The sequence below is a fragment of the Gossypium raimondii genome, chromosome 3 (genome assembly GCF_025698545.1).
Source record: "Gossypium raimondii isolate GPD5lz chromosome 3, ASM2569854v1, whole genome shotgun sequence".
NCBI lineage: Eukaryota > Viridiplantae > Streptophyta > Magnoliopsida > Malvales > Malvaceae > Gossypium > Gossypium raimondii.
This window is the reverse complement of record NC_068567.1, coordinates 43,092,170-43,164,258: the sequence shown is the minus strand read 5'-3', so window position 1 is coordinate 43,164,258 and position 72,089 is coordinate 43,092,170. Positions and strand designations below refer to the sequence as shown.

The 72,089-nt window shown below is 33.5% G+C and overlaps 2 protein-coding genes and 1 long non-coding RNA gene across 3 annotated transcripts; all 3 read right to left on the bottom strand.

Annotated features, from left to right (window-relative positions):
- Positions 1–47,590: 47,590 nt before the first annotated feature.
- On the bottom strand, positions 47,591–49,059 carry LOC105794339 (D-galacturonate reductase). Its single transcript, XM_012623480.2, has 4 exons — positions 48,686–49,059; positions 48,337–48,580; positions 48,063–48,242; positions 47,591–47,943 (listed from the first exon to the last, which is right to left on the bottom strand). Exons 1-4 carry the CDS (start codon positions 49,006–49,008, stop codon positions 47,740–47,742), a joined length of 951 nt encoding a protein of 316 aa, XP_012478934.1. The 5' UTR covers positions 49,009–49,059; the 3' UTR covers positions 47,591–47,739.
- A 1,149-nt stretch (positions 49,060–50,208) lies between these two features.
- LOC105794341 (uncharacterized) lies at positions 50,209–60,856 on the bottom strand. The gene is made up of 3 exons (XM_052628901.1): positions 60,765–60,856; positions 53,135–53,216; positions 50,209–50,911 (listed from the first exon to the last, which is right to left on the bottom strand). The coding sequence occupies exons 1-3, from the start codon at positions 60,854–60,856 to the stop codon at positions 50,303–50,305; spliced, it is 783 nt and encodes a 260-aa protein (XP_052484861.1). The 3' UTR covers positions 50,209–50,302.
- Positions 60,857–61,130: 274 nt separating this feature from the next.
- LOC105794340 (uncharacterized) lies at positions 61,131–62,547 on the bottom strand. Its single transcript, XR_001133881.2, has 2 exons — positions 61,986–62,547; positions 61,131–61,882 (listed from the first exon to the last, which is right to left on the bottom strand). It is a non-coding gene; the product is annotated as an uncharacterized LOC105794340 (long non-coding RNA).
- Positions 62,548–72,089: the final 9,542 nt, after the last annotated feature.

Below are 72,089 nucleotides of genomic sequence, written 5' to 3'. Positions count from 1 at the left end.
AATCGTCAACATGATTTAAGCGCTTAAAAAAAAAAACAGAACAAGCATATTAATTAAGTTAAAACCGGACCGATGGAAGTTGTATTTTGTTAGTATCGATTTGTTTCAGAGTACTGTTTTCAATTTGTCAATATTTTAAAAAATATTTAATATATAAAAATTATTTATAAATATAAAATTAAATTAAATAAATTTTAAATATAAAATATTCATTAATAAATCTAAAATTAAAAATAACGATACATCATTCAATATAAAATTTTAAAGATTTAGCTCCTTTCCTTTTTATATGAAAGAAGCTAAAGGGTGAACGAATATTTTTATTTGATAGTCGAGTAATTGGATTTTCTTAATTATATTTTAGTTTTTATATTTTAAATGTGAAAGTATGTATCAATTTTTTTTTTAATTTTACATTCTGATTTAGTCTTTACTTATTAATCACGTTACAATTAAGTTTTTAGCATAATAATAAATAATTAAAAATATTATATTTTTTAATATTATTCATGCATCGAACGGTGCATTATGTTTTGGTTGGTGTGACTAGAATTGACCTGAACGTGTTAGTGCAACCACTACAGACCGAAATTTTTACCAGTACAAAAAATAGTATGTTCAAATATACTTCAACCCCCTATACTCTTCGCATATTTGGAATTTAAATTCTCTATTTTTATTTGTAAAAATATAATCCCTTATTTTTTTCGACTGCAAAATTTAAATATAATTGTTAACTTCAATAATATATAATTTAAAAAAAAAATTATAAGCCACTTAAATTTAATAAAAGGAAATTGAAGGGCGGAGGTTTTAGGTCGACTAAAATGAGAATCGTGTGTTCCGTGCATTAGCAGATAGATGCTTAGTTCTGCAATGGCATCCAACCATGGTTTCAGGATCCAATTCTGCATCGCCAGAAGGGGAAGGAAATATATCCTTGAACATGATTTAGCATAAAGCCTGTCTCCACATGTAGGTGCAGCATTTTATTAAGGTTTTGTTTGAAACAAGAAAGCAGCAATAGGGGGATGTGACCTTGATAAACAGGCTCACCTCAAAGGAGAGTGAGCAAATAAACATCATTGTTTCTTCTTTACCTTTTTTAAGGAGTGATTCGCCAATTCCTAGTTGATGGACAGAATAAGAGTCAACCTTAATTGTCATGTTAAAAGACATCTAATTTTGGCTTGGTGAGTGGTATAGAATCAAAATGCCCTCCCTTATATGGACTTCATTGTTAGATTTTTAGTCATTTACCACCCTCTAAACCCTTTCTTTGTCATGTGAATACTCACATCTCTTGCAATTTATTAGTGCATTACACAACACAATGTAATAGTAACAAAATAACAAATGAGAAAACAAACATTTTTTGCAAACCATTTGAATCCGAAGCTGAAATTGAATGTAGAAAGTAGAATTTTTGTTTATCTAAATAATTTTTTTATATAAAAAGTCTTACTTGAAGAGTTGATCAATTTTGTTAAACCAAAATCTGCTTAGATAGGGCTAATACTTGCGCTTTACATCTCTATGAAGAGCTGCAGGTACGCAATCATGATGAAGTAAGCTACATCTTGAGTTTTGCACTTCAGATTCCCTTCCAAAATTCATTGCATATTACCATTTGGAATGTAGTTGTATAGAAGGAGCTTGACACTTTTATAGGAACAATAGCCTAAGAATAAGAATTTCTACTGCAAAAGTTGCCACCACAGGCTCCTTATATCTCCTTTAATTTTCCAAACCTTTTTTTACTGCAATTAGCCGACGTTGAGCATTTCAGATTTATAAACAACTCCTAAACAAACTTTGTAGGAATCATGTTTCATGAAATTTATTTACTGACAGTAATTAAGAATTAATAGCATTAAATTGGAAAAAGAATTCAAATATATTGATCATACCAAGTCATTATAGATGAATGAAAATCTCCTTATAAAAACAAAAATGGAAAATTTAAGAAGAGAAAAGAAATTATTTAAATAGAAATGAACCAAAATGATGAAAAGAACAACTAAAACATGCACCGAGTTGTCAAAAAAGTTTTTTTATAAATACAATAATATTGTATAATTAGTACATTGGTCTCCTCACTTCAATACGTGGCAGTAAGAAATTTATAGACAGGTGTTATAAAGAATTTCTGTAAAAAGCTTAAGAAATGAGAAAACCGTCTTTCAGCTTTCTAATTTGTGCATTTTCTTTATGGTTTACATTGCATAATTATTACATAAGGGTGGTATTTGGACCAAAAATGCCGACCAAGTTTGTGGTCTACTTGATCATATTAGTTGTGGAATTTGGAACTTGTTTGGAGATGGACTTATGGAATTGGTCTGAATTTCAAACAAATCAGTGATTCCATATTTTATCCTTGATTCTATTGTTGATGGCATCTTAGTCCGCTATAATTGGTCGAATGTCAAATTAGAAGAAAGTGAGAATGGTGGCAATTATGTACAATAAGTACACGGGGAAATTGGCTATACATCGTCATCTTCTAAGTCTGGTGAGGGAGAGAACATTTGTGAAGATAGTGCAAATTTAAAGAAAGTGAAGTTGAGGGACAATCTAGGAGAAGCCAAATTGAGGACTTCTCCATTGGATTGGATGATGAGGATGGAGGAATAAGGAAAGAAGTAGTGTCCTTAATGCAAAGTTGGAAGACATTACTGAAAAAATGACTTTCAGAGCATTTGAACTATGTGTTAAATAAACTTAAATGAAAGTTAAGAGTTATGTAAGTGAAAGGTCAAGAGTTGAAATGTCAAGAGTTATGTTGTTTTTAATGGGTTTAAATTAGTAGTTTTTTGTTTAGGAAAATGAAAGGTCAAGAGTCATTGGTTTATGGTTATTATTAGATTTTAATATTTTTCAGTTTTTTTTGTTGTTTTAAAGGGTAGACTATAACCTATAAATAGTTTGTAAGCTTTTGATTTTATAAGAGAGAACAATTTTATATTGAGAACATTTTCTACAATTTGGTATCTGAGCGATGGAGAGTGTGACTAGTAATGTGCCATTGCCTCGACTAACAAAGGTGAACTATGAGAATTGGAGCATCCAAATGAAAGCTCTTCTCGGGTCTCAAGATGGTTGGGAGGTGGTCTAAGAAGGTTTCGTAGAACCGACAACTACTGCGGGATATACGGCGGCTCAAAACAAGGCGTTGAAAGAAATGCGGTCGAAAGATAAGGCGGCATTGTACATGTTATTTCGAGCCATTGATGAGTCGGGCTTTCAGAAGATTGCAAGTGCGACAACTTCAAAAGAAGCGTGGGACATTTTAGCAAAGGTGTACGAAGGAGCCGACCGAGTTAAACAAGTCCGCCTTCAAACTCTTCGTGGCGAGCTGGAAGGCATGAAGATGAAGGAATCGGAAGGTGTCTCTGACTATATCACGCGTGTTCAAACTGTGGTGAACCAACTCAACCGAAACGGAGAAGCGTTAACCGATGCACGAGTTGTGTAGAAGATTTTGAGATCATTAACTGACCGTTTCAAGAATGTCGTATGTGCCATAGAAGAGTCAAAAGATTTAGCAACGCTCACAGTCGATGAACTCGCCGGTTCTCTCGAGGCACATGAACAACGTAAGAAGAAGAAAGAGGAGACACTCGAGCAAGCAGTTCAAACCAAGGCATCAATCAAAGATGAAAAGGTTCTTTATCCTCAAAGCCTTCGAGGTAGAGGTCGTGGTCGTGGAGATCGAGGAAATGGTCGAGGTGGAAAAGGTCGTGGTCAAGAAGGGAATTATGAGGAGAAGGAGCATTCAAACCAACAAAATTGGCGTGGAAGAAGACGTGGTCGTGGAAGAGGCGGATGGTCTAATTATTCCAATGTCGAGTGCTACAAGTGGCATATATGGTCACTATGTGAAGGATTGTAACTCTGATAAGTGTTACAATTGTGGTAAGGCAGGACATTTTGCGAAAGAATGTCGCGTCTCAAAAAAGGTGGAAGAGACAACCAACCTAACCACGGAAAATGAGGAGGCAAAAGAAGGTTTTCTCTTGATGGCACACAACGAAGTCAACACCAACAACAACATGGTGTGGTACCTTGACACAGGTGCAAGCAACCATATGTGTGGGCTCAAGCACCTATTCAAAGAGATGCAAAAGGTTGAAACGGGACATGTGTCATTTGGAGATGCGTCGAAGGTTGAGGTAAAAGGCCAAGGTACCATTTGTTATTTACAAAATGATGGGTTAGTTAGGTCAATCCATGATGTGTATTACTTACCAGACCTCAATAGCAACATTTTGAGTATGGGGCAACTCATGGAAAAAGGTTATTTGGTACTTATGAAAGATCGGGTGTTACACTTGAAAGATAAGGAAGGGCGTTTGGTCGCTCGAGTTGAAATGAAAAGAAATCGGATGTTCAGGTTGAATCTGAGAAGTGTTCGAGGAAAATGTTTGCGAGTTGATGTTGAAGACAAGGCGTCGCTGTGGCATCTCCATTTTAGCCATCTACATTATGGTGGTCTAAACGAGTTGGCGAAGAAGAATTTGGTGCATGGGCTACCAGACATGGACTATGAAGGAAAATTTTGTGAAGAATGTGTGCTCGGTAAGCATACGAGAACTTCGTTTCAAAAGAAGGCAGAATATCAGGCTAAGCAACTTCTCGAATTGATTCATACCGACATATGTGGACCAATCACCCCTAAATCTTTTAGCGGTAAAAGGTATTTCATTTCTTTTATCGATGATTTCTCACGAAAAACTTGGGTTTATTTTCTTAAAGAAAAATCCGAGGCATTTGAGGTGTTCAAGAAGTTCAAAGTAATGGTTGAAAAAGCAACTGGTAGACACATCAAATCTGTACGATCTGATAGAGGTGGCGAGTATACTTCGACGGCTTTCATGGAGTATTGTGAGGAGCAAGGCATAAGACGATTCCTAACCGCACCGTACTCTCCCCAACAAAATGGTGTGGCCGAGAGGAAGAATCAGACCATTCTCGATATGGTTCGAACAATGCTCAAGAGCAAGAAGATGCCGAAGGAATTTTGGGCGGAAGCCGTGCAATGTGCCATCTATGTGCAAAATCGATGTCCACATGCGAAGTTGGATGATCAAACACCACAAGAGGCTTGGAGCGGACAAAAACCATCAGTTTCTCATCTTAAAGTATTCGGTAGTGAGGCCTATGCACATGTGCCGGATCAGCGAAGAACGAAGCTCGAAGACAAAAGCAAAATGTTTATTTTGATTGGGTATGATGAGAAAACAAAAGGATACAAGTTACTCGACCCGATAAGTAAGAAGGTTGTGGTAAGTCGTGATGTACAATTCAATGAAGCAAGCGAGTGGGATTGGAATAATTCAACGGAGGTTATCATCAAAGATGGAGGATCATCAATCATTACACCAACAATCATACCGACAAATCCTGAAACTACTGATGATGAAGATGAACCGCAACAACCAAAAATGCGAAGTTTGCAAGATCTGTATGATTCAACAAATGAGGTACATATTGTATGTCTTTTGGCAGATTCTGAGATTATAAGTTTTGAAGAGGCGGTGCGAGACAAGAAGTGGCAAACTGCTATGGATGAGGAGATTAAAGCAATTGACCGCAACAACACATGGGAGTTAACGGAATTGCCGAAAGGAAGTCAGCCCATTGGTGTGAAGTGGGTGTTTAAAAGAAAGATGAATGCTCAAGGCGAGTTAGAACGGTACAAGGTGCGACTTGTTGCAAAGGGATATAAGCAAAAGGAGGGGATCCATTATGATGAGGTATTTGCTCCCGTTGTAAGAATGGAGACAATCCGGTTGCTCATTGCACAAGCGGCACAATTTAAATGGCCAATATTTCAAATGGATGTCAAGTCAGCATTCTTGAATGGTGTGCTCGAAGAAGAAGTCTACATCGAACAACCACCCGAGTATATGAAAAATGGGGAGGAGAAGAAGGTGTTGAAATTGAAGAAGGCACTTTACGGGTTGAAGCAAGCACCGCGGGCATGGAATACTCGTATCGATACATACTTCAAGGAGAATGGGTTCAAACAATGTCCTTATGAACATGCCCTCTACGTGAAGAAGAATGGAGGTAATATGTTATTTGTTGCTCTTTATGTCGATGACCTCATTTTTATGGGGAACAATGGTGAGATGATACTAGATTTTAAGAGCAAAATGACACAAGAATTCGAGATGACAGATTTGGGTTTAATGAAATTTTTCCTTGGTTTGGAGGTTCGACAAGAAAGGACAGGTATTTTTGTGTCACAGGAGGCATATGCAAAGGAAATTTTGAAGAAGTACAAGATGACACATTGCAACTCGGTATCAACACCAATGAAACCAGGTGTAAAACTCTCGAAATTCGATGGAGGAGAACGAGTTGACGCAAGTAAATACCGAAGTTTGGTGGGAAGCTTTCGCTATCTCACTTGCACAAGGCCTGACATTTCACTAAGTGTTGGCATTGTAAGTCGGTTCATGGAAGAGCCGGTTTATTCACATTGGAAGGCGTTGAAGCGAATCCTACGGTACATTCAAGGAACGGTGTCACTCGGGTTATTTTATTCAAATATGGAAGATTACAAGTTGATTGGGTATTCCGACAGTGATTGGTACGGAGACTTAGATGATCGGAAAAGTATATCGGGATATGTGTTCTTTATGGGTAACACAACATTTGCTTGGCTTTCAAAGAAGCAACCAATTGTGACACTATCGACATGTGAAGCTGAATATGTGGCAGCATCTTGGTGTGTGTGTGATGCTATATGGCTCAGAAATTTGTTGGGCGAGTTGGAGCAACGACAACTTGGTGCAACTGAGATACGAGTTGACAATAAATCAGCGATTGAGTTGGCAAAGAACCCAGTGAATCATGAGAAGCAAACACATTGACATTCGTTTTCATTTCATCCGAGATCATGTAAAGGAAGGAAGTGTGAAATTAGTGCACGTGGCAAGTCGGGACCAAGTCGCGGATATCTTTACAAAACCGCTACCGATGGTACTCTTCGACAACTACAAGAAATTAATCGACATGAAGGATGGCAGAAGCAATTAAGTTTACAGGGGAGTTTTGTTAAATAAACTTAAATGAAAGTTAAGAGTTATGTAAGTGAAAGGTCAAGAGTTATGTTATTTTTAATGGGTTTAAATTAGTAGTTTTTTGTTTAGGAAAATGAAAGGTCAAGAGTCATTGGTTTATGGTTATTATTAGATTTTAATATTTTCAGATTTTTTGTTGTTTTAAAGGGTAGAGTATAACCTATAAATAGTTTGTAAGCTTTTGATTTTATAAGAGAGAACAATTTTATATTGAGAACATTTTAATTAGTACAGCCGGATTAGGAGAACCTCATGAGATTGTTCTCTTAAATGTGTTATGGGGCTATAGGTTGGAAAATTACTAATATAAAGGGAAAGGGAATTGGCTGCTCTATATTTCATCAATGGCATCTTTCTGGAGAACAGTTGTAAAGCAGTAGTGGACTCCAGCCGACCATCAAAGAAGTGGTGTACAAGCAGATCACAAAATGGATTCAATTATTTTTTAACTCATGAAATTGTAATGCCTATTTTTTTCTTAAATATTTATCCAAATAAAATAATCACAATTAATAACATTTTGAGGGATGCATTTTAAAAACCTTACAAATTTTTTTTCCAAACACACCCTTAACTTTTTTTTTTTTAAAAAAACTATCACCAATTTTAAAGATTTTTTTCATAATTTTTCTCATTCGCCCACATAATGTGTCATGTATTATGATTTTTAAAACTTTCATGCTAATCTGAATTCTACTCAGGCTTAGTTATGAAAATCTATTCAATTGAGATGATTTCAGCTTTCAGGAACTAATTAAATATTGAATTAATTGGGAAAAGATTAAAAACTAAAAAGTAGACTTTATGATAAAAGTATTTATATCTTTCAATAATTTTATATAGATTTTTTAATTAATTGGCTTAAACTATAATTTTAAAAGATATCTTAAAAAGGTTGAGTGCATAAAGTTGGAAGTTTAAGATTTTATGAACATGGGTTGGATCATTGGTGTTAATGTTAATTTTATACGGGGTAAATTTAGGAATTTTTATTTAAACTTTTGAAATGTCAAAATGTATATTTATCCTTTATTAATTTATAATTTCATTATTTTTAAAAGTCTATGTCATTTTTAGAATCAAAGTGTAAATTTACTTATATTAATTTATAATTTTTTTATTTATGAGAAGATTGAAAGGTTTTTTTCTTACATTTGAATTTGCCCCTAATTTTATATGTTTTTATGTGGTTCCTTCGCTCATAGCATGAGTGTCACATAATCTAGTATAAATCTATACTAGTTATAAATTTTATGATTGAGTTGATATTAGAAATTAACTTGAATACCAAGTGAGTTGAAAAGATTTAAAAATAAATTTTTGGTAAGGGTATATATTGAGTGTGTAGTGTATAACTACTTAGGCTTAAAATCCATTGAAACTAAAAATCAAATTAGCCCAATATTTAGACAGGTGTTAATATGTTCAACCAAATATCTAAATATGTAAAACGTCATACTCATCTATACCTACGATTAAAGTTCGTATTTTTCAAGCATCTATGCATTTCATGGTTGTTGTTATTTTTAACTAATTTGTTTCTTGTTACCAAAAAGAAAACAATAATGCAATGTCATTAAATTAAAGGTTGGGGTTAAATTTGGAAGATTATTCTTATAAATTAAAATACAAAATTTTATATACATGAGAGTTACACATTAACTATGATTTAGTATTCAATTTGATATATCAACTTTGACTTTATATAATTTGATATATGAATATTAAATTTAATTCATTTTTCACAAATCATTAACACATTACTTGATGTAGTATCATTTTAAATTTACTTTTTGCATATATTTACCTAACATGAAAATTCTTGAATTTATTTATTTTTTAAATATTTATAATTTCTTTTTTGGGGAATAATAACGGGGCAAAGCCTGAACAACAAATGCAACTAGCGCGACTCAAACCCAGGTCACACCTAGGGCGGTGAACACCCTTGACTATCAGGTCATCATCACATGGGGTTCTTTAAATATTTATAATTGAATTAATATCAAAATTTTATATGTAGAAATAAATTAAAGTTCACATATCATATTGCACGTTAAATCTAAATTAATGTGTAAATTAGATATTTACCATTATAATTAACATTAATTGCATTCAAAATTATTGTTTGATTAATGAAATATGATTTTTTGCAAGGTTGACTTTAACTAAGTTATGATCTGAGCTATTTTGTTCCATTGATTTGTGGTATGTTAGGCATATCATTTATAAATATTTTATAGTTTGCCCTTTTGTGTTATATTTTATGTGATTAAAATATTATAAAATTGTAAAACAAATATTACATATTAATAATTTATTTTATATAGATTTTAACATGTTGATATATTTATATTGGGTTCATGTTATTTTTATGTCATGTTTAATTATTTTTTCATGTATTTATGTTGATATCTCAATTATGTTTTATATAAATTTGTCATGATAATTTATTCGTTAAGTCTAAATAAAATTATTTAAAAATTGATATTATTTATTAGGCATAATGGCAAAATTAGCCCTTAACGTTTGGGTGTTTAGTCACTTTGGCCTTTAAGGTTTTTTTTTGGTGCACTTTCATACATAACCTTTGTTTTTTTGGTCAAATTGGTCATTTTTAACGGTCTTGCTAACGTGGCCGTTAAGGGACTAACGACGTTGACATGGAATTTTTTTTTCACCTAGGCACCACACGTATGTAGATGTCGACATGACATTAGGGGTGTGCATTCGGTTAACCCGACCCGAAATAGCTATAACCGAATTAACCGACCTTCCAAAATTTTTAACCGTTAACCGAACCGAATTTTTTTTAAAAAAACTTAATCGAATCAAAATTTTTTCGGTTAATTAAGTCGGTTAACTAAATTAACCGAAAATTGTATGGTTTTTATTTTTGGTTAAAAATTAACAGAATTAACCGAATTACCTGAATTGAATCACTACATAATTAAAAATATTACATAAGTCTTTGAATCACTACGTAATTAAAAACATTACATAATTCTTGAAATTAACACATAGTTGAAATGTAAGTCTTTAATATTCTCCATTTATATCCATTTCTTCTCTCCAAAAAATCTCCATTTGCATTAAAAAAAAACATGTGTAATTGGGTAGATTCTTAAGAGTTAGACTTTAGTTTTATTTTTATTGGGTTGGTACTTGGGTAGACTTTAGTTTTAGTTTTATTGGGTTGGGTAATTGGGTTAGGTTGGTAATTGGGTTGGGTTGGATAATTTTATTTATTAATATTTTCGGTTAACCGACCGGTTTTGAGCCGATTTAACCGTTAACCGAAAAATCATAAAAAAATTTTACCAATCGATTAACCGAATTCGGTCGGTTAACCGACCGATTAACCGAATGCGGTCGGTTAACCGAATTTTTTTGTTTTTACCCGAATTATGCACACCCCTACATGACATACAAGACAAAATAATGACACGTCAGCAAATGAATTTAAACTTAAAAAATAATTAAAATTAAAAAATGTTTAGAAAATTTTTGGGGTTTACCCACCATTAAAACAATTAAAAAAATTAAAACAACTTAAACACTAACCAGAAAAGAGAAGCCTGATCGATCACAACAAAAAATTGAACCCTAACTTTTGAATCAGTTAATCAAAACAAAATATTAGAAGCCTAACTCGAGAAAGGAAAAAATTGGGGTATGTTTTTATAATTTTCACTTTCAAACTATTATATATGTTATTTCAGTTAATGTTTAGGGTTCTTGGATTTGGGGATTTTGGTTTAGGTTTCAAAATTTTGGGGATTTTAAGGGATTTTCAGGTTATAGGATTGTTGAGTTTGGGGAATTTTGGGTTTAGGGTTCATTTATCACATGTTTTCTCTTGGCTCTTGCAGTGAAGATTGGTTAAGATTCATGCTCCAAATCACAGAGAAGAAAAGGTACAAGAAAACAAACTGTTCTTCATTTTAATGCTTTGTTTTATATGATTGTTTTATTCTCCCTCTGACAACAAAAACCCTCTAGCAAATGCATATAAACCTCTTCATTCAAATTACCTTGAAGAAAGACATTGTAAACATCCATCTGAAAAAAGGGCCAATTGTGTATAGAAGGAATAGCCAGGAGAGTTCTGACTGTAACAAGTTTGGCAATAGGAGAAAAGGTATCAACATAATCCACCCCTTCTTTTTGGTTATACCCTTTAGCAACCAGTTGTGTTTTAAACCTCTCAACCTCACCAGTAGCCTTGTGTTTGATTTTGTACACCCATTTGCAGCCAATGGGCACTTTACCTGGGGGCAGAGACATAATAGTCCATGTATTATTTGATTCCAAAGCTTGAATATCTTCTTTCATGGCTTGAATCCATAATGGATTTTAAATGGCATCAGAATAGGTACAAGGTTCAACCATAATGGATGTAGAAGAAAGAATGTAACACCCCAAACTCGGTCTAAACGTTATGACTGAATCTGGCGATGTCACATTGTAACACCCCTTGCCCGTATTCGACGTCTAAATAGGGTACGAGGCATTACTAGAAGACATACATTTGCATATGTATTAAACCGAGTTACAAAATTTCATCCGAATTAAAATTTTCAAATTATTAACGTGCTTTTATAATTCTTTACAACATATCCTCGAAATATTATATTCATAACAAATAGGGCCTACGAGACCCTATATTTACTCATGTAATTCAAAACTTCAGTTCCATTTCATTCAATTCACAATTTCTCATGTTCACAATTCAAATCAATTTCTCATTCCAATATATATATTTCAATCATCTAAGAATATAATTCAAGTTACACGAACTTACCAGGCTAAATTGCAGAAATACCAAAATTCAGAGACATTTTGGTAATTTTCTATTTTCCTTGAATTTCCACCCAATCTTGATATAAATTAATATTTCATTAAATTTATTAATTTCAATGATAAAAAATTCATTTCATGCAATTTGGTCACTTTTGACATTTTTACAAATTTACCCTTAAAATATTACTTTTATTCAATTTAGTTCTGAACCTAAAACATGCAAATTAACCATTTTTAATGAAAACTCATGCTAGTTGAATAATCATATATTTTCCTCCTCCTCCTCTCCATTCCACATCCTTAATGTATATAACATGCTTATATGTAACATTATCTATAATTTCACTATTTATTTATTTGTTCATTCAAAGCTGTCCACTTGAGTCATTGTTACAAAATTATTTATATCTTGAGCTATGTAACTCCGAATTGAGATCTGTTAATTTTATCTAAAACTAGACTCACATATATTCTTACTATAAAATTTTCAGAATTTTTAGCTTAGCCAATAAGTACAGTTTATTCTTTAAAGTCATCCATATTCTGCTGTCTGACAGTTCCGACCCTTCTTCACTAAAAATTAATTATCTCCTCGTACAGAATTTGGATGATGTTCCCATTTATTTCTATTGAAATTATACTCATTCAGGATTTTAAACATATAAATTTAATCCCATAATTATTTTTCTCCAATTTTGATGATTTTCTAAAATCAGAACAGGCAAACCAAATTCATTCTGACATTGTCTCACATAATTTATTATATCTCATGATTTAAAATTTCATTACTTACACGTTTCTTCTATGAGAAACTAGACTTAATAAGATTTAATTAAATATTTTTTCATCCTGTAATTCAATTTAAATAATTTATGGTGATTTTTCGAAATTAACCTACTAGTGCTGTCCAAAACTGTTTTAGTGCAAAATGTTGATTACTAAGTTTATAACTTCCTTATTCATTTTCTCTATAATATTTTCCATCACTTTCTCTTATTTCTCTTCACTAATATATCAAGAACATAAGAATTTATTTAAGAAAACTCTACTATAACATAATTTTCATGCTTTTTCAATAATAACAAAGTTAAAAATATATTGAAATCTTGATGTTCTTACCTTATCCTATTGATTTCAATCTTTAACTTGATTTTCTCTCTCCTCCAGCTTCTATTTCTTGAATCTAACTTGATATTAAAGCTCCCCATTGTCTCCTTGTTATCTTTCTCTCTTGATGGATATGAAAATTCTTTTGATTTCTAAGTGAAAATGGTGAATTTTTGGTGAAAGGACCAAATTGTAAAGAAAAGAAAGTTTCTTTCTTTCTTTTCTCTTCATACATTGGATGCATGGGAAGAAAATGAAGATTCTTCATCTTTCCTTCCATATATATACTAAATAGAATAATAATAAAATAGTAAAATATCATTTAAAATCAAATTAAAATATTAATAAACTAATATTTATTTAATTAATTAACCTAAAATATCACCAACATCATCATTGCCTTCTAGATTTCTCTCTCTTCTAATTGACCATTTTCCTTCATAATATTTAAAATTCCATCCTTGAGTCATCACTTAATTTGGTAAAATTATGATTTAGTCCCTAAAAATTCTTCACCTTTTCAATTTGGTCCTAATTCATCCATTTTCCTTAGTTTCTAGATTATTCCCCTTAAAATATTTACACTATTGGTCCTTCAAATTTTTCATATTTACTCTTTAATCCCTCAAATTTCGAGTATTTACTCTTGGGCAACAAAACCTTTCTCACTTTTGCGATTTAATCCTTTCTTGAATTAGTATGTCATAATATAATTCCCAATGTTGCCATAACTCAAAATTTTCCTTTTTGTCACTTTATTTCCTTATTTTACTATCAAGGATACCTACTTTCTTACTGTAGTAATTTTCAGGGTATTACAGTAGTAATTTTCGGGATATTACAAAGAAACAACTGAGTTTGTGAAGGTAAATGAGAATAAGAGATATTTGAATATATAGGATACTGGCCTGAAGTAGAAGTTTGGTAAGAAGCATAATCATTTAACCAAAGAGGAGGCCGAGAGACCCTAGCGGACTTCCTAAGACCTTGGATTGGTGGAGAGACAATAGACAAAGGAGGACAGAAGTACTTGTTAAAATAGAAGAATCAAGAATAGAAGGAAAAGTATGTGGGGAAGTAAAGGACTGTGGTGAAAGAGTAAGAACCAGAAAATTAGAATCAGGAATCTATGGTTGGGAAGGAAAAAAACTTTCAGAGGAAGTCACTAGAAAGTGAAAAGGAAAGATGGCTTCATGAAAATGAACATCTCTATTGACAAAAAAAGTCTTGGTTTCTAAACTAAATAGAAGATAACTTTTGTTAGTAGAAGAATAATCCATAAAAATAGAAGGAATTGCCTTAAGAGAGAATTTATCACTGTAATTAAATTTGAGTAGCATAGCATCAATAGCCAAAGACCCGTAAATGAGAGAGAGAAGGTTGTTTGTGGTGAAAAAGTCCAAATGGGGTTTTCCATTGAAAAAAAGAAAATGAAAGCCTATTGATGAGATAACAAGTAGTTAAAACACATTCTCTCCAGAACTTAACAGGGACTTTAGATTGAAAATGGAGATTTTTAGCAACTTCTAAAAGGTGTTTATGTTTTCTCTTAACAACCTCATTTTGTTGAGGAGTATGAACACAAGAACTCTGATGAATAATTCCTAAGGAAGAAAAAAAGAGTGAAATAATTTGAATTAAAAAATTTAGAACCATTGTCACTATGAATGATTTTGACACTAGTATTAAATTGGTTTTGAATGAAAGCAAAGAATTTCTTTAAGGAAAGAATCACATTAGACTTAAGCTTCAACAAGTACGCCTAGGACATTCTAGTGTGATCAACAACTATAGTAAGAAAGAAGCGATGGCTACTATGTGCCTAAACAAGAAAGAAACAAGCATGCCAAGTAGCAATATGTAGTTTATGTAGTTTATGTAGTTTTGAAAGAAACAACTGTATTTTATGTAGTTTTGAAAGAGAAGTATGGCCTAAACAAGCATGCCAAGTAGCAATACAATTAGTAGAAAAAGACATACATTTTGAAACAGTGGCACATGACATACGCAAAACAGGAGTACATTGTGAAAAAAACCAGAATTCAAACAAGATGACTCAAAGACATATAAACCTCCCTGTTTCCTACTAGTCCCCTTCACCTTGTTAGTGGAGAGATCTTGAAAAAGACAGAAATCAGGATAGAAAATGACAGCACAATGTAACTCATGGGTTAATTTTGAAACAGAAAGCAAATTATGAGTAAAATTTGGTACATATAGAACATTGTGTAACGTGTGATTAGAATCAAGAGAAAAAGAGCCAATATGTGTTATTGGGAGAGTTTTACCATCGGGAAGATGAACACACCGTGAAGTGGAAGCACAAGAAACATGGTTATTCAAGCTTTGAAGATCAGATAACTTATTATCTGCCATACCAGTGTCCAAAATCCGAGTGAGGGAACCAAAAATAGGTAAACATTGTGAAACTATACCTAGAAGATTAACAACAGACTCAACAGTTGGTCCTTTGTTCAATAGACCCAAAATCTGATTATATTTCTTAATGATGAAAACAGGAGTCGGCATGGGAGAATTCAACAATCCTGAATTAGGAGAAGAGCTATCAGGGGTATCAGAATTGACCGTCATTGTTGCTTGCACATTCTTACACTTTGTAAATTTGAAATCGAGAGGAAAACCAATAAGGGGATAACACTGCTCACGCTTGTGACCTTTAAGCTTACAATAATCACATGTCCCATTGAAACGACCACGACGAACAATAGAAGCTTTAGATGAATTTGAAAACATAGCAGTAGAATCTGAAATGGGCGAGACACCAAACAAGTAGTTCCACTATAATTCTTCTTGAAGAATTATAGAATACGCTTGGTTAACAAATGGAAGCGGTTGCATAAGGAGAATCTGACTGTGAATTGCAAAATATGTTTCATTGAGTCCCATCAAGAATTGGAACAAGTGCTATTGAAAAACATGTTGTAGATTCTGTTGTGAATTCATACAATTAAAAGAAGAAATTAGAACTAACGCAACATACTCGTCCCACAAAAGCTTGAGTCGTGTGAAGTATGCAGAAAGAAAAAAAATCTCCTTGAGTAAGCATAGTGATATCACGATGAAGGGAAAAAAATTTGTGAACCATCAATCTTACTAAAACTTTCTTTCAGATCTTGCCAAACAAACGCTGCACTCGAGGTAAAGACTAATCTTGCCGAAAGCTCAGTGTTAATAGTGTTAAGAATCCAAAAAAGAACAATCGTGTTACAACGATCCCCTTAGAGAAACATCAAAATCATCTCTACCACAATCTCCATCGACAAACCCTAATTTTTTCTTTTCAACAACGTGATTTGCATTGAACGAATCCAAAGACTATAATTCTCGAAACTAGTTAGCTGGTGAGAAACAAGTAGACTTCCCGGCGCATCAGATGGATGCAGGTAAAGAGGATGTGTGAAATTGTTGATTGTAGAATCCATGGTTAAGAGACAACGACACCACTATTGAGAATGTAGAAAGAAAGAAAATGAAACAAATCAGAGGAAAACCCAATAGCAAAACGGAATAGCCTAATATCAAGGTCCAATAAAAATCAACTAGGCCCTATATGAACGAGTAGCCTACAAGGAAAAAATATGCAAGAATGAAGAAATCAGCCATGAAGACCAAAAGAAGGATCGAAACCTAGGACTGATACTATGTTAAAGATACAATACTTGCAATGTAAAGAATATATTAAAATCTTCATTCATCATTGAATTAAATTACAATGTGTCTATTTATACTACTTAGCTAGCTACCTAACTAAGCAAGTAATCCATAACTAATTCTTAACTACTTAACAACTAACTAAACTAATTTCTACAGTTTTGTCTTTAGAGACGTCGATATAGCCCTTCAACAATGGAAGGTATTGTCATGCTCAAGGATTTTGTCTCTCACTTAGGGGAACGTCTCGATTAGTGGAGACCTACTTGGGGGTTTCACCTCCCACTCAGGTGAGAGCTTCGGTTCTTTTTTTTGGCAACTTGATACCTGCAAGACTCGGGATAAGTGTTAGTATTGGGCATGTGAATAATTACAAAGATATTTGGACGTGACGTAGACTGAACCACCAACCAAGACACTAAGTTTGCTTTAAGGTCTTATATATGACCTTGGTTGGTGGTTCGCTCCATGTCCTCCGTAATTATTTACACCCCAATACTGACTCTTATCTCGAGTCTTGTAGGTACCAGGTAGCCACAAAAAAAATCGTGGCTTTCCCTGGTTGAGAGGTGAAGCCCCCCCAAGTGGGTCTCCACCAACTGAGGTGCTCCTCCCAATTTGGAAGACAAAACCCCTGAACGAGACAATACCTTCCATTCTTACGGGATCAGATTAGCGTCCCTAAAAACATTGTTTCAAAGACTTCTCTTGGAAAATCCAATCCTCCTATATATAAGCATTTCATAAATTCAAAGAAAATAATTGCAATTATTCAATTTAAGCTAATATAAAAAATTGAAGTGTTTAACAGGTCGTAACAAAGGATTGAAGGAAGCAATTTGAATTTTGGGCACAAGTCAACTAGAAATAATGATTTCAAGTAGGAAAGTAATAATTTCTTGAAATATATTGATTGTAAACAACAACAATAAAGGACTTATGTTTTAGTAGATTGATGTATGAATTTTGGAGAAGAGTACAAAAGAGAAACACAATAGATTAATTTACCTTATTGAAACATTGGATTGGCACCCAAAAATCAAACAAATTTAAGAGAATTCTTTTTAAAGATCGACATTAGATGAATCAATGACCGACTCTACTCATGTAAAACCCTTGAGGTTTTATTTTATTTTTTTCAATTTTAACACTTGGTATATTAACTACATAAAATCCTCTTGATTTATCTCTCGTTCAATTAAGCCCTCTAACTTTTAAACTTTAAATTTCACTTTCAATTCAAGTCAATCCTTGGTTAAAATAGCACTTGATAATTTCTAAAATTCTAAAAATAATTAGTAGCATCAAGTAGATTTATTTATAAGTTGGACCGGGCCATACAAAATGTCTCTCTAATTTGGTTGGCCTGGCTAGAAATTTTTCCCTAAACTTGATTTAAATAAAAATTAATAAAATTTGAAACCAACTCCACGTGCCAATATTTAATTTATTAAACACACTTTTTTATAACTTAAATCAAATACAATTAGCAAAAAGTTGTAAAGTTTAAAGCTTTAGATCATATGACAACACCAAAATTAAAAGATATCTTTTTATTTTCAAAGTTGGATTTTTTAAAATAAATGATATTCTTGTTATTTCATGATTGACGTAAAGAATATAATTTTTTTGTTCATTTGTAGTCTCTTTTAAACTTATCTAAAAGTATTTAGTTGATATTTGAATTTTGTACTTAATTGTTATTTGAATTTGTATTCCGTCATTAGGTTGGTATTTCAACACTAATATCATTAGTTTGTGCTAACGTGACATTGATGGTCAATATTATAGTGATATATAATAATCTCTCAGTATAACACATGACGAACATAAATAAAAAGTTAAAAATATTTTGGTTCTGATACTTATGTTTGGTTGAAGTGAATAGTTTAAAATAAAAAAATAATAAAAAAGTGGTTTTTGTTTTTATGTGTATTCTTTATGTTTGTCAGCTGTAATGTTTGTCTTTAAATTTCCCCATTAAATAGCTGTTGTTACCGCCAATTACCAGCAACTACTAGAGTCGTTAGTGGCTGTCCTAGTTTAGTAATTCTTGCTGCATCAAATACCTCCAAATTGCTGCCATTTGACTCAATTTTTAGTCTATTAATAACCTCCAAACAACCTTCAAATAATGTTTTAAGATAGTTGCTACCTTAGCCTTAAATTGGTGTTGCTTTGGGTAACAACTGTGTTATGAAGAATAACAAAGAAAATAGAATGAACATGTTTAATCTCTTTTGGTATTATTGGCTTACCTTTGAACAATAAATGAATAGAATTTATACTTGAATGACTAACTGTTGCTAACTACTTGCTAACAATATTCCAGCATGTATAACAAAATGGTAACAGACAACAGAGTCTATACTCTAATATTCACTCGGCTTCACCCAACTTCTCAAGAGGTAAGACTTGAAGCAAACTACGAAACCTAGCAAAAGTAGAGACGGACAGTGGTTTTGTGAGAATGGCAATGAGTTGATCACATGTCGGAACCTTGCCAACAACGAGAGAACCATCAGCGACCTTTTCACAAATAAAAAACAGATCAAGCTCGACATGTTTAAATTTGGAGTGTAAGACCAGATTAGCTGCGACCACTATTGCACTAGAGTTGTCAAACCAAACAGTAGGTGGATCTGCAGAAAAAATTTGTAATTCTGTTAGTAGAGAGACTAACCAAGTAACATTACTGGTAGCTGCTACTAGACTCCGATACTCTAGCTCAGCCGTGGAGTGAGAAACAACTTGTTGTTGCTTATAACACCAAGAGATGGGTGTATGACCAAAGTACACACAATAGCCTATTGTTGACCAACGGTCATCAAAATCCAGTCCCTAGTTGGCATCAACATAGCCAACTAAAGACAACCCGTCGGACGGACAAAAAATTAACCCATGATTAATAGTGCCATGTAAATATCGCAAGATTCTTTTCAAAGCTACCAAATGTATCATAGTAGGCACATGCATGAATTAACAGACACAATTTACCACATAAGCAATATCAGGCTGAGTCAAAACAACATATTATAAAACACTGATAAGGCTTCTATATTCAGCAGGATCAATAAGGCGATCTCCCTCATCTTTAGACAACGTAGAAGAACTAAACATTGGTGTGTGAACACTATTCGCGTTAGCTAAGGAACTCCTGTCAAGCAGATGCCAGATGTATTTGCGTTGGCACAAATGGGGACTCTCAGTGGATGATTGAGTGAGTTCAATGCCTAAGAAGTAGTGAAGATCTCCCATATCTTTAAGGGAAAAATCATTATGTAATTGTTGAATAAAGTCATTTATACCGTCGGTCGTACTTCCAGTAATGATAATATCATCCACATAGACCAGAACATAAATAGTGGATTCGAATGTAACTCGAACAAACAGGGATGCATCGGATTTGGATAACACAAAATCAGTAGAGATAAGAAAATGTTTCAATTTATCAAACCAGATACGTGAAGCTTGTCGTAATACGTACAACGCTTTTGTCAAACAACACACCAAGGGGTCACCATTTGGACCAATCTGAACATAGCCTGGAGGTTGCTGCATGAACACTTTGTCAGTGAGATCACTATTTGAAAAAGTATTGTTTACATAGACCTAACGAAGTTTCTAACCGTTAGAGACCGTAACAGACAATATGGTTATAATAGTAGCAGGTTTAATCACCGGACGAAAGGTTTCCTTCAAATCACACTCGGGTACCTGAGAACAACCCTTTGCTACTAACCAAGTCTTACTTCGAGTGATAGTTCCATCAGGATTTTTCTTTATTTTAAAAGGTCACTTACATCCAATCACTTTTCGACCATGAGGTAAGGGAACAAGCTCCTAGGTGGAGTTAGCTATTAGAGCATCAAACTCAGCTTGGACAACTAATTGCCATTCCTTACTAGCGATCACCTCCTCAATCGTGTGTGGCTCATAGTCAACAGCTTCAACAGAAAAAGATTTGGGTTTAAAAATACCGGCCTTAGACTGAGTAATCATGTTATGAGTATTCTCTAGAGAAATAGATGCAACAAATGAAGGAATTGTAGTTGGATCACATTGAAGAGATTTAGTGGACAAGGTAAAGAGCCTATGCACCTTATGAGTAGAACCTAATTCAGTAGGAGAGTCAAGTGAAACAGGCGGCGTGGAACTACAATTAGGAGTAAGAGTTGAGGACTTAGTGCATCGAATAGGTGAAGATGCCGAGGGGCGGCGAGATGAAGACTAAACAATAGGAACATATTTGGAGATACATGGACTTAACTGGACTGTGTCTGCAGCATTCGAAGAAAAGAGGAATCGAAATTCATCAAACACAACATAACGAGAAACAATGACTTTACCATCCGGTGTGAGGCAGTGATAGCTTTTATGTTGAGAACTATACCCTAAAAATATACAGGGCTGAAAACGAAAATCCAACTTGTCTTGCAGAAACAGACATAGATATGGAAAAAAACAACACCCAAACACTCGTAAATGATCAGATATAGGGCCAGTACCATGAAGAACCTGATACATAGACTGACCTTTTAGAACTAGGGTAGATAGCTGATTAATGAGATGAACGGCACTGCAGAACACGTAACCTAAGAAATCCATGGGCAGATTAGCTTAGGCTAAGAGAGTAAGACCCATATTAACAATGTGGCGATGTTTTCATTCAATTACACCGTTCTGCTCGGATGTATGTGGAAAAGAGAGGCGATGGAGCATCCCATGATTAGCTAGAACCAACGTGAAGGCACGAAACTCACCAGCCCAATCACTTTGAAAATTTTTAATATCCTTCCTAAACTGAGTTTTGACCATTTTCTAAAACTGAAGAAAATATTCAACCTTTGAGACTTACGTTTAATGAGATAAATCCAAGTAAAATAACTACACATGTCAATAAACGAAACATAATACAAATTATTTCCACAGACAACAGATGCTTGTCCCCATAAGTCAGAGACAGCCAAATCAAACAAATCCGTATATTCAGTAGTCGAACTTAAAAAAGGCAATTTATGAGACTTCCCCTTTTGACATGCAATACAAATATTATCAAGGCACATTTTATTTGGAACAAATTAACACTTATCGAGAACAAGTTTAACAATTGAGGCAGACGAATGACCAAGTCTGCGGTGCCATAACACAAAAACATCATCATCAACATTGCGACTCTAGAGCCCAATGTTGTGAATAGAAGGAACAGTGACAAACGGAGCAGGAGCAATCGAAAAAAAATAATAGAGGCCATCACAAGTGTGGCCCCACAACAAAGTTTCTTGAGACTGGATGTCTTTAATAACACAATAAGACGGGTGAAATTCAAAGAACACGTTATTGTCATTAGCAAACTGAGAAACATATAGCAAATTCTTCCATATATTTGGGACACACAAAACATTAGCCAGATGAAGCAGCTTAGTCTTCATAGGCAAAATAGAATTCCCAACACACAATCAAGGCAGAGGAGAGGAGATGTACCTGAGGATGGCGTAGACTCATTCAAGGCAGAGGCTTCCTAACAGACATGATGCGTAGCCCTCGAATCAGGACACCAGGATGAGGTCCCTACAGGCATAGGAATGTAAGAGTCATCATTATCAAAATTAGACCCATACTGACTCGTGTTGGCATTGGACCTAGAGGTAGTAAAAAATCAGATGCATGAAAATTAGGAATGCGAGGTAACCCAACGCACAGCGAGGAATCCAAATCAATTACATGCGCCCTCGGTTTAGTGCGCCATGGAACACATGACCCATTATTTGGCACTGAACATTGCCAGTGGTAGGCCCTTGCCCTTGTCCATGCCCAAAGTAGCCCTCAAGTCCAACAAAATTGACATTTGGCCCAAGTGAGCCCTGTCCAATGCTAGGACCATTGTCTAATGCTAGGACCAGCACTGGCCAGCCTACCACTTCCATATGACCCAAAATTACGATCTGAAGTAGTCGGTCTAGGAGCACCAACGGATGGCCCAACGCATTGGCCTATCTCCCGTGGTAACTAAGGACCACTGGATTGGCTACAGTTTGAGCCTGGTCCAACAGCAGGCCCAAAATTTGGAGCAAAGGGGTTAGAAACCCTAACATTCGACAGACTGGGCATAAGAGAGGCATTGTTTTGCAAGTGTGGCTAGCCTTCCCACGAGGCGCCATAAGGAAAATGTATCAGTGCCACCACCGAAGAATCGACATATTGTCCAAGCACACTGAACGGGTCCGGACCAGGGCAAGGCGACGGAAACCATCCAACCGAGTGACCAGTCGCACCAAAAAAATCGTAACGTGAACTGTGATCAACACGAATAAGTGAAGCTCGTGCCATGATCAGAGCAAATGGACCACTGTAGTCGCGATTGAATCGATAATAACAGCGTTGTGCCAGATGTCTATAGTGACCACAGATCTGGCACTAAAGTCAAGACCAAAAACTATGCCACGAGCACCAGAAAGAGGATGGCCACTATGCACGGAGTCCTCCACTGGTGTCGCCGGAGTGGCCTTTACTAGATGAGCATGAAAAGGCACGTCGTTCACCGCGCAAGTCTGATGATTTTTGAATTCCAAAAGTACATCAAAAATCTTCTATAACGGAAGAGTTTCAGACGAGAAGGATGCCAGAGTTAAAACGGCATCAAAATTCGACGACAGGCCGGCACGAATGATCCCCACCTTCTCGGCCTTCAGAACCACTGATCCAAATGACTCGAGTAACACGTAGGTATTCTTAATCTTAGTAATATACTCTTTGACAGTCATCATGCCTTTCTTGATCGAGAGGAGTTCATGCTTAATACGTGATAGCTTGGCTCTGGTGGCGTAGTAAAGAGGTGATTCGTAATGCTCCAAACCTTACGCGTTGTCTTAGAAACTGTAAAATAGGACAACAAAGGAGCACTAATCGTAGAAATTAACCAAGAAGTGAGTAACTTATCTTGCTAGACAAACAGGGATGCATCGGGATTCGAAGCCAAGGTTTCATCCGGAGATGACACAAAGCAAGGCGGAGCAAGTAACGTCCCTTCTAAAAATCCTATGAGTTCATATCCTTCAATTATCAATTAGATATGTTGTTGCCATTGCACAAAATTTCCTTAATCTAACTTCACAGTGTCATGATGAGGAAACGATTGAACCAAACGAGAATCAAAGAACGAGGGAATGCTACGACCAGCTGAGGTAGAATTAGTGGAATTGACCATGGATCTACAACAAAAGTGACCTCCAGGAAATTAGGAGAATGATGCCATGTTAACAATTGTATTATAAAGAATAACAAAGAAAATATAATGAGCACGTTTAATCTCTTCTGGTATTATTAGCTTACCTTTGAACAATACATGAATAGAATTTATACTTGAATGGCTAACTGTTATGACTAACTACTGCTAACTACTTACTAACAATATTTCAGCCTGTATAACAAAATGGTAACAGACTAACAGAGTCTATACTCTAATACTTTGCTTCAAATTTGCTGCCCCCACCAATCTGTTCAAAGTGCAGCTATTAAGCTTCAACTTGCTATCATATTTTTTCCCGTTCAGTCTCCCTTTAGGCATTCAAAGTTTCTGAGAGTTAAAGGTTTTGTCTGGAAATGTTGGCGCCAATCCATCCCCTGAAAAAGTCATTTGTTGGAAAAGGAATGCAATCTTGATCCCAGCTATTCACGGCGTGGTACGTCGATGAGCCTCGATCATGTTCTTCTATGGTGTCCTAAAGCTATTGAAGTTTGGAGTATCGTCAACATCAGTACTTTGCATTATTCTGTTTCTGATTTTTTATTTTTTATTTATATTGTCTTTTGTTGATGATACTATAATGGACCGTGCACTAGTTATTGCGTGGAGCTTATGATTCCATAGGAACCTTTATTATTGATTAATTTTGGTAGGACTGGAAGGATTCTAAATTGGTTTTCTAGTGCGTGCAACACCACCGTTCATCCTAAACTGCAGCTGCTTATTGTTGTGCCTTGTTCAAATATTTCCTGAGTTTGGTATTTTGATTCAAGACTGCTTATTTTTGACATTTGTCCATTTTTTAGTGAGGCTGACCTTCTCTCATGCAAAGTGTTTCACCTAGCTTGTTTCTCATTCACTTCTTTTTACTATTTTAAGTTTTACTTTTACCCATTATTTTGAAGGGCTTAGGAACTCATTTGCAATTTTTATTTGTCATTGTTTGTATTTTATGTAGGTTAAAATTATTTATATAGAATTTGAGATTCACTTTATCTACTTAAAAATTAAAATTTAATGCTCCTATTTTTAATTTAAAATCTCTGTCAATATTTATCATTGTTGGTAGCTTTTATCAAAATTTGACAATTTACATATTTATTTTTTGTTAATCATATGCCATGTCGTAAAAAGACAACCTAATCAAAATTCGAGTTTGACATTCTTCTATAGAAAACAATTAAAACTTTAATGAGTGGACTAATATTTTTAAATAAAAAATGAATAGAGATTAAATCTCAAATCCTGTCAAATTACAGGGACTAATAACAAATTTTATCCTTTTCATTATTGAAGCATTACTTAAAAAAAGGGTAAACTATTAAACTAGTCACTTTTGTTTCCCTCAGGTTACATTTTAGTCACTTATGTTTGAAATGTTACGTTTTGGTCACTTGCATTAACCTGTTGTAACATTTCAGTCACTGAGCTGTTAATTGCAGTTAATGGTGTAACACCCCTTACCCGTATTCCTTACCGGAACAGAGTATGAGGTATTACTAAATTTTTAAAAAATTTCGACAGCATTCCTACTTATTTTTGCTTAAACCTCCTGCAAATTTAGAACACATTCCAATATACCAACCAATTTCATTTGTATAAACACACATATAGTTTAACTATTAATAAACACTACATTTAAAAGGAACCATAACATATATTTACATGATGATCCCACATTACATAAAGTGTCTATACATGCCATAAAATTTGAACACTAGTAGTAAAATACCCCAAATGTGAAGGATAGTGTAGATGATTGTCCGACTTCGTTCCAATTTCCGAGTTGTTGGAAGTCACTATAACCAAGAGAAAATAAAATCGAGTAAGCATATAGCTTAGTAAGTAAACACATGATAAATAAGTTATTACTCCCATAACTACACCAAAATATAAACTTATTCATGAATAACTTTATTGTTTAGGCAATTTCCAGCAAGCTGTTTTTCTGCGTCATAGTCGCTAATTTATTTTTATCTGGAGCTACAGGGCTCCAAATTGATTTCCGTAAATTTTCCTGAAACTAGACTCATATACCATTTCACCATAAAAATTTCAGAATTTTAACCCAGCTAATTAGTACAGTTTATTCATTAAACCTTCCCTGTTTCACTGCCCAACGGTTCTGACCCTTCCTCACTAAAATTCACTTAACTCTCTGTAAAAATTTGAAAAATGGTTTCGCTTGTTTCTAATAAAATAGACTCAATAAGGATTCCAGGGATATAAATTTCATGCCATAATTATTTTTTACAATTTTGGTAATTTTCCAAAGTTAGAACAGGGATCTCGAAATCAATCCAGCCCTGTTTCAGTAAAATTCAGATATCTCCAAAATACAACTCCTTTGCTTATTCTATTTCTTTCATATGAGAATAGATACATTCAACTTCAATTTCATATATTATTCAGCTTCCCATTCATTTTCCACCATTTATGGTGATTTTTCAAAGTTACCCAATTGCTGTTGTTCAACACAGTTTATAATTAAATCGTTCCTTTTGCTTTTTGATATTTTCTCCCATCTCATACATGGGTCGATTTAGTATTCAACTCAATATTTACCCCATAAAATTTTCCACCATATGGCAATATTCATCTTCCACACTTTTCGTTGAACACTGGAATGTTAGCCGTTATTGGTGGATCCCGACTTAGCACCACCACCTAATCGGGAATCGGCCTTAGCAACCCCTGGGGAATCACATAGCAACCCCTTTTATTTCAAAGATATGGTGGATATCGCACTTAGCACCACCAATGAATCGGGAATCAGCACTTAGCAACCCTCGGGGAATCAGCACATAGCAACCCCTTTCACATTTCAAAGATATGGTGGATCACGCACATAGCACCACCCATAAATCGGGAATCGACACAACAACCCCTTTTATATACAACATACTACGGCTTATTCCGAGTGTTCAACCCATAACCCATATATTGCAACCCTTTATCACCTTTCCGATTTAACAACATTTTAGGATATTGCCAAACATTTGTTTTAATTCCAAATAAATCTCAACATATATCAAATAATATCAAAATAATACATTAAGTCACGTGTTTACTTACCTCGGTGCAAAATATCGTAATTTTGCACTTTACTCCACTATCTTTTCTTTTCCCCGTTTGATATCCTCTTCACGTCTTTCTTGATCTATAATAGCAAATTTAACTCGTTTAATATTCACATTTATTAAAATAATCCACCACCCAACTTTTGAAAATTACAATTTTGCCCCCAAACTTTTGCATAACCCCAAGCTCGGAAATTAAACTTCATCACTTATTCTTAAGTTTTATAACATGCTGAACATTTTTCCCTTCTATGGCAACATCAAATTCCCACTCCAACACATACTTTTGAATATTAATTATTTTCTTGATTATGTCTATTTACCCGTTTTAAAAAATTGCTTAGCAAAAGTTGTTTAACATAATCTCTAGCTTCATATTCCACCATAAAACAGCAAAATAAACACATTTCACCTATGGATATTTTTCCAAATATGAACCCTAACACAATTAATGGTAGAATAAGCTAAACCAAGTTCTGGGACTCCAAAAATACGAAGAACATTAAAAGCGGGCTTAGAATCACTTACTATGGAGCTTGAAAGCTTAAAAACCCTAAATATGGCTTCCCCCTTGCTGATTTCGTTCACCATGAAGAAGATGAGCATATTTTGCCATCTTTTTCCCATTTAATTCTATTTAATAACCAAATGACTAAAATGCCCCCATTTAAAAAAAATCTATTTCACCCATTTCTTATGTCTATTTTTGTCCATCAACTAACTAATGGTCTAATTACCACATAAAGACCTCCAATTTAAAATTTCATAACAATTAGACACCTCTAAGATGTAGAACTCAACTTTTGCACTATTTACAATTTAGTCCTTTTGACTAAATTGAGTGCTAAACGTCGAAATTTTCGAACGAAATTTTTACGAAAATTTTCCGTGAAATTGTAGACCATAAAAATATAATAATAACCATATTTTCCCTCGTCGGATTTGTGGTCCCGAAACCACTATTCCGACTAGGCCCAGAATCGGGCTGTTACAACTCTCCCCCCTTAGGGATTTTCGTCCCCGAAAATCTTACCTAAAAGAGGTTTGGGTACTGTTTCCTCATAATTTCCTCCGGTTCCCACGTAGCCTCTTCCATTCCATGTTTTTGCCACAACACTTTCACTAAGGCTACACTTTTATTTCTTAACTGTTTGACCTCCCGAGCCAAAATCTTTATGGGTTCTTCTTCATAAGTCATATCCGGTCGAACCTCAATCTCTAGGAGAAACTATATGTGAAGGATCCGAACGATAACGTCGCAACATCGACACATGAAATACATTATGTATCTTTTCCAACTCTGGCGGTAAAGGTAACCGATATGCTACAGGGCCAACTCTCTCGGTAACTTCATATGGTCCAATAAAACGTGGACTTAGTTTGCCTTTACGACCAAATCTCAAAATCTTCTTCCATGGGGATACTTTCAAGAACACTTTATCACCCACTTGAAACTCAATTTCTTTTCTCTTTAAATCCGCATACGACTTTTGCCGATCTGAGGCAGCTTTTAGGCAATCACGGATTATTTTCACCTTTTCTTGATTTCTTTCACCGTGTCGACTCCATGAATCCGATTCTCACCGAAGTTCACCCAATATAAAGGGTTCTACATTTACGCCCATATAATGCTTCATACGGTGCCATTTGTATACTTGATGATAACTATTATTATAAGCAAATTCAACCATGGTAGATATTTCTCCCAAGCGTCCTTCATTTCTAAAATACAACACCGGAGCATGTCTTCAAGAACTTGAATCACCCTTTACGATTGCCCGTCGGTTTGGATGAAACGCAGATCTTGAAATTCAATTTCGTACCCAAAGCTTCCTATAACTTTATCCAAAACCTCGAAGTAAATCTCGGATCTCTATCCGATATAATAGATTTAGGCACCCCATGTAGTCTCACTATTTCAGCAACATATAATTCCGCCAACCTGTCAAGTGAATAACCAATGCGTATCGGAATAAAATGGGCTGACTTTGTCAATCTATCCACAATTACCCAAATAGCATCTTTCTTCTTTGGAGTTAAAGGCAATCCTGTCACGAAATCCATCGTGATACTGTCCCACTTCCATTCGGAATCGTTATCGGTTGAAGTAAACCCGATGGCACTTGATGCTCACCTTCACTTGTTGATGATTAAACATTTTGTTACAAATTCGAGATATCCTTTTTCATGCCCGGCCACCAATACAACTTCCTCAAATCATTGTACATTTTCACACTACCCGGATGGACTGATAAATCACCACTGTGTGCCTCACCTAAAATAGTCCGAATTAGCTCATCATTTCTCGGTACACATATTCTGTCCTTGAACATCAGGCAATCATCTGAACCAATTTGAAAATCTGAGTCAACACCTGCTTCACACTGAGCTCTCTTGGCTTGCAATTTCTCGTCATTCTTTTGAGATTCCGAATTTGTTTGAAGAAATAACGGTCTAGCTCTCAATTCAACCAACATTGAGCCATCATCGATAAAGTTAACATCGTACCCATAGCTCTCAAAGCAAATAAAGATTTTCTCGCTCAAGGCATCAAGAACCACATTAGCTTTCCGGGTGATAATCAATCACTAGCTCATAGTCTTTGATTAGCTCGAGCCATCTTCGTTGCCGCAAATTCAAGTCTTTTTGACTCATCAAATATTTCAAACTCTTATGATCAGTGAAGATTCGGCACTTTTCACCATACAAATAATGACGCCAAATTTTTAAAGCAAAAACAATGGCGCCAATTCTAAATCATCGTCGGATAATTCTTCTCATGCGGTTTCAAGCTGTCTCAAGCATAAGCTATTACTTTGCCCTCTTGCATTAACACACGCCCAAGGCCATTCAACGATGCATCATCAGAAATTACAAACTCCTTCCGGACTCAAAGTTGCACCAACACCGGTGCCTCGATCAATAATGCCTTCAACTTTTCAAAACTCTGTTGACATTTATCGGTCCATTCAAACTTGACATTCTTCTGCGAGAACTTAGTCATAGGAGAAGCAATCATCGAGAATCCCTTGACAAACCGTCTGTAATACCCAGCTAAGCCCAGGAAGCTTCTAACTTCAGTCACATTCTTTGGTGGCTCCCAATCAACAATTGCTGAAATTTTGCTTGGATCAACCCGAATACCTTCACTTGAAACTATATGTCCCAAGAATCCAACCTCACGAAGCCAAAACTCACTTTTGTGAATTTAGCATACAATTTCTTTTCTCTCGAATCGCAACACGGTTCTCAAATGTTCGCATGTTCCGATTCATCCCGAGAATAGATTAAAATATCATCTATGAACACCACCACGAACTTGTCTAAGTACAGTAGAAAATTTCGGTTCATCAAGTCCATAAAATAGTGGAGCATTAGTCAACCCAAAAGGCATTACCGAAATTCATAGTGTCCATACCTCGTTCTAAAGGCGGTTTTCGCACATCGACTCTTTAACTCTCAACCGATAGTAACCGGACCTCGGATCGATCTTGGAGAACACTTGTTCCCTTTAATTGATCAAACAAATCACCAATTCTCGGCAAAGGATACTTGTTCTTTATGGTCACCTTATTGGTGACGATAGTCAATACAAAGTCTCATAGAGCCGTCCTTCTTTTCACAAATAACACAGGAGCACCCCAAGGAGAAAAACTCGGTCTCACAAATCCTTTATCAGTCAACTCTTGTAACTGAGCTTTTAATTCCTTCAACTCAGTTGGAGCCATTCGATACGGTGCAATAGAAATCGGTGCGATGCCGAATAAGATCAATAGAAAACTCAACTTCTCTAATCGGAGGTAACCGGGCAATTCCTCCGAAATACATCCGGAAATTCACAGACTACCGGCACTGATTCAAGCTTCGACCCGATTATATCGATATTCAACACATAAGCAAGATAAACTTCACATCCCTTTCTCAAGTATTTCTGAGCAGACATGTGCGAAATCACCATAGGCAACTTATTCGGCTCCTCTGTTTCAATCCGGAGAATTTCACCATTTTCACACTTTAATTCAAGAATTTTCTGTCTACAATTCACCTTGGCATCATGCAATATCAACCAATCCATCCCCAAAATAACATCGAACTCATCAAATGGTAACAACATCAAATTAGCCAGGAAACAGTGACCTTGAATCATCAGGGGGCAATTCTTGCAAATCTTATCAACTAAGACATACTTGCCTAATGGATTTGATACTTTAACTACATATTCAGTGTTTTCAACAGGCAATTTCTTACTAGATACCAATTTCATGCATACATATGAATGAGTAGAGCCGGGATCAATCAAAGCAATAACATCTATATCATGAAGAGAAAATGTACCAGTAATCACATCGGGAGATGAGGCATCCTCTCGAGCACGTATGGCATAAGTCCTGGCAGGCGCTCTAATTTCTGATCCTCCAGCTGCATCTTTCATCACACTTTTACCACTGACTTTGCTTCCCACATTTCTCGGCGGTCTCCCTCTACTAACAATATCACCCGATCCAGCTCTTGGCAAATTTTCTTCCTCTCTTCTCTCAGGGCAATCTCTTACATAATGCTCTTGGGAACTACACCTGAAACAAGCTCGTTTAAATCCCCAACACTCACCAATATGTCGCCTGCCACACTGTTGACATTCAGGCCGGGTGTTTCCTACATTGCCCACACTTGCTACAGAGGTAGCTCAAGTTGTAGCTCCAGAATACGACCTCCCTCGGTCTCTGCGTGAATACCCAATCGAACCAGTTGGTCGTGGATCCATCCTTTAAACTTCTTGAATGAGATTGAAATGTTCGCCCATTGTCCTCTTCCTTACATCTCGAGATTCCATCTCGGCCCTTCTCTTTTCTCTACTCAGTTCTTCAGCTTTACAGGCCCGATCAACTAACACCACAAATTCTTTTAACTCTAAAATCCCAACATGCAATCTGATGTCTTCATTTAGCCCCTCTTCAAATCTTTTACACATAATAGCCTCCGTAGGCACACATTCCTGGGCATATTTACTAAGCCGAACAAACTCCGTTCATATTCTTTCTACGGACATTCGGCCTGTTTCAACCCGAGAAACTCTTTGCGTTTTTGATCAATAAATCGTTGGCTTACATATTTCTTTCTAAATTCTTCCTGAAAGAAGTCCCAAGTAACTCTTTCTTTTGGAACCACCGATATCAATGTTTTCCACCAACGATATGCGAATCCTTCAATAAAGACACAAGACATTTCAAACATTCTTGAGGGTGCAAGATAATTCATCAAATACCGAATAGTATTTTCAAGCCAAAACTTCGGCTTTTTCCGGATCATCATCAACATTGGCCTGAAATCTTCAGCCCCATGCTTTCAATTCTATCAACGGTGGCTTACTTGATCTCACCAATTCGGCACTCAGTGGAGCTACGGGGACCGGTTGAGGAATAGGAGGGGTGGAGGAGGAGGAACATTCGGATTTACGGACATATTCTATATACCAATCACTCATCATTCGGAGGAAGGCTTCCGAGCCTCATCCTGTCCATGTGTCTCATGTCTACTCTCTTCCTGCACGGTCCCTTGCGCGAGAGCCGGCGCGTTACTTTCAACATCATCTGCCACACTTCGATCAGGATCCATTTACTATATAAAACAAAATTTTAAATTGTCAGAAATCATCACACTATCACAATAATTTTATGGCATGTATAGACTGACTTCCACACGTATTTTATTGGTCCGAGAACCGACTAAACCGTAGCTCTGATACCACTAAAATGTAACACCCCTTACCCGTATTACTTACCGGAACAGAGTATGAGGTATTACTAAATTTTTAAAAAATTTCGACAGCATTCCTACTTATTTTTGCTTAAACCTCCTGCAAATTTAGAACACATTCCAATATACCAACCAATTTCATTTGTATAAACACACATATAGTTTAACTATTAATAAACACTACATTTAAAAGGGAACCATAACATATATTTACATGATGATCCCACATTACATAAAGTGTCTATACATGCCATAAAATTTCGGAACACTAGTAGTAAAATACCCCAAATGTGAAGGATAGTGTAGATGATTGTCTGACTTCGTTCCAATTTCCGAGTTGTTGGAAGTCACTATAACCAAGAGAAAAATAAAATCGAGTAAGCATATAGCTTAGTAAGTAAACACATGATAAATAAGTTATTACTCTCATAACTACACCAAAATATAAACTTATTCATGAATAACTTTATTGTTTAGGCAATTTCCAGCAAGCTGTTTTTCTGCGTCATAGTCGCTAATTTATTTTTATCTGGAGCTACAGGGCTCCAAATTGAGTTCCGTAAATTTTCCCTGAAACTAGACTCATATACCATTTCACCATAAAAATTTCAGAATTTTTAACCCAGCTAATTAGTACAGTTTATTCATTAAACCTTCCCCTGTTTCACTGCCCAACGGTTCTGACCCTTCCTCACTAAAATTCACTTAACTCTCTGTAAAAAATTTGAAAAATGGTTTCGCTTGTTTCTAATAAAAATAGACTCAATAAGGATTCCAGGGATATAAATTTCATGCCATAATTATTTTTTTACAATTTTTGGTAATTTTCCAAAGTTAGAACAGGGGATCTCGAAATCAATCCAGCCCTGTTTCAGTAAAATTCAGATATCTCCAAAAATACAACTCCTTTGCTTATTCTATTTCTTTCATATGAGAATAGATACATTCAACTTCAATTTCATATATTATTCAGCTTCCCATTCATTTTCCACCATTTATGGTGATTTTTCAAAGTTACCCAATTGCTGTTGTTCAACACAGTTTATAATTAAATCGTTCCTTTTGCTTTTTGATATTTTCTCCCATCTCATACATGGGTCGATTTAGTATTCAACTCAATATTTACCCCATAAAATTTTCCACCATATGGCAATATTCATCTTCCACACTTTTCGTTGAACACTCGGAATGTTAGCCGTTATTGGTGGATCCCGACTTAGCACCACCACTGAATCGGGAATCAAGACTTAGCAACCCCTGGGAATCAGACATAGCAACCCCTTTTATTTCAAAGATATGGTGGATATCGTACTTAGCACCACCAATGAATCGGGGAATCAGCACTTAGCAACCCCTCGGGGGAATCAGCACATAGCAACCCCCTTTCACATTTCAAAGATATGGTGGATCACGCACATAGCACCACCCATAAATCGGGAATCGACACAAAGAACCCCTTTTATATACAACATACTACGGCTTATTCCGAGTGTTCAACCCATAACCCATATATTGCAACCCTTTATCACCTTTCCCGATTTAACAACATTTTTAGGATATTGCCAAACATTTGTTTTAATTCCAAATAAATCTCAACATATATCAAATAATATCAAAATAATACATTAAGTCACGTGTTTACTTACCTCGGTGCAAAATATCGTAATTTTGCACTTTACTCCACTATCTTTTCTTTTCCCCGTTTGATATCCTCTTCACGTCTTTCTTGATCTATAATAGCAAATTTAACTCGTTTAATATTCACATTTATTAAAATAATCCACCACCCAACTTTTTGAAAATTACAATTTTGCCCCCAAACTTTTGCATAACCCCAAGCTCGGAAATTAAACTTCATCACTTATTCTTAAGTTTTATAACATGCTGAACATTTTTCCCTTCTATGGCAACATCAAATTCCCACTCCAACACATACTTTTGAATATTAATTATTTTTACCGATTATGTCTATTTACCTGTTTTAAGCTTAAAATTGCTTAGCAAAAGTTGTTTAACATAATCTCTAGCTTCATATTCCACCATAAAACAGCAAAATAAACACATTTCACCTATGGATATTTTTCCAAATATGAACCCTAACACGAATTAATGGTAGAATAAGCTAAACCAAGTTACGGGACTCCAAAATACGAAGAACATTAAAAGCGGGCTTAGAATCACTTACTATGGAGCTTGAAAGCTTAAAACCCTAAATATGGCTTCCCCTTGCTGATTTCGTTCACCATGAAGAAGATGAGCATATTTTGCCATCTTTTTCCCATTTAATTCTATTTAATAACCAAATGACTAAAATGCCCCATTTAAAAAAATCTATTTCACCCATTTCTTATGTCTATTTTGTCCATCAACTAACTAATGGTCTAATTACCACATAAAGACCTCCAATTTAAAATTTCATAACAATTAGACACCTCTAAGATGTAGAACTCAACTTTTGCACTATTTACAATTTAGTCCTTTTGACTAAATTGAGTGCCCAAACGTCGAAATTTTCAAACGAAATTTTTACGAAAATTTTCCGTGAAATTGTAGACCATAAAAATATAATAATAACCATATTTTCCCTCGTCGAATTTGTGGTCCCGAAACCACTATTCCGACTAGGCCCAGAATCGGGCTGTTACAAATGGTGTAACGGTAAACTGACATGACACATTAAATAATCATTTCAAGTAAAATTTTAGGTTAAATTATACAATTGGTCCCCAAATTTTTTTTTATTTTGACTAATTTACTTTTTTCTTACCATTACACCGTTAACGGTAATTAGCGCTCAGTGACTAAAATGTTACAACACGATAACGTAAGTGACTAAAATGTAATATTTCAAACATAAGTGACTAAAATGTAACCTGAGACAAACAAAAATGATAATTTTAATAGTTTACCCGAAAAAGAAAGGATCGTGCCAACCTCTACTTCACACGTGCCCTAATTTCCCGTACAGAAAATATCACCACTGTCTTTCTCGGTCCCCTTTATTCATTTATTGTTGCACACTCCAAAATTTCACAGTTGTTCTCTCCTTACTAATAATTCTTTTTCATATATAACATAATTAATTTCAATTGGTTTAAATTTTCCTGAACTATATCCACATATTAGTTCTTCATCATTTATTGTTTTAGCTTTTAAAATACATCCCCAATAATTTTGTGAGACATTTGTTTCTAAAATTAATTTATCACCTTGTTTAGGTAAATAAACTTTTGGACTATGATTTATTTTAGATTTTAGGTTTTGTATAATTTCCGAGTCTTTTTAGACCGGAGAAAAGGTTCATCCTTTTTAATTTTTCATATAACTTACCTATTTTTTTTCGGATAAGTTAGGAAAGAAGTTTCTTCCATAATTAATAATTCCTAAAATTGTTAAAGTTGCTTTTTATCTTCAATATTTACAGGAAATTCTTTTATTTTTACTATAATATGATCTTGTAATTTAAGACCATCTGCAGATAATTTCAATCCTAAGAATTTTATTTCATTTTTCTAATTCTATTTTCTTAGGACTTAATATGATTCCATGTTTTATGAATTCTTGAGAAATAATATTTAAATGTTTTCTATGTTTTTCTAATGTATCCGAAAATATTAAAATATCATCTACATCTTGTTTAGTATAGATCATTGGTTTAACTCTAATAATTTTATTGGGATTTTCCAATTTAATTTCACAATATCTAGGGTTGTTTTGCCATAATTTTAATAGTTCTTCACTAAAATTATCTTCTAAAATTTTAAACAACCAATGATTTGTTTCTAGTTGTTTAATCTGTTCTTTTCTTGGTGGTGTAAAATTTTTATCATACACAAATTTATGATTTTCTACTAATGGTATTTTTACGGAAGATTTTCTATATATAACATAATTAAATTTTTATCAATAGAAAATGGTAAATATTAATATATAAAATTATTTCCTAATAATATATCTCCATGCATTTCAAGAAAACATAAAATTCTAGGTATCACAAATCTTACATTATTTATGTATATTGGTACATTTTAGCTTTATATTGGATTATGGTTTTATTACCATCTATTCCTATTGCTTTTATTGGATGTTTCATAGGTTTTCATTTTCTCACAGAATGACATTTTTTCGCAACTACTAGTTGTAGCTCATGTATCTAATAAAACATGTAAAGAATATATTTTATATTCTCTAAATTGAAATGTAGTTTCAATGTATGTGTAATATTTCTTGGATTGGAAATTTGAAAATATAATTACATCACTTATTCCAATTTTTATTTGTTGAATAATTGTTTAAGTTTGTATTTCTTCCATTCTAGTGTTTCTAGAATTTTTACTTGGTTCTGTAGGAAAAATAGGAATATGAACTGTTTTCATTCTTATTGGTGTAGAACTTGTACTTATATTATCCTCTTCTTCCTTTATTGGAGTATTTGAGGTAGAATTAAATATTCATTTATATTTGTTATAGTAGTATTTTTAAAATATAATTTATTTTAGACGACATGTATTTTATAGTACTTACAGGTTTAGAAGTACTTGCACTACTTATTTTTCTATCATCCAGTCTTTTGGTATTGATAGATCTCTTAAATGTAATAATTTTAGTTGTATTTCAGTAGTAAATTTATTAGTTTTAGGAAGCTCAATAATTTTATTATTAATTTCTTTGATTTCTACTTCTTACGTATTTTATATTCATTAATAGAAGTCTAACTTATTGCTAGATCTTCGCTAAATCATTAATTTCGAAGTTTTTGTCAATTCTTAGACATAAACACTCTTCTATTACAGGATCTGTAATAGATATAAAGTAATTTGGTTTAACTTTAAATCCTATTACACATTTATGTAAGTTTGATTGAATTCCTCCAATAAGTGCTTTTATTGGGTTTTCAAATCTTTTATCTAGCAACAATGCTATTATAGGTATATCATGACCTTTTCTAAATAAAACTCGAATAGTTATTATTATTCCTAATTGTATATATCTAACTTGAGGATATTTCCTTTTAATCCTCTTAATTTTATGTTTAGTAAATAATGAGATTTACATTAATCCTCCTCTAGTATATTTTGCTCTTGTATTACCACTTATTTTTCTATATGTCTTTGACTCCATATTTTAAATTTAGATATTTTATATATTTCTTCTTTATAAAAGATGATTTTTATTTATTTTTCTATCATTTCATCGAAAAGTTTTTTCTTCTCCAATTAAATTTTCTAATTTTATATATTGCTATTCATTTTAGGAATTTCTTCTAATTGATTATTAGAACTACTTCCTATATTAAACATAAATATATATTCTTCTTCATCTCATCGATTCTATTTCGATATTAATTCATATAATATTTCTTGAGATTTATTTTCTCTTGAACATATTTCTAAGTCTTGTTCTTCAAGTGTTTTAATCATTTTCTTTGCACTTTTTCCTTTATTAGGACAATTTGGTGCTATGTGACCTTCATCACATATAAAACATTTACAAATTTGTTTTTTAGGTTTTTAGAAGTTTTTCTTCTAACAAATCTTTTCTTTTATTATAACCAGTATATTTTTATTTCATGTTTTCCATCTAACTAGTTTATACCTTCTATTTTTCTTTTTATATCTTTTATAAGTGTTAGGTCGTATTGGTTTACATTCAAATTCCCATTCATTTTCTAAAATTTTTGTACAATATTTAGTACTTAATTTATGCTTAACTTGTTTAGAAGCTTTACTTTATAAACAATGTAAAGTTATTCTTTTGCAAAATTTATTCTATTTCCTATAAAATCTATAGTGTCTGATGGTAATGCAGACTATTTTACTATGTTTTTTTCTAAATAAGAAACATATTTTTTTATACATATCTCATCCCATGATGGTGGTAATTTATGAAAATATTGGTTTTCTAAAATTCTATATTTTCATTTTTAGTTTTGATATTCATGAAGAAATTTTTAGAAAATTTTTCTAGATATCTAATATCACATAATTTAATTTTGATAAGATATAACTAGATATATTATCTTGATCTTTTTATCAAAATATCCACAAAATTTTATTTTTAGAATAAAATTTAATCCTTTTAAAAGATTTTTGGGAGTTCCTATCTGGTTGATTAACGCCCTTTTTGTTCTTTTCCTTTATCAGATTCTTCCCATCTTTTTAGAAATTGTAGAACATCTCCTTGAAATGTTACAACAAAACAATTTAAAAAATTTTCTTTTGACCACATATTGTTATTGTTTACAACAATAATCATACATTGTGCCCAGTCATCTATAGTTTTTCATATTCGCTATAGAAATATTAGTTAAGTCTAAATATATTCCTCCTTGAGCAACATTTCTTTTATTTAAATAATCTATTCTATGTGGAATTGATTGAATAGCTGATTCTCCTGGATTTTCAGGTTTTATTTCATTTATAACTATATTTTCTATTTTATTACTTAAAATTCTAGTTGTATTTTCAACTTTTTCAAAATCTTTATTAAAAGATCTCAAATAATTAGGGGTGAGCATTCGATCGAATCGAATCGAATAAAATTTTTTTGAGTTAATCGAGTTTTTGAATCTCATTTTATCATCCTAACTTTATTTGAAGTTTTCTCGAATCGAGTCGAGTGTGATGGAATTCGAATCGAATCGAATCGAATCGAATTGTTCGAGTTAAATTTTAAAAAATAATTTTGGGTCATTGTAACCACTGTCACCCATCGTGATAAAATTTGTCCACCTTAATCAAAATTTTTATTAACTTTCATCACCTCATAATTTATTTATTAATTTTTTATATACTGATTAGCTTCTTTACTTGCTTAGTTATTTCAATTATCTTGATTCTTGTCACTATGTATTTTGGAATTAAAAATATATTAAATGTAAAAATATGATTTTTAATAAAAGTTATTTTAAAAATAAAATGTGAAATTGATACAAATATAAAATTTTAACACGAATATTTTATGGCATAATTAATAATTCAATTTTAATATAAATATTCAATATGACTAAACAATTCAATAATATAAATAATATAAAATATGAAATTTAATTTAATAATATAAATAGTAGATATAAATAAAATTATTACTATTTATGTTTAGTGATTTTTTGGATAATTTTGATTTTTTTATTTGAGAGTAAAGAGTGAGAAGTAAAAGTTTAGGGGAAAATAAAAAAGTTTTGAGGAATAAAAGTTTGAGGGAAAGTAAATAGGGGGAGTAAAATTTTGGAGGGAAAATATTAAAAAAAATTGGAGGGGGGAGGGTTTGGGGTAGATGAGAGGTGGGATGGGAAGGGAATAAAAGTTTCAGGAGAAAAGTGGGAGGAAGTAAAAATTTTGGGGGAAAATAAAAGGTTTTAAGGGTTTTTGGGAGTAAAATTTTGAGAAAAAGTAAATGGGAGAGTAAAATTTTGGTGGGAAATGGATTTTGGGTAGATTGGGGGGTTGGGAGGGGAGGAGAGTAAAAGTTTTGGGGGGAAACTGGGAAGGAGTAAAAGTTTTGAGGGAAAAGTAAAAAGTTTTGAGAGTTTAGGGTAAAAATGTAAAATATTATAGTTTGATATTCGAATTATTCGAGTTATTCGAATTCGAAAACTCAACTCGATTCGAACTCGAAATTTGAAAAAAATTCGTGTTGATTCGAATAGCTCGATTCGTTTAACTCGAAATTCAAATTTTTTTTCGATTTTTTCGAGTCGAATTGAGTTTTGCTCACTCCTACAAATAATCATCATTTTGAAGATCTGACTCTATTTTTCTTTTTCCATAAGGATCTGTTTGATCAATATCCATTTGTTTTGGTATTTCTATATTTTCGTCTTCGTCTGTTGAAGTATTTTCTTTATCAAATTTATAACTAGTAACTTTTAGGTCTTCTAAGTTTATAAAATTATCAGAATTACTAGAACTACTACATGCAGTAGTGTCATAGTTTAACATATAATGATAGTTAAATAAAGTAAATAAATCTTTATATTTTTCATAAAGTTGTTCTATTAGTTTTAAATATTCAACTCTTTCATTTTTATCTGAACTTTTAGTAAATTTATACTTTCAATATTCTATAAGTTGTTTATAGGATTGGAAATTATATTCTTGTTGATGAGTATATTTTCTTTTTCATGTTTCTTATGTTTTTATTTGTAGAAGATAATTCTTCCGAAGAAGTATCTTCTTTCTCAAACAAAGTTAATATTATATTACTATTTCCATAATATAAAGGTCCTAAATTTACCTCTTGTTCTATATTTTTATTAATAAGAACTTGTTCTAATTTATTATTAACATTAGATAATATTTCTTTAGATTTGTTGTTCAAATCTAATTACGTAATCTCTCTAAATTATTTACTTGTTGTTTTATTTTAATTACTTTGTTATATAATTTATGAAAATATATAGAAGTAATATCTATTAAACTATTAAAACATTTACTCGAGCTAAAATATTATTTTTATTTTTAGAGTCAATATGCATAGTATGATTGCAAATTTTTCTTTATATAGATAATCTGTTTCTTCCATGAAATTTATCTTTGGTACCTAAAACTTTCATTATCATTTTATGTCTTTATTTTCAAAGGCCTAAAGTCTTACTCGGACATAAACATGTAATAGTAAGACGAATAATGATATATGGGTTTTAAGATAAATAACCATGAAATAAACGAAATTGTAAATAAAATATAAAAACTTACAATGAATACTACGATATTATTTCTCCAAATAAAATATAAAAACTTACAATGAATACTACGATATTATTTCTCCAAGTATCGTTACACCGGAGCTCTAATACCAATTTCAGGACGATAAGGGAATGCAAAAGACAATAGGTTTTTTTACAAAAGTAAAAGTAAAGGAAATAGAAGTAAAGAAAAAAAGGTCCTTTTACAAGGAGAGGATAGTAAAGGAAAAATAGTTTAGAAATCTTTACGGTTTTGTATAATTTCTGAGTCTATTTTAGAACAGAGAAAATGTTCATCCTTTTTTAATTTTTCATATAACTTATCTACTTTTTCAAATAAGTTAGGAAAGAAGTTTCTTCCATAATTAATAATTCCTAAAATTGTTGAAGTTACTTTTTATCTTCAATATTTTCAAGAAATTCTTTTATTTTACTATAATATGATCTTGTAATTTAAGACCATCTGCAGATAATTTCAATCCTAAAAATTCTATTTCTATTTTTCTAATTCTATTTTCTTAGGGCTTAATATGATTTCATGTTTTATGAATTCTTGAGAAATAATATTTAAATATTTTCTATTTTTTATGTATCTGAAAATATCAAAATATCATCTACATCTTGTTTAGTATAGATCATTGGTTTAACTCAAATAATTTAATTAGGATTTTGAATTTAATTTCACAATATCTAGGTCTGTTTTGCCATAATTTTAATGGTTCTTCAATAAAATTATCTTCTAAAATTTTAAAAACCAATGATTTGTTTCTAGTTGTTTAATCTGTTCTTTTCTCACAAATTTATGATTTTCTACTAATGGTATTTTTACGAAGATTTTTCTATATATAACATAATTAAATTTTTATCTATAGAAAATGATAAATATTGATATATAAAATTATTTCCTAATAATATATCTCCATGCATCTCGGAAAACATAAAATTTTAGGTATCACAAATCTTACATTATTTATGTATATTGGTACATTTCTAGCTTTATATTGGATTATGGTTTCATTACCATCTATTCCTATTGCTTTTATTGGATGGTTCATAGGTTCCCATTTTTTACAGGAATGTCAATTTTTCGCAACTATTAGTTGTAGCTCACATATCTAATAAAGCATGCAAAGAATATATTTTATATTCTCTAAATTGAAATGTAATTTCAATGTATGTGTAATATTTCTTGAATTGGAAATTTGAAAATATAATTACATCACTTATTCCAATTTTCATTTGTTGAATAATTGTTGAAGTTTGTATTTCTTCCATTCTAGTGTTTCTAGAATTTCTACTTGGTTCTGTAGGAAAAATAGGAATATGAACTATTTTCATTCCTATTGGTGTAGAACTTGTAAAAGAACACACACTTGTTAAGTTTTCAGCCAAATAATATTAATTTTAGTATGATTTTCATCCTTGTTTGCTGAAAATTAAAAGGAAAGAAATGGGAGAGGCGTGAATAGAACCTAGGACCTCTAGGGAGAACACTAACAACTTAACTATCAAGCTTATTCAATTATTTGGTTATTTGTTTCATCTAACCCCTATATTTTGGGGCATTACACTATCCAAATAAGAATCTATTAGATAGTTATGTCTATAAAAAGACATAAGAATTCCTATAATTGAGAAAGGAATTTCATTTGCATGACATACTAAGAAATATCAAACCACACCAAAAACTTAGGAAAAAGTTTCTTTATTCTCCTCCATATTCTAATATTCAAATATTATTCTATAAATATTTGTATATAAGTTATTTATAGAATTTGATAATCTTGCTATGCTTTGCTTAGTGCTCAATGGACTGTTTTCGTAAATGTAAAATGCAAACAATTATTAGGTTTCATTGTACCCTCGAGGTTCATGTTCCAATAACTATTTTACACACTGAAATATAGGTGGGGTGAATAGAACCTTAAAGAAAGTGACATGGTTACACGCCATTGAGCCTTACGTTAATTTCTCATAAGTTTATTTTTATCCTCACATACCAACACATATAACTACAATAAATTGCTCTTTAGGAATGTATACACATACATGTTATTGAAACAACTAGAACTTTGTTACATTAAGACTCTTTACCATCATACTTTTGGAGTTTTTTTTTGTCACCAAAAAATCTATTTAAATAATAAATTAACTACACCCAATTTACATAAGCGTTGCCTATACGAAATTTTGTTTTAAAATAAGCCAAAATACATTTCGATAAAATTTTTTGGTTGTCTAGGTTATCCCTGGTTCAGACCATACATCGATAACAAATTGAAACCTTGGTCAAATCCATGTGCTTATTAGGGATCATGAAATAAATATTACTGTGATTAGTGTTTTGGTCCAAAATCTTCCAAATTATATTTATCTAGTAATGTATTATTTTTGGAAGATAATTTCCCTTTTCAGAATATATGTTCCCATTTAAATTCATAAAATCTTGAACATATATCTTAGCAAATTTGTTTGGTCAACCAATCACAAGAAAATAACACTTTAAATTCCAACATGCAATTTGAGCAAATCCATTTGCAACATCCTCCTTTGGCTATGCTACTACCTATGCATCCACACCAACCAATCTTAATCACAAATAATGGCATCTTCACAACCTTACATATGTTTTCCTGCTCAATAGATTCCATCACCCAAACCCATAATTAAATCCTATGAATACTTCTCCCCCGCACTTTATAAGCCCACACCCAACCCAACAACCCATTATCACTTACCAGCATTGAACCAAGCTACCACTTCTTATGACCACCATCACACACTTATATGCACATTTACCACCTAGCTAGCCAACAAAAATAACAATCAAGTTCTTAGTCATCAATCACCACAAATTCCCTATGTTGATAAGCCCCCAAACTAAAAGTCTCAAATCGAAAAACTCCATCTCACAATAAAAGACCATTCTTCATACCTTGTACATATAAACAATTTGAAATTGACCCAAAATAGAAAGAGTCCAAGTAATTTAAATTTGATGCTTTAAATAGAAATTAAATATGGGATTGGGTTCCGTTCCATCCTTTATTAAATGTGGTTGATTGCATGTGGTTATTCTGAATTAAATATCATTTTGATGGATCCCTTAAAAAGTTTAAACCCAACTTGTTGCCAAAGTATCTACTCAACAACCAAGACTAGACTATTAACTTTCATTCTGTCTAGTGGTTAATCTTGCAACTGTTTAGTGAGTGCTTATTACTTTCTATTGGAAAATTGGTCTAGAAAATAGTTTTTTTAGGCATTGCACAAGTTTAAATTTTTCTTAAAATAAGAGCCTTTTGATATTTATAGTAATAAACCCTTAATTGAAATTAAACTTGTGTTTTGTACGAGGTGGTTTAAAGTAGATCCCGACTTTCTACCAAATGACATTCTTTGCTATTCTTGAACCCCTGATTTGTTTTTAAATGTGGGCTCAAACAACACAAACCAAATGCATATAACGAAAACTTTTATTAACTTTCAATGGAAAAGTTAATTCTCTCTATAACAAGAAACTATGAGTTTTTTCCAAAAAATATAATTTACTCTTAAAAATAAATTTTCATTATTTTTAAATAGAATAACGATACTCAATAACGTATGCAAATAATTTAGCTCATAATTCCTATTTATAGAAAAATGGTACAAGAGTTTTGTTCAAAAAATGTCTAATTAAATGATAACATTTTAATAGAAAATACATATTCTACTCTAAGTAGAATACATAGGGGCGGTGGCAACTCTAAGAGGACTAGGGTTTGCCACCCCTCATGCTTCAATCAGGCCTATTTGGGTCTTTTGTGCATCAAGTATAATTTTATCCAACACTTATAATTTATCCAACCCAATAACTATTTTCTATTTATCAAAATATCATTTATTTAATCAATTAATATAATTAAATTTATTTTCTCAACCTAATTCTAATTTCATTAAAGTTATGGCAACTTTACCGTATTAGAATCCATGAGGAAATTAATTTAATTGTCTTATTCAACAAATCTATGATGACTAATTAATTTATTTTTTACTTTGAACTTCAATTATTTAATTACACATAATTAAATAATAATTCAAAGAAATTAAGTTCTTTCCTAAGTCATCTTTTGCATTTAGCGAGAAAACGCATTAATTGCGGATAGTGATACAAGCAATTTATTGCTCTTATTTCATCGTCTTCACTCATTCCATATGCAATTCATTTTTTGTTATCTCCAGCTAGTGAGGGACCGATTAAACATATATAATTAGGACTCAAATAATTTGTAATTAAGTTTCGATTTTTTGTCTATTAATTACAACAATATTTAATCATGGAGTTATTCCACTAAAGTATCATGATTGAACTCTTCCATATTATATACCATTACGAAAACTACTCATCAAATGCTTATCCAATAATTTTTTCAAAAGTGTGTTATCCTCATAGAATATCCTTAATCTTTTGGGATAAATATGTTCTCCCAATATAATCTTATTTTATCTCATATTAACCATTACATCTTTCTTTATGAAAATTCAATTATTAACAAATAGTAATTAAGTCATTTATCTCTAAGACAAATGACCTGTGACCACGTTACATTTCATTTATCATGTAATAACTATGAGAGGATATCATTTACTTTTTATTGAGATATGAATTCCACTGCTGTGGAATGATACATTGTGCAGAATTCGTATACCCAACGTACCAATTTCTGGTTTCTTATCTTTTTTAACTCAAGCTTCCATATACGAGTCCAGCATTGACTTAGGATTAAGGTATGCTACGCTATGAATGTCAAGAGTGAATAAATTCATAAATGGATCTAGAATCTATTCTACTTGGGTCTTGTCTGATATACTGTCAATCCAATTAGCCACTTTTATAACTATCTTCTGGGAGTCATCTACTTCAATACTCAAGACAAGGTATCTCCCCATTTGAACTTGATAGATGACATATTAGTCTTTTGATCGAGTTGCTCAATTACAATTAGACTAAGGATGTGACTTATTTACTAATATAAGTTGTCATCTTGCATTACAATCTGACCATGTAATTCTACTTAATATTAATTTAAATGTTAGATAATTAGTGAATCAATATTTTCTTTCAATTTGCTTTGTGTATAAAAACAGTAAAGGACAATATATAAAATATATTAATGATAACAATGGATTTTTATTAAACTAATTTATTCGAAAAATTATAAGTATATAGACGAAATTACTAGAATAAGATGTTAACATTTTCACTCAACGCAATTGATCTTTACATCATCCAGATGTAAAAAAGGGACTTCTAGAAGGAAGCCTTGAAGAGCAAGTCTATATGCATTAGGACCCTAGCTTTAAGAGCTCCTAACAACCTCATACATATGTAAACTTAATAAAATCATTTATGCATTAAAACGAGCACCACAATCATAATATACAAAATTGAAGAATTATTTACTTTTATGCATTAAATCAATGATTCCTTTACCAACAACCACTTAGAAAAAAAATCATTATTTGTCAGTTACTCATCCTAACATTACCTTTGCAATAGGAGGCAAGTTCTTTGGGTCTATGCACAATCCAAACATGACACATTGGAAAGAAGGAAAAAGATTACTCACGTATCTCCCTCAACCTACTCATTATGGCATTATTATTTCCAAAACTAAGGCCAACCAACCGCAAGCCTTCTGTGACTCGGATTGGACTGAAATTCCAAATGATAGAACGTTGACAATTGGTTATGCAGTCTATCTTGGTAACTCTCCAATTTCCTAGTCTTCTGAAAACAATGACATATCTATTGATCCTTAACTGAAGTTGAATAGTGAGTCGTGATTATTGCAATTGTTGAAACAAACTAGCTATACATTTCCTCATTGAGTTTTGGTTCTTACTTGTTCCACAGGTATTTTGCGGCAACCTAAGCACCACCTACATTTGTGCTAATCTGATCTATTATAGTAAGATGAAACATGCTGCTATTTTTCCACTTCATTCGTGAACATGTTCACAATAAGGAAATTGAAATTGCAGATCAAATACCAAATATTCTTACCAAGCTATTGCCACGTGCCTCTTTTCATCTTTTGAATGACTTCTTCCCAAATTGGGGTTGTTGACATCACAGCCAACTTCCCGGGGGGAGGGGGCGTAGTAAAAATTAAAATTCTTAAAATTTTGAGAATCAAACACCTTGGGAACTAAGAAATCTTTCATGTTTTGGGTCAAACACCCTCCAAAATCAAGTAAAGCTTAGCATATATAAATTGTAAACATGAAAATAAATGATCATCGTTCTTGATATCATAGCTGTGCCTCAAGCTCGGCGCTGGGCTCGATAAATGTACCGATGGAGTTAAATTTGCACTGGGGAAGACCTCTGATCTTCTCCAATTCTTCTACACTCAATGACCAATCAAATATTTCAAGGTTCTCCTCCATTCTCTTCTTGTTGAAGCTCTTTGCTATCACACTTGCCCCTTGCTCGTACACCCATCTTAGACAAATCTGCCATCTCTATTTATGTCAACCAACACTATTTATCTAATATATACTCATATTGTGTACTTAAAAAACAAAAAATCATTTCCAACCACTAAAAATACAAGGAAAAGGGAAAAGTCCACCTGGGCAATTGTTTTCCCTTTGGCCTCGGCAATCTCTTTCAAAGCATGACAGTCGAAAATCCTGTTATCTCCCCACAACGTGCCTTTTGAGCCCAGAGGGGAATGAGCTGAAACATGAATACCCTTTGCCTGGCAGTACTCATTCAGCTCCTTTTGCTGCCAAAGTGGGTTCATCTCCACCTTTTAAACAAATTAAACAATTTATAATATCATATCCTGGTATCCATGTGTCACGCTTGGGTATTTGAAGAAAAATGAAGAGTCAATTGCTCACCTGGTTGACGGCGGGAGGGATTTTGGCAAAGGAAAGGATTTCTTCAAGCTTTCTCGAAGAGAAGTTAGAGACACCAATGGCTTTGGTGAGACCCAGAAGTTGACACTCTTCCATGGCACTCCAAACTGATTTGATATCAATAACAGATACTTCTTCTTTGGGAACCGGCAAACGACTCACCTCTTTGCTGAACTTTAGTGGCCAATGTATGAGATAAAGATCAAGATATTCTAGCTGAAGATTCCTGCAACACTCGTAAAATTATATATATATATATGTGAATAAAAAAAAAAAGTGATTTGAAGGTTCAATTTATGGAGTTGTGCAAGGGTAAAAGTAAAACTACTACTCGAGACTCATTTTGATGGCGGGAATGACCAAGTCTGGCTCAGCATAAGTGCACCATAGTTTGGAAGTGATAAAGAGTTCATTCCGGGACTTGATGAGGCCAATGTTCAAGGCCTCAGCGATTGCTGCTCCAAGTGGCTGCTCAGACCCATATATGAAAGCTGTATCAAAGTGGCGATACCCAGCTCTGATTGCCTCAACAATGGCTGATTTTAGGGTCCCTGCATCAACTGGTGGATACGAGGCTGTCCCCATGCCTATCACTGGCATGGTTAGTCCGCTAAAGGAGGAGACGACTGAAACGATTGGAACTTTATTCTCCATAATTTTTAGTTTATGATTACACTGTAAAGCTTAATGATTGAAAATCATCGCCTAAATAATGTCCTAATCGCACTGCATAATTACAGGATTTGTGGTATACACCGTTGATTTATGGGCTTAATTAAGGTATTGGTGTAACAATTTGTCTGGTGCAACCAACATCATCTGTTTCGTTCATTACGCGGAGCATTACCTTTGATGGACAATTAGGTTGGGGTCCATGTCTCCCTTTTCAACTTTGCTTTTGGAATTAAACAAGTGTCATTTCTAGCAAACTTTTATTACTTCTACTCAATGGGGAACTGCACATCAAAGAAATACAGCCATGCCTGCCTCTGTTTTTTCTTCTGAAGTTATTAGGTAAATTAGAGATTATTTGTGGACAAAACAATAAAGTAAATTTAAGCTACAAAAGTACAATCAAACCGATATCTACTATAACCATCCTTGTTGCCCTGGGGTTATGGACCGAGTCAACCCATTCTTCACCCGCCAATTTCCTTTGATTGATAAACCTTTAGGGTGCGTTTGGTTCGCTGTATTGGATTAGAGGTATATTGGATTAGAGGTGTAATAGCTAATCCACTGTTTGGTTGAATGTAATGGAATAGAGGCGTAATAGTAATCTTGTGTTTGGTTGAATGGAATAGAGGTGTAATAGCATAATGGAAAAAACTAAAATGACTAGAATACCCTTAGCATAAAATTGTTTTGGTAAATGATTATTGTTATTGTTATTTAAATTTTAATAAGATTATTATTATCGATAATAAATATTTTAATCATATTTAAACATAATTATTATTAAATATATTTTAATTAAAATATATAATTTAATAAAATTCTTATAATTAGCATAAATTTGTTTTGGTAAATGATTATTGTTATTGTTATTTAAATTTTAATAAGATTATTATTATCAATAATAAATAATTTAATCATATTTAAACATATTTTTATTAAATATATTTTAATTAAAATATATAATTTAATAAAATTCTTAATAATTAATATTCTTATATTAAATTACTCAAATCATAATATATGATACTATAATTAATATTAATATATTTTAATTAAAATATATGATTAAATACAATTTAAAATAATTATTATTAAATATAATTTCATAAAATGTTCTTATGAATTTACTAAAATCAATATAATTTGAGAATTATATTCTGCATAAACATAATTAACTTATACTAAGAAAAAGTTAGATGAAAATGAAATTGTACATCATAATCCATATGTTATATAGTTTTACAACATCAAAAAGTTTGAACATTGATATTTAATGGTGAGAAAGAAATCTTCTGACCCATTCCAATCGGGCAACAAAAGGTAAACTGAAGAAAACGATCATTTGAGCTGGATGATCGGGAATTTTACTCAAAGCATCATACCGCTGATCGTCGGTTAAACCTTCAATTGACCATAAGGCTGAATATAAATTTGAAGCATTCTCTTCCATCTTTTCTTCTGACTTCTGCTGAACTACCACCTCGGAGGCAATACTCATACTGATTTTATCACCAACGGCCTCGATTTTTTCCCCCAACAAGGTGGCAGCCTCCTCAAATGAAGAATACACATTATCACGAGCATCAGATTTCTTCTTTCTCTTGTTTGAAGATGAGGAACCCCCTTTGTCTCTATATCCTCGCGGATCTGTACCAGAAACATCCATGTCGTCTAAAGAGACGTCAGCTTCGCAGTCATAGAATGTGTTTCTCTCTTCATTCATATTTGTAGTACGTTCATCCTCAGCATGTATTTCTTCAAGAACATTAGCAGCTGTTTGAGCGTCTTTCCCAGTCGCCCGATCTCTTGCGTATATCGCAGTAAGCTGGTTGTAGTAAGGGAAAGAACGATGTCTGAACTGAGAGGCTTCTTTGTGACTCTAAAAAAAATGATGAAATCATTTAAGTTATAAGTTTTGTAAAAAACAAATAAATACTTGATTCACAACTTACCTTTACATATGATTCCCAAACTGCATCTTCAGCAACAACGAGCTGCCTATGCTCGTCCCAACCAAAACCACTATTGTTTTGGCCATTAAGCATGTCGTAGACGACTGACCATTCCCTTTTTAGGCACCTAATTCGAGATTCAATATTTGGTTTCGCCTTCAACATTGCTCTTGGTAAAGCCTTTTCTAGCATTTTCTCTAGCTCGTTCAAATAACCGGCTTTGAACCCGGTATCAGCATTAAATGTTCCTACATTGTGCAAATCCACCATGCAAGAAACCAAGGCTGCATCCTCCTCTAGAACCCATTTTCTTTTGCTTCCTCGAGAAGCTTGAGAAGAAGCACCCGTTGGTGGAACACCTGACATATTATTCTTAAGAAAAAAAATAAAGTAACATTATTTACTATTTTGAATATCATTTAATTGTTGGGTGAACAGTTTATAATATTATATCGGTAGTTCAATACTAAATTTAAATTTATAACACATGCTGAATGAAAAGATAATTAAATTATAATTCAACAAAGTTTAGTACAATACAGAATTTTAATCAAAGACCACCAAAGTTTCATAAACTAGTTACATAAAATAACATCAACAAATTAATTCAAACTGAATTTGTCCCTAAACCTAACTAATTTCTAGATGCTTGCCATTCATCGAACATTTGGTTGGCTAGTTCCATCCTCCAAGTTGCTGAAGCATCCGATGGATGAATATTTGTGATATTCGGTTCATCGTCATCCACCACATTAGTAGGTAATCCTTCTCCCACCTCCGCTTCAATGGGATCAATACTCATATGGGTTCGAATAAAATTATGGAGCAAACAACATGCAATAATAATTCTATTGTGCACCCGTACAGGATAAAACGATGGACTCCTAAGTATTCCCCATCTAAGTTTTAATAAGCCAAAGCATTTTTCAATGACATTACGTGCTGAGGCATGTTTCATATTAAAAAACTCTTGCGGAGAACTTGGCTGATAACCCTGATGCCACTCGTTCAGATGATATCGCTGTCCTCTAAATGGTGCAAGAAATCCCTCACAATTTGTGTATCCAGCATCAACTAGATAATAACAACCTATAATATAAATTGGCTAAAAAATGATTAATTCAGCAAAAAAAGTTTGATCTTAATGAATAATTCAAATTCCTCTAAGTATACACTGTACCATGAGGAACTTTTAGTCCATGTCTTCTACTAATGGCATCTCGGAGCACCCGTCCATCTAAGAATCGAACCTTCCCAACCGGAAGAACATAAACAAATTGCATCTCAAGTGTACAAACACCTAGCATATTTGTTGCTATGTCACCTTTTCGGGTTCGATATCTAGGTTTATCAACTGTTGGCACCCTAATCTTTATGTGGGTTCCATCAAGAGCACCTAAGCAATTCTATATCACATGATATAAAACCTTCTGTTAGAATACTAATTTAAATCTAAGTCAACTAAATGTTGTACAAGCTATATATAAAACTCAGTCTACTACCTTAAACCATTTCCACCTTGTGTTAGAAGAATCGGCTGTAATTGGCTCCGGCTTTTCAAATAAGACATCTTCTAAGCGTATGACAGCATTTAAAACACTATGAAATGCTTTGCTAACAGTTTCCCCGGACCTTCTAAAGTGATGCTTGATAACTCGATTTTTAAGGTGATGGGAGATGATATGTAAAAACATTGCCACTTGCTCATCAACAAGCATGTTTCTTGACGACTTCAATCCCCCTAACGATTCTAACATCTCACATAGTTTAAAAAAGGCAGTTCTATTCATCCTAGTTTGTTCAATACAGGTCTCGTCACTAGCATGTACAAGTCTTTTCACATAATCCCGTTTTGCATAAAAATCTAAGGTATAGGACCTAATCATTGGTCTATAAGTATGTAGGCTAAGGCTGTCACCCATTCTAAATAAGAACCAAATCGCAATTCTACAGATTTCCAACCATATTGTCACTGCAATACCAATTCTTTTACGCCTCACACTTTGTGCAATTAAAGGCAGACGGGCCATTACTGCAATATATTAATGTGTTCCATATTGTCAAATCGCAGTAAAAGGGTCACATTTCTCCAATCATAATTTCAATAACAGTAAAATACAATTAAATAATTTAATTGTCAAAGAACTTACAGTGATTGTGTGAAAAGAAGACGGTACACTGTGGGTGGAAGAAGCAATCAAACAAGCCGCTTCAGTAGGAAGCAATATCACACTATCAAAGAAAAATGAACAATACAAATTTAGAATCTTAACGAGTACATTGCAACAAAGCGTAACTTCAACAACACAGATGTGTATAAAAACAAGGCTATTCAATAGAATAGGATACCATAAAAGAGACTAACAGGCAATGATTAAATAGAAAAATAAATATAGTTAAATAGACTAAGTTAGAAACAAAGCAGTATTCCAACATTATTTATAATCTATTTAAATAAATATATTTAATAAATGATATAATTATATAATTATATACCATAAAAGAGACTAAGCAGGCAATGTACCGTGGATGAACTTATGACTTGTAAGAAACAAAAAGGCAGAAAATAGAAGAGGCATTATGGTCAAGTTGAATAATGTTGGAATACTGCTTTGTGACAAAGGTGACAAATAGGTAACTGTGGTTTTCAAGTATAATTATATAATTATAGGTAACTGTGCTTATAATTGTTTCAAGTATAATTATATAACTAGTATATATTTCAATTATTTCTTTTGTTAAAAAAGGGGAATTGGTTGTTTTCAAGTATAAAAATATGTATAGAAATATATTTGACTTTTGATTTAAATTTATATGTATTATATATTTATTATATTATAAATATATTTTAAAAATTACAAATAATATATATTAAAAGTCATTTAAGTTCATCAATTTGGTTATGAAAATTTATATTTTGATAACTGACCAACTTAACTTTTTTAATACAATACTGCAATATATTAAAACCTTTCCGACTTTTAAATTAGAGAAAAAGAATTTAATTAAACATGTTCAAATTAACTACCTATAAAAGAGACTAACAGGCAATGACTAAATCAAAAACTTACACATACTTGAACAACTAATGATGTAGTTTAACCAAAATAAATTGCTATAATAAAAGTACATGGATACAGCCATGGGTAATGTCTAAACTCAAAACAGCACACCATATTCCTTTCTTTCCCTTCTTCCTTAACTAGCTGCCCTTATCATCACTTTTCGTGTCCAGTTATTTGCTTGCTTAAGACTAAATAAGGTTGATTCAGCTGGATAATAGATAGCTAATAACTAAATATGTAAAACAAAATTACATCTCCTCAAATCATTCCAATTAATAAACAACAATACAATTTCAAGCATTGAATGAGGAACAAAATGATCACATAGTTTAAGCAACAAAATCCAGAAGGTAAACAAAATGATGAGCAAAATGAGCACCATCATTTGCAGCCTACGGAACAAAATGAGGAGCAACAAAACAGAGAAACATTGGATTCCAAATATGCAAATCCAGAAGGTAATTAAAGAGCATCATCATTTAAGGATGTATAATAGAAGTAAGAAATTTCAAGCATATACCATCTATATCATATGATAAGTCCACACAGTAAGTGGATGCATAGCCAAAGAACCATAAAATATCAAGACTCTTGTCTCTCATCTGGAACTATACTACCCATCAAGGGGACACTCACACATCCCCACACCCATTTTCAATTACTACACAACAAAGCTGTTGTTTTCATTACTCTTTTTACTAAAAAAAACACTTTTTCCCTTATGCTGTAAAAATCTGTTGAATGATTGAACCAACCCGGATGAGCTACATATTCCAAGTTCCAGACTCCACCCTGCACCATTTTTCTACCCACGTTGGCCCAACAAAATTTATATATAACTCAACAATACAATAGAATATCACATGGTTTTCTTGACCAAGAAAATCTGGGCCATGCTTCCTTTTTTAATTAAATATTAACATATGTTCCTCCACAACACTCTTCCCCTAACCAAACAATGCATTGTTGGGAGGGGCTTTTGGAGCCCACTGTACATCGCTTTCTATCTCCACTGTCGGCAATCAATTGTATAATATGGTTTAGCCCAGACTTTGAGGACATTTTCTTGTATGTTGTGGAGTTTAAGTGTTGAAGTCTGATTGGAGAGCAACATTATTTTTGGGTATCAAAAGTTATGATCCTGATTCAAGCACGGATAGCGGTGAGTAGTTTATATACATGTAGAAAGGGAAAATGAAAAGGGAATATTTTCTTTGTCCAATCGTTGGGTGAGTCCGTGAATAGAGAAAAGTTAAGTTGAATGTTGGAGGTGGTCTGCTCCAGCAATTTTAGGAATCTTCCCTACCAGAGGCAGAGAATACCCAAATTTATGGTGAAAAGAGAAACCATGATAAGTTTAGGTATGCAATTAGTTTAACAGAAAAGTTAGAAAAATATGTTACTGGGAAATTGGGCAGAACAACATAGATGCCAGATTTTGGCCTTATTCGACGGGCAGAATCTGTAAACAAATTAACATTATTCTCACATAAATATTGAACTGCACGTGGAACGTGCATCAGGGAGCAAAAAAATTTAAGAACAACGAAGCAGTGCAGTGCATCAGAAGAAAAGCCTAAACTGGGTCTAAACTTTGAGTACGAAATTCGACACCAGCAGAGTTACATGATTAAACTTTCTAAAACCTCATGTTAAAGGTAAATGCATGATTCAATTTCTAGAAATGTTGAATCTTTCGTCATAAAAAAACATAAAAGGGAAAACATGTTGAAAGAATGTTAGGGCAGACAATTTTTACCTTGATTGAATTGGAAAGCTTTTCTTGAGGGTTTATTTGGAGATACTTGGGATTGATCTCTACTCACTGCATTTGAAGAACACAAGTCTGTTTTGATGGCCAAAACAGTGCTCTGAAAAGGTGCAAGAAATCGGGAGAGAAATCGGGAAGAGAAACAGTGCTCTGAAAGTGAAACAGGAAGAGGCCGATGGATGAAACAGGAAGAGAAATCGGGAGCTTCTTGATCTTGGGAGGGAGAGGCTGGAGATGGCTCTTGTATTGGAAGGGTAAAACAGGCCAAATCACAATCGGGAGAGTTAAGCGGAGCTAATCTGAACTTTTTGAAGGGAATAGAAATGGGTCTTTCATCAGTAATACACCCGGAATGTATTAGACCCGTAATAGGGCAATACATTCAACCAAACATATGCATAGGTGGGGCACTGATTATGGGTGTATTGGCTATGCCAATACACCCAACCAAACATGTTCTTAGTTTTAAAATTAGATTGTATTACTCTCTCCGCTGAATTAGTAGCCTAAATTATTTATTTTGATGTTTTATATATTTTTTATTATTTTTATTCAATTGTACCCATACTTTTGTTTGGAGTAATTTCGTTTTAATTAAAATATTAATTTTTTCAAATTTCAATAAAGAATTATAATTTTTTTAAATTAGAAATGCAAAAGAATACTTCAAAGGTAAAAATAAATGAATGAAAAGGGCTAGAAGCTACATGAATGAAATTGTTGTTTTTAGGGTACTTAATGAACTTATTAGAAGATTATGCCTCAAGTCTTTTCGGTTCGATTTTAGTTTCACTTTAGTTTTTTTAATAATTAAACTAAATCCATTAACTAATTTCTAATGATTTATATTTCGCAAGTTATTCATTTTTTTCGAAAGTGTTTGATATTTTAAATTTTTTTAATAATGTTTTAATCTTATTTTTCATCTCTTTAACATAATTTCTAATAGAATAAAGAAAGTCATTAGTACCTACAATTAGGTTTTCTCTGTTTCTTCGTCTGTCGACTTGCAGGTTTGGCATTTGCCCAATTTGTACCTAGTTTTTAGGGTTTAAGTTTGAATTAAAAATCGTAAGAGAGGGTTGTTCATTACAGACATGGAATTAGATCTCGCAAATCTAAATTTAGACGATTTGGAAGACGACCCTGTTGTAGGACAATAGGAGATTGACGAAAAAGACGAGGACTTTAGCCTATGCCTAGTAGGCAAGGTGCTAACAGATAGTTCAATCCACTTCCCCTCCTTAAGGAATGTTCTATCTGAATTATGGCACCCTATTGAAGGGGTTACTATAACAGAGATGAGGAAAAATATATTCTATTTCGATTCTACAATGAAGTTGATTTAAAAAGGTTGATCGATGGTATTCACTGGTTTTTTAATTGGCACCTAATAATATTTCATAAATTAATGAAAGGGGAGGATCCATTACTTGTTCCCCTTCATTACACAAACTTTTGGGTGCAAGTACATGATCTACCATTGGGTTCAATGTCGAAAGGCATGGCAAGACAATTGGGAAACTTTATTGAAGAATTTTTGGATTATAATACAAAGATTTTAACAAAGTGTTTACGTGAGATCATGCGCATCAGAGTATGTTTGGATGTCCAAATCCCCTTAAAAAGAAAGAAACCAATAGTGTATGGCAAAGATAAGTCAACTTACGTTATTTTTTCAATATGGAAGACTCTATTTATTTGTTTCTTGTGTGGGCGTTTAGGGCATGGTGAAAGTTTCTGCCATCTTCGTATTTTGTTAAGATCTCAAGAAGTTGAATTTGATTGGGATATTTATTTGAGAGTGGCACCAAGGAGGGAATCAATAACTATAAGTAAATGGCATCGGAAGGAACCAAAAGAGGTGATCAAAAATGACATGGACTAGGAAGAAATTCGTAGAAGGAATCAAATGAGATCTCAAGGAGAGGAGGAATTTAATAATGTGAGAGGAAAAGGCGTAGAAAAAGAATTAAGTAGAAGATGTTATAGGATTAATAAGGTTAATGAACTTGCAAATCGAAGATGTGAAAACGAGGCAACGCATAATATGATAATAAAAGCTAATGAGGTACTCAAAGAAACACCAACCAGACCTGTTGATGGAAAGAAAAGACATAGGATTCAACAAATAGAAGGGGCTCATCAAAACGTCCGCTCAAGTTCATCAATCAAAAATGAGATATCAGCGACTGCTAATAAGCAGGTTGACCGGTCGCAATGAAAATATTAAGTTGGAATGTTCGTGGCCTGGGGCAGTCGAGAATAATAAAACGTCTTAAAAATAGCTTGAGACAACTTCAGCCTTAAATGTTGTTTCTAATTGAGACCAAAGTCAATTCAAGAAGAATGGAAGCAATAAGGAAAATGTGTGGCTATGCAAACAGGATTGATGTTGGTGCGGATGGATCGAAAGGGGGACTTTCTCTTGGCTGGAAGGAAGGAGTAATTGTAAATTGAGAAGATATTCTAAATCTCATATTGACATTGAAGTTATGGAAAATAGTGGAGAAGAGTATTGGTGCTTTACAGGTTTTTATGGTTCACCAATTGAGCATAAAAGGAAGGATTCATGGAGCCTTCTTTGACAGTTAAAAGGAAACAACCAGTTACCATGGCTTGTTATGGGCGATTTTAATGAAATACTTTTCTCGTTTGAAAAAAGAGGGGGTAGGTTAAGGGAAGAAAGACAAATGTTGGCATTTAGGGAGGCTTTACAAGATTGCGAGTTGAATGATTTAGGCTTTTTAGGTCAATGGTTTACGTGGGAATGAGGTAAACTTCCAAGCAATAACATTCGTGAGAGACTTGACAGAGGGGTGGCAAATCCATTATGGTGGGAAAGGTTTTCGAATTTTTCAGTTCAATATAAGTGTCATAGTATTTCCGATCATTGTGCTATAATTCTTAATATAATAACGCATGGAAGGGGAAGATTTGAGAACAGTAAAAGCCCATTGAGATTCAATGCTAACTGGGTGCTGGAAAATGATTTTGAAGAGTTAATCAGTCAAGAGTGGGATTTGGGAGAAAAGGATCTGCCAGAGAAATTAAAAGATCTGAAATTGAAATTGAAATCTTCAGATAAATCTAGTAGCAGATCCAAATAGAAGACCAGAGAGGAAATAAAATTGCGACTTAATAATTTAAATAAGAAAGATCCAGATGAAGACATCTTCGCTGAATTGATAGAAGTTAAACTAGAGCTTAACATGAAAGCCAACAAGGAAGAATTGTTTTGGGAACAACGGGCAAGAGCTAATTGGTTACGTATAGGGGATCGAAACACTGCTTTCTTCCATAATTTTGCATCCCAGGGCAAAAAGAGAAATACAATAAAGATTTTGGAGGATGGAAAGGGTGGATGGGTAGAGGGTGACAACGACATTATTGAACTTGCAACCAACTTCTTTCAAAAGCTATTCTCTACCAATCCGCTACAAAAGAGTGAAAGGCTTAGAAGCGAAATCCAACTGTGCATTACAGAATCTTTAAATGAGAAACTCATTAGAGAATTTAAAGAAGTAGAGGTGGTGGAATCTTTAAAAAGTATGGCACCTCTCAAAGCATCAAGAAAATATGGATACCCAATGTTTTTCTATAAAAAATTCTGGCATATTATAGGAAAGGACGTTGTTAAATATTGCCTCCAAGTGCTGAATAATGGGAAGAATTTTGAGGAAATTAACAAAATCAATATTGTACTTATCCCTAAGGTACAATCCCCTACGAATTTAGGACAGTTCAGAACCATAAGTCTTTGTAATGTCATCTACAAATTGATCTCAAAAGTGGTGGTTAATAGATTTCAAAGGGTGCTAAATTTATGTATTGAAGAAACACAAGGTGCATATGTCCTAAGAAGACAAATAATTGATAACATATTGATAGCTTATGAAATTTTACATTCTTTCGAAAAAATAAAAAAGGAGGCACAGGATATTTTGCCTTAAAATTGGAAACGAGCAAAGCCTATGACAGAGTGGAATAGAATTATCTTGAAAACATGATGAAAATGCTAGGCTTTTGCAACAGCTGGATAGATCTTATAATGCGATGCGTAAGAATAGTGTCATAATCGGTAGTAATTAATGGGATTCAAGGAACAGAATTCAAGCCAACAAGAGGAATCAGACAAGGAGATCCATTGAGCCCACACTTATTTATCATATGTGCAGAAGACTTCTCTAAACTACTAAATAAAGCTAAAAGGGAAAGACAAATTGAAGGGGTTAGAGTAGGCAGAGGTGAGCTAGCTATCACCCATATTTTCCTTGCTGATGATAGCACATTATTTTGGAAAGCAACAACGGAAAGCGTAGCTTCGATGAAGTTAGTAGTTAATAAATATGAAAGTATTTCTGGACAACTTGTGAATTTTGAGAAACCATTGATTTACTTCAGTAAAAATGTACAAGACGACCGTAAAGAGCAAATAGAGGGAGTTTTGGGGGTTTGAATTTCAAATAATTTGGAAAAATATCTGGGCTTACCAACAATGGTAGGGAGGAGAAAGAAGGGTGCATTCCTAGAACTAAAAGAAAGAATTATTCAAAAATTGAAGAATTGGAGTATCCATAATTTTTCCTTTGGTGGTAAAGAAGTTTTTATTAAATCAATTTTACAAGCACTTCTGATATACGCCATGCAATGTTTTAAATTACCAATATTTCTTTGTAAAGAATTACAAAATCTGATGAGTAAATTTTGGTGAAGAAATTTAAAAAACTAATAAAGGCATTCACTGGTGTAGTTGGTTCGCGATGTGTAGTCCAAAAGCATTTGGCGGTATGGGGTTTAGGGATTTAACAATGTTTAATACAGCCCTGTTGGCTAAACAGGGATGGAGACTAATCACCTCAACCTGTCTGTTTGTCTGCGCGCGTTATGAAGTTAAAATATTATCCATATGGTAAGTTTTTAAATGCAAGGTTAGGAGCTTACCCTTCTTTTACCTGGCGCAACATTTGGAACGCACGAAGCTTATTAGAAGAAGGAACAGGCTGGAGGATAGGGAACGACGAATCAACAAACATCTGGAATGATTCTTGGCTACCCACACTGATGATGGAAGAGTAAAGAATCAACAAATAAATATCAACTATTCCAACGTAGAAGATCTAATTAATAAAGACTCATTTTCATAAAACTACGAGGCAATCTAGAATTTACTGGATAGGGATCAAGCTGAGGCAGTCCTGTATATCCCGTTAGTAAGCAAGACTCAATAGGATGTTATAATATGGCGAGGGGACAAATTAGGCGAGTAAACAGTTCAGAGTGGCTTTAAATGGCTAATGACTAAGACCCTACAACTACAGGATTATGTTACATACCAAATCATCAAAAAAGTTTATTTTACAAAGATTTGGAATCTCCTGATCCCAAGTAAAATAAAAATACATCTGTGGAGAGTTGCTAACAATTTTCTTCCGACGCTCAGTATCCTTATACTTCGAAGACTCAGGAACGATGTTGCATGTCTAGTCTGCTTAGTTGGAGAAGAAACTATGGAACATCTTTTTCGAGATTGCGAATTCATAAAACAGATCCTGCAGGAAGTTGGGTTGGACATCTCGCACATAAACGCAAACCACACATGGAAACAATGGTTAGCCTCTTTCTTCTACATGTAAAATATTAAAGTATGTGCAACCATGGTAATTTCTATTTGGGCAGTTTGGTATAACAGAAATAGACTTTACCACGAAGGAAAAAAGGGAAGGGTACAAAAGGTTGTGGATTTTATTAGAGCTTATTTACGCGAATTAGAACAAGTTAACTCTTTAACAGAAACCAGAATTAATCCAAGAGAGGAATTTTGGAGACCCTCTAAGGCAGAACAAGTTAAAGCCAATTTTGATGCAGCTTTTCCACAACAAGTCATGACAGCAACAACGAGAATCATTATAAGAAATCATGAAGGTTTTACAATGGGAGCATGTACTTACCCTCTAGGAAGAACAGGGAATCCGACCACTGCAGAAGCGAAGGCGTGTCTTCAAGCCATCATATTTGGGGAAAAAATGGGTTTTCGAGATTTGGTTGTAGAAGGTGATGCTCTTACAGTCATTAAAAAGCTTAAATCAGATTCAGTGGATAGATCGGTGATTTGCAACATCATTAATTAAATCCAAAGAAAACGATTCAGTTTAGTTAACCTACCTTTTGAGTATACTTCTCGAAAGACAAATGAAGTGGCACACGCCCTTGCAACTCGAGGGTAAAATTTGACTAGCCCGTCCTATTGGATCGAAGAAGTACCGACGGAGGTTGAACCCACCATCGTCAATGACCAAAAAAGACTTTTGAATCGGTAGAAAAAGGGTCATTTCTGTCTGAGTCCGAGAATGCACTGCAAAAGAGAAATGTCCTTACTACTCTCTGATGAACTCAGATTTAGGAGAAATCTGGTATAGCGCTTCAATGGGTTTATTTACAGTGATGGAAAGACACAACCAGTATACTCCATTAAAACGACTATAGATGCAAAGAGGAGGAAATGTGTTTTTTGGAAGATAATAGGTTTTAGGTTTCTTCAGTTTTTTCTTTTAGGTTTTGCTTGCTTAAGACTTTATCAGAGGCCTTTCAATTTCCTTTTTTCTTTTATTTTTTTGGGAAAACCCGAGGCACCACCTCGGTTATCAATGCTTTCATGACAACTATTAGGATAGTTGTTGAGTTTAGACTTTTGATAAGTGTACCACATCTCATCTCTTAATGCATTCCGATTTTATATTTATTTTAATAAATAAAAAATAATTTCTAATATATTTATTTTAATAAAAATAATAATTGAACTGTTTATATAATTTTAAGTTTTTATCACATAATTATAACTGGGTGTCAAACTAATCATAAATTGTTTTGGTCAAATTTTATGATGAGAAGATACCAATTCTAAAATTTGAACAATAATAATTTTGATCTTCAATTTTTATGTATTGTATCAATTGACCGCATAAATTTCTTCTTCTTCTTTTACTTAAAAATTTCTTTAAAAATTTTTTTAATTTATAAAATTGATCAACTTGACCCCACAAAATATTTTTAAAACTTTACTTTATAAAAATAAATTAACTTTTTACTCACTAAAATCCAAAAATTCCTAATATTTTTCTTTCGACATTTATCACTTTTCTCTCAAATTTCTTTTATTTTCCTCGTACACTCTCCAAAATTTTTACAAGATACGTAATTTACATTTCAACACTTTTAAGTGGGTCTCCTAATTTTGATAACAAATCTTCTTTTCTTTACAAGATTTATTGATAATTTCTAAAAATTAACATTGTGGCTTTACTTGTGAAGGATTAGGATTTTTATGCAATATTTAGTTTTTATAATTAAACGACTTTGAAATATTGATTTTGTATGAGATTCCTAACTTCCGATTTGATAATAACTTTTGGATTTGTATACAAATCCTTGAAGAAATTAGGAATGATCGTATCTATATTCTTAAATTTCATGAATATTGATTAGAAATTTAACATTTTTGTTTAGAAATTGTTGTTGCTAGTAGGGGTGAGCGTTCGATCGAATCGAATAAAAAAATTCAAGTTAATCGAGTTGACGAATCATATTTTATCATCCTAGCTCAATTTATATTTTTCTTGAATCGAGTTGAGTGAGATGGAATTCGAATCGAATATATTTGTTCGAGTTAAAGTAAAAAAAAGACTTTGGGTCCTTGTAGCCACTACCACCCACCGTAATCAACTTTGTTATTAACTTTCATCCCCTCGTAATTTATTTATTAATCTTTTATATATGAGTTAGTTTTTTGCTTGCTTAGTTGCTTCAATTATCTTTTGATTCTTGTCACCGTGTATTTTCAAAATTAAAATATATATTAAATTTAAAAATGTAATTTTAAAATTTTAACACAAATATTTTATGGCATCATCAATAATTCAATTTTAATGAAATTGATAAAGATTCAAAGATGATTAAAGAATTTAATAATATAAATAATACTATCAAAACCTCTCTCTTTTTTTAGATCAACTTTTCATTTAAAAAAACAAAAATGGAGTCGTCACCAATCCTTTTTATTTAGGTGTGATTGGATCACCTCAAAACTTGGTCATTTTAATAAAATGTTAGATTCATTAAAACAATACTTTTCGGTCTACAAAATTCATGAAATGGGTTAGAGAGTCGGCCATGTATGAGGAAGGGTTAGCACCATCATAATGCCCAAAATATATATATACCTAGTTAATTACTTAATGTCTTGATGTTGAAAATTAAAAATTCGAAGAGAATTCAAAATACGATCCCTCCTTGCATGGTGTTATTTAATGGTATTAAAAAAATCCGATCTAAATTGAATTTCTAATGGGGAGGCGTTCTCATTTTCGGTTGATCAAGACAAAAAATCATTTCCCGTAAGTTGGGGCTCAAAATCTCAAATTCTCGAAAATAAGAACGCTCACCGCTTAATTATTGCCCAAATCTTATATTTTTAATTATTATTATTTATTTTATTTATTTTTCAAAATAATAATAATAAAGTACATTCGATTATTTTTGTTTAAGGAGAAAATCGTACTCCGTAAGTTAGGGCACAATTTCTCAAATCCTTGAAATAAAGAATATCACCTTGGTTCAAATTGCTAAATATACAATGTGTGAAAAGGAAACTTCTAATATGACATGCTATGGACTTATTCGAGCATAAGACATTACATAAGATACACGAACATGTTTAAATGTTTTATATGATGTCATAAGGACATAAATAATGAAATATATCATGACTAATAATAATGTTAAAATGTTAATTGGCACTAATAATAATTAATGATAATAATTAAGGACTAAATAATAAATTATACAATTTAAAGGGCGTAAATATAAATAACAAAGATTAAAAGTGCAAGGAATTAAAAGAAATAAACATGCTGAATGAAATAAATAGAGGACTAAAATGAAATTTAAACAAAATTTAAAGGAAAATTAAAAACAAAGAAGTAAATAAAAGACTAAAAGAAAATAATTGGGAAATTTGAGGGTAAAATTATAAAATCCGTAATTTAAAAGGAAAAATAAATAAATAAAATTTAAGCATGCTGGAATTTAGATAACATAAAATAAAGGGACCGAATCTAAAAATAAAGACTAAATTGAAACCCCCAAAAAAATTTCAAGTTCGAATTACAGGAAAACAAAAAAATGAATAAAGTATTAAATTAAAACAAAATGAAAATGTTCAGGGACCCAGGATGTTATTTTCCCCCAACGCAGCACACGTGTCATTCCCAAAAGGGGTCAACAGTTGGAGGACTAAAGTGGAAACAAATTGAAATTAAATGGCGTAATTAAAAAAAGGAGAAAATCAAAATTAGGACCATACTAAATAGTGCCTAAAAGCGGAGGGACTTGGCAACAATTAGACCCCTTCTACGAAAACACGCGGATCCCAAGAGATCCGAATCGGGCCATTGTGTCCAGCTTCAAGACCATGTCGTTTTGGGTGTTTTAAGCCAATACCAAAACGACGTCGTTTTGAAGAGCTTATTCAGGATAAAAATTTTAACAAATTTTCTTTTTTTTCTCTCAAAAGGCCTTCCCCTCCGATCACAAGGGCCGCCGTAACCACCAGTCATCAGTGACGGTGATGGTGACCGCCACCTCCACTGGCCAAAAAATACCCAAAACGCCCCCTTTTGATCATTTCGACTTCCTTTACCCAAATCCAAGACTAAATACCCCTAAAACTTTATCAAAATTCCTAAAAAAACCAAGGAACCCTTCGGTTTCTTTTCTCCGATAAAGCCATCGATCAACACCAATGGGTTCGAAGACCCCTCGAATTAGCAGAAAGCCACCGCCGACGAAGATGGGAGTAGAAACGACGTAGTAAGTTTTCTTTTTTTTTTTAAATCTTGTTTTTATTTTTTATATTTATTTATAAAAATAAAATAACATAGAAAAAAAAGAATAGCAGATTGAAAATAAAAAAACACCTTTTTTATTTTTTGATTCTCTGTTGAATTTCTTCGTGTGTAAAAAACATATGGTGGTTGCAGCTTTATAGTCGCATTGAATATACAATATATTATTTTTAATTTTTCTTTCTCTACTTCTGTTGTTCTGCTTCTGCTTCTGCTTCTTCTTTTTTTTCTTTTTTGCAGGTTTCTGTGGCAAGGTTAACGGCGATGGAAACCATGCCTTGCATTTCAGTGAAAGGAGGATAGACCTCAGGCGATGCGCCTGCAGAAGTGGTAAAGGCAGAGGAGCGGCAGCAACTGGAGGCTTAGGGGAATTAGGGTTTTATGTTTTAGGTTTTTGCAGTGGGCTTTGAGCTTTTAAGGTTTTTTGTATTTGGGCTTGTGTAAATGGACTTTATTATTATTTTTGTTTTGTTGTTTTGTTTAGTTGGTTTGGGTTTGGGTTGGATAAAATTGGCCTATTATAGCTGCCCCTCTTTGCTTATTGTCGTGTAACGAAAATGGAGCAAAGACTTTAAAAGAAGGTCAATTTTGTCCGGTCTCGCTGTATCTTAATTTCTCTAATGCTTCTCTTTTTCAAGTAACCAATATTTTCAATTCATTGGTTACTCTACTCCACTATATCTGCTTCGCTACAACTTTAGGAGGGCAGGATTTAGTGCCACAGCTTCATCTTTCTCCATTGCAACTTCAAGGAGACAAGATTTGTTGTTGTAGTTTCAATCTATTCCGCTGCAACTTCAGGGATATAGGAATTATAGCTTTAATTCGATACACTGCAACTTTAGAGATATAAGATTTGTAGCTTCATCTTGCTCTACTACAACTTCGGGGAGATAAGATTCGCTATGGTAGATTCAATCCGATCCACTGCAACTTCAAGGATATAGGATTTGTAACTTCATTTTGCTCCACTGCAACTTTAAGGAGATAAGATTCGCTATGGTAGATTCGACCTGACCCACTGCAACTTCAGGGGTATAGGATTTGTAGTTGCAGCTTCATTTCAACCCACTGCAACTTCAAGGGTATAGAATTTTAGCTTCAATCTGATCCACTGTAATTTCAGGGATATAGGATTTGTAATTTTATCTTGCTCCACTACAACTTCAGGAAGATAAGATTCACTATGATAACTTCAATCTGACCTACTACAACTTTAGGAGTATAGAATTTGTACTATTTCATTGGTTTGTTACACCGCTTTTCTAGGGAACAAGACCTGTAAAATCTATATGCTTATATTTTGCCAAGGAATTAGGATATTATGATTAGAATGAATAAAATGCTCCTAACTAGATGTATATGAATGATGAATGCGACATGTCATTTTTTAGAATGAATTTTGTCTTTTAATGTTTGGGATGTGGCTCGTGGTTCGTCCAGGTTTTAGCATGTCTTCTACTCGAGTTTGTTATCTTTGATAGTGAACCTAAAAAGATGATCACAATCTGAACTACTCATTCTAGGATCTTTCCAATTTTCAAATTTTGGTTACTTCCAAGTAATGGTTCTATTTCAAGTCCCTATACTATTTAGAAATTTTTCAGAGCGATATGCATAAATCCTTTTACTTGTATATTGTTAGTCCATTAATTGTTACTTCAATGAAAAAGTGCTTGAAAAAGATTGTAACAATGGATAAAACTGAAATTTATTACGAGCAAAGCTCTAAATGAAAAGATTAATCAAAATAGCAAACACTGCTAAAACACAAAGCGGGTAAAAAGGAGACTGGGAGCCCCAGATATCACAGCATAAGCTTCTCAGCGCAAACTTCTTAAAGACCATTTTGAGTCTGATATGTGTCTAGGAGGTTTAGAGTACTTCGTTAATGCTCCAAGATGCAAAGTTTCTCCTCCTTTTTACTTTTGAAGGGACAAGACTACCACATGCCCAATCTTCGATCAAAATTTGAGCCGCCCTTTTCTGGGTTTTCAACTCAAAACCCCTTTGGTCTCAATACACCCTTTACGAGTTTTCGCCTCGACCTCTCCGTCTTTTTCTTCTAAGTGAAGTATTTCTTGATTGAATTTGAATTCACAGGATTGGGCAAGTTTTTACCATCCATCTCGGTCAAAATCAGCGGTACTCCAGAAAAGACTTCATTTACCATACAAGGTCCTTCCCAATTTTGCATCTATTTTCCTCTAAAGTTCTTTCGTATAGGAAGAATCTTTTTCAATACCAAGTCCCCCTTATGGAATTTTCTAGGGTGAATATTTTTGTTATAAGCTCGTATCATTCGTTTTTGACGGATAGCTTTTAGCCTCTTCTTTTCGATCAAATTCAACTGATCATATCGAGATTGAATTCATTCCACTTCATCTAACTTTAACTCTGATAAAACTCAGAAAGAAGGAATCTTAACTTCAATAGGTAAAACCGTCTTCATTCCATAAACTAACGAGAAATGTGTTATCCAGTTGTGGTTTTGACAAACGTTCGATAAACATAAAGGGCAAATGGTAATTTCTCATGCCAAACTTTATAAGTCTCTGTCATTTTCCCTACGATATTCTTAATGTTCTTATTGGTTGCCTCAACTGCACCGTTCATTTTTGGGCTGATACAATGACGAGTTATGATGTTTGATCTTGAATTGGTTGCAAACCTCTGATATCCTGCTGTTGTTCAAATTCAATGCATTGTCAAATATTATCCTTTCTGGCATTCTATATCAACATATGATCTCTTTCCTCAAGAATTTGCTAACTACCGATTTCGTGACATTGGCATAAGAAACGACCTCTACCCATAAAGTGAAGTAATCGATGACCACAAAGATAAATTGATTCCATTGAAAGCTTTTGGCGAGATCGGCCCAATGACATCCATACCCCACATAGAGAAAGGCTATGGAGAAGTCATAATATGAAGAGGTGAGGAAGACACATGAATTTTATCTCTATAAATTTGGCATTTATGACACCTCTTAGCATAATTGATACAATACCCTTCCATGGAGGACCAATAATATCCAAATATCATTATTTGACTAGCCATTGTTAAACCATTAACATGTGTTCCGCAAACACCTTCATGGACTTCTTCCAGGATTTTCTTGGCCTCGACAGCATGTACACATCTTAGTAACACCTGATCCATTCTTCTTTTGTATAGGATCTTCCCATCTAAGATGTACTTATTGGCCAGTCTCCTTAGCATCATTTTATTATTCTCGGTTGCCTACTTAGGGTATTCACGGTTCTTTACATATTGTAGTATGTCGTGGTACCAAGGGTGATCATCCTTTTCTTCTTCCTCGATGTTGTTACAATGGGTCGGAGCCTCATAAATACTCATCTAGATAGGTTTTACGTTCTCTTGTTTGTTTATTTTAACCTTGGAAGCTAAGGTAGCCAAGGCGTCGGCCATCTGATTTTTATCTCGCGGGAGGTAGCAGAAGGTGATGTCATCAAACTCCTTAATTAACTCAAAGACCAGCCTTCCATAATTGATCAACTTGGGATCTCTCGTCTCCCATTCACCCTTGAGTTGATAAATCACTAGTGCAGAAACCCCATACACCTCCAGCATATTGATCTTACGTTCTATAGCTGCAAGAATACTTATGATGCATGCTTCGTATTCTGCCATGTTATTTGTGCAATCAAAGTCAAGTTTACTAGTGAAAGGATAGTGATCTCTGTCCCAATTCCGTTACCCATAGCGTTTGAGGCTTCGTCAAAATTTAGTTTCTAGGGGTATTCTCCTAGAGCACCTTTTTCAGTGGTTGCAACATACATTAGATCCTCGTTTGGAAAATTGAAATTTAAAGGCTCGTAATCCTCTAGAGCTCTACTAGCTAGGAAATTTGCTATTACACTCCCCTTTTTACCTTCTAATTTACATAAATTATATCAAACTCAGATAGCATAATTTTCCCCTGAGTCATTCTTCCATTCAATGCGATCGACTCCATCACTCTAGAGGGTCTATTTTCGAGGTGTGCCCAAGTCATATGCTACAACATGTATTGTCTCAGCCTCCGGGTTAAGGCACAACACAACTTCTCAATTGGCGAATATATTGTCTCACATTCAGTGAACTTCTTATTAAGGTAATATATCGCTCTTTCTTTCCTTCCTGACTCATCATATTGGCCAAGTACGCGTCCCATAAAATTTCCAAATACTGCCAAGTACAGCATCAGTGGCTTATCTGGGCTAGATGGTATCAGCACTCGGGCATTGGACAAGTAATGTTTAACCTTTTCAAATGTTTCTGGCATTCCTCATCTCATACACCTGGATTAATATTTCTAAGGAGATGAAATATGGTGTCACATTTATCGGTTAGTTGTGAAATGAATCGGTAAATGTAATTTAATCTCCTTAGGAAATCTTGAGCCTTTTTTTGGGTACGCGGCAAAGGTAACTCCTATATAGCGTTGACTTTATTTGGGTCAATCTCGATCCATTCCTTGCTAACTACAAATCCCAACAATTTACCCGACGTTGTCCCAAAAGTGCATTTTGCTAGATTCAGCTTTAGCTGGAATTTTTTCAACCTCAAAAATAGTTTTTTCAAGACTTTCACATGTTCTTTTTTTTGTTCGAGATTTTGTGATCATATCATCAACATAAACCTCAATTTGTGCATTATATTATGAAACAAAGTTACCATTGATCTTTGATATGTTGCTCCCATATTTTTCAGTCCAAATGACATCACTTTATAACAAAATATTCCCCACATTGTCATGAATGTGGTCTTTTCCATATCTTGAGGATGCATTTTTATCTGGTTGTATCTAGAGAAACCATCCATGGAGAAAAACAGTGAATGACCTACGATGTTTGTCCACTAAGGTATCGATGTGAGGCAACGGGAAATTGTCCTTCGGGCTGGCCTTGTTTAAATTCCTATAGTCTACACACATTCGTACTTTCTCATCTTTTTAAGGACGGGGACTATATTGGCTACCCACTCCAAATATTTGACCAATTGTAGGAAACCAGCGTCAAATTGTTTCTTGACCTTTTCTTTTATTTTCAACAATACATCTGGCCTCATCCTTCGAAGTTTCTACTGAACTGGCTTGCATTCTTCCTTTATGGGAAGCCAATGTACCACGATATCAGTACTTAAACCAGGCATGTCTTGATACGACCATTTGAAGACATCTTTGAATTCTTGGAGTAATTCAATGAGATCTTGCCTTATCTCTGCAATGATGCAAGTTCCGATTTTCACCTCTTTCTTTTCTTGTTCATCCCCTAAGCTCACAATTTCCACTGAACCTTTGTGAGGTAGGATTTTTTTTCTCATCTTATTTTACCATCTTTAACAAATCAAGATATAAGTTGTAGTTTCGATCATCTTCAAAGTCCTGAGGTTCCTCTAGACACATATCCTACTCAAAAGGAAACTTTGAGTCAGCAACAGCGTTGCTCGTATCATTGATATTCGGAGACTTGTTATAAGAATAAAATAAGATCCCAAGGACAAATAAATTTAAGAATAATATTCTGTGTGGTATGAGTATGAACGAAATGAGAAAATAGAAGAATATTTGTCAAATGGGACACAAAGATGCATCATTTTTATTTAAATAAAAATAGTAGACATGTGCCATTTTCACAAAAATGATTCCTATTGCTCTCAAGCTTAAAGCAACATGTGTGTTTTGAACGTTACTCTAAAATGGTCCTAAAAATTACAGGGATCTCTTCCGCAGTCATATTGTTCAGAACATTTTCGGGGATATCAAGAAAAAATTCTTATAGGTTTTCTTCCCCAGTTCCTTCTTCGGATATGGCATTGATGCTTAAGTTTCTTAACATTCTCCTCGCAGGTTTGACTAGCAGGCTCTATTTTTCTATCATTTCAGGATAAATTATTTCTCTTGACACGAATGTTTTAGATATATGAGAAAAGATCATCGGTTCCTATTTGATCTCTTCCCCACTTAGTCGTATTCTTCTTTTTTCTTACTTCTTTTTTAGTTCCTTCTTCTGTCTCGCATCCGGCTTGTACCCTAAGCCAAAATGGTCTTATTTATCCATCAGCATTGATGTATCAACCCTTCATTGGAGATATTTTTTGAGTCCTCTTCCAGGCAATGCTCCTTTCTCGACCATCAATTGCAGACTTATCCTCATGGTTTTGGATATTTTTGGCAAGGGATCTTGTTTCCTTCAACAATGAAAGTTGCATTAACAAATTCTAGTGATCGAAAGGAATATTTTATTGCCTTTTCGTCTGCTCCTATGTATGGCGCGTCACTAGTTACTGATGCAATGATGTCCTCTTCAACGTTTATCATTACAAGTTGACCCTCTATTAGCAACTTCAGTTTTTGCTG

What these genes read in the sequence shown, in the direction of transcription:
- LOC105794339 (XM_012623480.2), bottom strand. Translation starts at nt 49,008, where the DNA reads ATGGAGAATAAAGTTCCAATCGTTTCAGTCGTCTCCTCCTTTAGCGGA. An exon ending in GCCATCAAAATGAGTCTCGA is followed by an intron (nt 48,581 to 48,685) that starts GTAGTAGTTTTA and finishes CGAGTGTTGCAG; the next exon opens with GAATCTTCAGCTAGAATATC. An exon ending in AAGGGAAAACAATTGCCCAG is followed by an intron (nt 47,944 to 48,062) that starts GTGGACTTTTCC and finishes TAGAGATGGCAG; the next exon opens with ATTTGTCTAAGATGGGTGTA.
- LOC105794341 (XM_052628901.1), bottom strand. Translation starts at nt 60,856, where the DNA reads ATGTTTGTTGATTCGTCGTTCCCTATCCTCCAGCCTGTTCCTTCTTCT. An exon ending in TTGCGCCAGGTAAAAGAAGG is followed by an intron (nt 53,217 to 60,764) that starts GTAAGCTCCTAA and finishes TTTCTTTGATAG; the next exon opens with TGTGATATTGCTTCCTACTG. An exon ending in CTTCTTTTCACACAATCACT is followed by an intron (nt 50,912 to 53,134) that starts GTAAGTTCTTTG and finishes CATTTTTTTTAG; the next exon opens with AGTCACAAAGAAGCCTCTCA.